We start from the raw sequence: 72,089 nt of genomic DNA, 5'->3' as shown, positions 1-72,089 counted from the left end.
GTGTCACCAGCCTGATTTCTAATGGAGCTGGCACCAGTTGTGAAACTGGGCTGCGCTGGCCCATGTTTCCCTCAACCCAGCTCGAATTTGAGAATTCCATTCGAGCCAACTCGAATTTGCCTCTAATTTTAAGTGCCAGTGGAAATGGGGCTTTAGTGGAAAAATATCAGAACCGGACTGCCTGTGTAAAAGCAGCCAACTGTGTATTAGCAGCGATCTAATGCGACCATTACATTTTGAACATGCTAGTTAACTCAGTCGTACAGCAATAACATCAAACGTACATTGTGAACTTGTACACATTGTAATTAGAATGGACTTTCACAACGTGACCTACCGCTTGCATATCCATATCAGACTGGGAAGAATTGACATTGCGATCTGAATGCATAGCCAATGACATTACACCTCATTGTCATCGTAATTGAACCAACCAATCAGAATACATAAATATTGCACACATATTTCTGCAGTGGAATGTGGAAACATAACCAACCCTGTTACATCAGCACATTCTACATCTTTCTTTCTCCATTAATAAAAAGTAATGGGGGGCCTTATATTATGATTGATGAGACACTGATAAATGTGGTGGGGCTGGGCTGATGGCTGAGGTTTGGAGTTTGCCTTTTCTTCCTACTTCTATATCATTAGTCCAACATGTATCCTATAAAATTACTATATTACATAGATTCTATACAGTATGTCATTCTATTATTAGCACTCAAAAGGCGTACATCTACTTTCTATGTATCATGTAAACCCTGAGCTCAGTGTACCAGCTGTCTAACACTGTGTCGATGGGTCAGTACAGTCACATAAACCTCATGAGGTAATTCATTAATAATTACATACCAGGCTGTGACTCATCAAGGATCATTGATTTGATCTTCAAAACCAGGCAGCATCCACACGATCCGCAGAGGTACTGTATAACATGTTTGAGAAATGAGTTACCGTCACGATCAGCTTTGCTGTAAATAAGCCATACTACGTGTGTTTATCCTAGTCTACGGGATCGGTGTATTATCTTTAACCAGATCTAATGTGTTATATTCTCCTACATTAATTTCACATTTCCACAAACTTCAAAGTGTTTCCTTTCAAATAGTATTAAGAATATGCATATCCTTGCTTCAGGTCCTGAGCTACAGGCAGTTAGATTTGGGTATGTCATTCTAGGCGAAAATTGAAAAAAAAGGTTTGGATCCTTAAGAGGTTTTATAACTGACATACTTTAAAAAGTGTGCGCTCTCTCCAGGAGCAGTCAGAATTTTCTCAAAGTTGTTCACAACCTCCTCTGAATATACAGTGTTGTGACCCGCCTCAGGCAATGAGATTGTTCAAAGGCAGCAGGCAAACTCTGAGCCCCCTAGTGCAATGGGGAGGGCTGTGACACAGCGTGTTGGCGTGCTAAACCGACAGATAGACAAATCACAATATACAGGATCAAAGATTTTGTGTTTTCTGGAGAAAATAAAAAACTGCCTGTCTGTCTTCCTGTGTTTGTTTGTACCTATATACCTGTGGAAATCTGTATATTTGTGAATGTGCATGTGAGTGGGTGTTTTTTGTATACATATGTGTTTGTGCAAGTGCAGTGAATATTTTCCTATCCAACTCTGGGTGATGTGAATAACCATAGTTGATGGAAAGCCATATTAGCTGGCTCAAGGGAATATGTTTATCTGTTGTCAGTGTTGCAGCAAACATAGATCATTGTCATTTAAATGAACAGCAACAACAATCAAAGATGAGAAGAAAAAAAACGTAATTACATTTTACCTTTGCGAGAGATAGACTTGATTTGGTTAGCCGGGGAACATCAGAGGGAATCAGAGCGCCTGCTCAGGACTCTATGATGATGCTCTGGTCTAATGTGTGCTGACAGCTGAATGGCTTGTGAACAGAGGACAGGGCCCACGCTCTGTGGACTGATACATATCCAGGCCACTGAAAAATCAACAAAACATACCTAAACCAGGTCAACGTGGGCCACTTTTTCCCCATAGATCAGCACTGTGATTAATATACCTCAACACAATTCCCGGTACTGGGTTGCAATGCCTACCAGTGAAAACCTCTCACTAGTACCATAGAAGGAACTGCTTTTGCACTGACAACATCTAACTGGTCGGCTCATTTGCTCAGGGCTACAGTGTATGAGCAGCCATGTACGGTGTAATCAGCAGAATAATGGTTCGCTGAGTTCTTGCGTAGGGTATGTGTGTGTACGTACATGCATGCGTGTGTGTGCACGTGTGTTATCTAAACGGTGCCTTTTTGGGCTATAGGCTCCACTCTAAAGCAATGTAATGCAAGTTATGTTTGGAAATTCTCCACCACAGCAGCACTCATGTCACACTTAACTACTGTATCTCAGCGGTGCTATATGTCTTCCCCTAACTGGCCACTAGGGTTAAATGCAGCAAACACCCACCCACACTTCCCACCAATCGTTCACATGATGTTTCTGGCGTTGGTCTCCTTATCTTGTAGAATGAGAACAGCCCTTGGTGCTGGCCAAACAGCGTTGTCACAGGGTTTGGATCCAGGCCTTTCCCTCACAACCTTCAACTCACTGCAGTCCCCAGGCCTTTTTCTTTTTGGCCTTTTACAACTCCCAGCATGGCCAATTCACTCTGGCCTCAAAATGCAAAGGCCTGGTTTTCCACACTGGGCTCCTTCTTTCTCCCATGAAGTGTTATCCTATCTCCTTTAGGCATCTGAATGGAGGGAAAATATTGCCTTAATCAGATGGAGTGAATTGAATTCCTATGCAATGAGGGTTATGAATAGTCATTGTGGGTGTAAACATGCAGACCATGCACTCCATGGTTGTTGAGAGGACTTCTCTATTGTGGAGGAGAAATCAGAAGTCTATCTGAGGTCTCGCTCTCTCTCCGGGGCTAATAGTGCACCACCTACATCTTAACCTAGCTGTACATGGAGAGAGATGCCTTTAGGTGTAGTGATTGTGAGAAGAAAAAAAAATCTGTGTCCAACCATTTCATCATCGTGATTAACCTAATTCTATTTCTGTGGCCGCCATGTCCCATATATAAGGAAGACAACATCTGTGTATTCCTCTCTTTTACTTTTTTCATATACTTTTATCCAGATCGACTTACAGTAGTGATTGCGTACATTTTCATACTTGTTTTCTTCACACTGGTGCCCCTTGGGAATCGAACCCACAATCCTGGCATTGCAAGTGCCATGCTCTACCAACTGAGCTACACAAGACACCCTTCATCGCTCCTTGTGAGCTGGGGTAGAGCTGCTTCCTCCTGTAGGTTTAATAGATTACTACACTAAAAATGCCCCCAGAGTTATCACTCACGATTACCAATCTCTCATACCACACACTCTTCCTCAGCTCCCTCCCTCCCCCATCTGATGCTGTGACGTCTGGGATGCTGATAGCATCTCTGGCTCGTGTTTAGACTGCCTGCTCCTGTTGTTTTTGTCTCTGATGGTGCTGAGTGTGTGTGTGGGCAATACAGTGACAAGCATGCTGCTGCCATATCAATTACAATGAACACCATCACATGAAATATCATGTAATTTTTATATGGCCAAATCTGTACTATCTTAATGGAAAAATGTCAGAAGATATACACAGTTCGGCCATTTTCCACATCAATCTGAGTCAATCAGAAACCCCTTTTCCTCTGTTTTCGTAGATATGTTTAATTTAGCTGGGAACGGTAATGGTGACACATGATGCAGAGGAGTACCATAAATTTGCCTGAGAGGAAATTGTACTGTTTGGCATTCCTCCCTAGCTTATCAAGCCATAAGCCTTTCTTCATTTGACATCCTTTACAAAAAAAAACATGTGAAATTACATGTTCACAGGACTGCAGTGGAGAGAGACAGCAGTTTTAAGTTCCACGGAGTCCACATCGCAGAGGACTTGTCAAGGACCAAGAGCACCACCACTCATCAAGAGAGCACAACAGCGTCTCTACTTCCTAAGGCGGCTGAAGAAGTTTGGCATGCCGCCCGGGTCCTCTCCAAATACTACCACTACACAATCAAGAGTGTCCTGACCGGTTGCATCGCGGCCTGGTATGGGAATTGATTCGTCCACGACCTCAAGGCCCTCCAGCAGGTGGTGAAGTTGGATCCGTACATCATCGGGACTGTATTTCCACACATCCAGGACATCTACTCGAAACGGTCTGTGAGGAAGGCCCACAGCATCATCAAGGACCCCACACAACCCAGCCATGAACTGTTCACTTCCTTACCGTTGGCCAGACGGTATTGGAGCATGAGGTCTGATACCAACAGTCTCAGAGACAGTTTCTATCAACAAGCCATCAGACTGCTGAACACTTAAACTGGACTGAGCACCTGCTCTGATTCGCCATACCTTGGCACACATGCACTCACTCACGCACACACCCACACAGACATACACACATATACATTCATGCCACACACACACACACAACTGCTGCTACCAAACTCTTATTCTAATTGCTAAATACTGCATCATTTAAATACTTGCCCCCCAATACCCCGTTCCCCAAAACATGTATAAATATTGGACGATAAATTGTGCTTTCCTGTGTTATACTTCTTTGCCTTCAGAAAGCATTCATATCCCTTGACTTATTCCACATTTTGTTGTGTTACAGTTTGAAGTCAAAATGGATTAAATATATTTTTTTCCTCACCCGTCTACACACAATACCCCATAATGATAGTGAAAACATGTTTAGATTTTTTTGCAAATTTATTTAAAATTATATGCAGAAATATGTCATTTAAATATGTATTCGCTCCCCTCAGGCAATACTTTGTAGAAGCACCTTTGGCGGCCATTAAAGCTTTGAGTTGTCTTGGGTATGTCTGCATCAGCTTTGCACATCTGGATTTGGGGATTTTCTTCCATTCTTCTTTGCAGATTATCTCAAGCTCTGTTAAATTAGATGGGGAGCGGGGGTGAAAAGCATTCTTAAAGTCTTTCCAAAGATTTTCAATGGGATTCATGTCTGGGTTTTGGCTGGGCCGCTCAAGGACTTTCCCATTCTTGTTCTGAAGCCATTCCAGCTTTGCTTGGGGTTATTGTCTTGTTGGTACATAAATCTTCGCCCCAGTCTAAGGTGGTTTGCACTCTGAAGCAGGTTCTTATCAAGGATTTTCCTGTAATTGGCAGCAGTCATTGTTCCCTCTGTCCTTACCAGTCTCTAAGTCCCTGCCGCTGAAAAGCAACCCCATGGCATGATGCTGCCACCACCATGCTTCACGGTAGGCATGGTGTTAGATGAGTGATGAGCTGTGCCTGGTTTTCTCCAGATATAGCGGTTTGCATTCAGGCCAAACAGTTACATTTTTGTCTCATTAGAACATTGGGTCTTTTGCCTTATGCTCTCAGAGTCTTTGCCTTTTTGCAAACTTCAGGCGTACTGTCGTATACTTTTTTCTTAGGAGTGGCTTTTGTCTTGCCTCTCTCCCATAAATCCCAGATTGTTGAAGTGCTGTAGAGACTGTTAATCCTTCTGGCAGGTTCTCCCATCTCAGCCAAGGAGCTCTGTAGTTCAGTCAGAGTGGTCAATAGGTTCTTGGTCACCTCCCTGACCAATGTACTTCTTGCCCGGTTGCTCTGTTTGGTTGAACTGCCAGCTCTAGGCAGAGTCTGGGTAGTTCCATATTTTTTCCATTTCCCAATGATGGAGTCCACTGAGCTCTTGGAAACTTTCAACACTCTAGAAGTTGCTTTATACCCTTACCCAGATCAGTACATCCAGAAAGTATTCAGACCCCTTGACCTTTTCCAGATTTTGTTACGTTACAGCCTTATTCTAAAATTGATTAAATAAAACATTTCTCATCAATCTACGCACAATACCCAATAATGACAAAGTGAAAACAGGTTTTTAGAATTTTTTGCGAATGTATAAAAAAAATTACACCAGAAATACCTTATTTACATAGGTATTCAGACCCTTTGCTATGAGACTCGAAATGAAGCTCAGGTGCATCCCGTTTCCACTGATCATCCATGATGTTTCTACAACTGGATTGGAGCCCACATGTGATAAATTAAATTGATTGGACATTTATTTTTTTATTTAACTAGGCAAGTCAGTTAAGAACAAATTCTTATTTACAATGACGGCCTATCCTGGCAAACCCTAACAACGCTGGGCCAATTGTGCGCCGCTCTATGGGACTCGCAATCATGGCCGGTTGTAATACAGCCTGGAATCGAACCAGGGTCTGTAGTGATGCCTATAGCACTGAGATCGGGGGAGAAGGGACTTGGTCAGGGAGGTGACCAAGAACCCAATGGTCACTGTGACAGAGCTCCAGAGTTCCTCTGTGGAGATGGGAGAACTTCCAGAAGGACAACCATCTCTGCAGCACTCCACCAATCAGGCCTTTATGGTAGAGTGGCCAGACGGAAGCCACTCCTCAGTAAAAGGCACGACAGCCCGGTTTGAGTTTGCCAAAAGGAACGTAAAGACTCTCAGACCATGAGAAACAAGATTCTCTGGTCTGATGAAACCAAGACTGAACTCTTTGCTCTGAATGTCAAGCGTCACGTCTGGAGGAAACCTGGCACCCTCTCTACGGTGAAGCATATTGGTGGCAGCATCATGCTGTGGGGATGTTTTTCAGTGGCAGGTACTGGGAGACTAGTCAGGAAAGAGGGAAAGATGAATGGAGCAAGGTACAGAGAGATCCTTGATGAAAACCTGCTCCAGAGTGCTCAGGACCTCAGACTGGGGTGAAGGTTCACCTTCTAACAAGACAATGACCCTAAGCACACAGCCAAGACAATGCAGAAGTGGCTTTGGGACAAGTCTCAATGTCCTTGAGGTGCCCAGCCAGAAAAGAGTAAAAAAGAAACCGCAACAATGATCAGGGGAGAGACAAATCTCCAGGCACAATCATCACGACGACAGACTCACACGGCTGCACCCGATCGAACATCTCTGGAGAGACCTGAAAATAGCTATGCAGCGACGCTCCCCATCCAACCTGACAGAGCTTGAGAGGATCTGCAGAGAAGAATGGGAGAAACTCCCCAAATACAGATGTGCCAAGCTTGTAGTGACTACTCAGGGATGATCAAAATAAATTGGATGCACCTGAGCTCAATTTAGAGTGTCATTGTCACGTTTGTTTGTAGAAACGGACCAAGGCGCAGCGAATGTTGAGTTCCACATGATTTATTAGAAAGTGAAACTAAGCAAACACAAATAAACAATAAACTAACAACGAACCGTGACTAACAGAGAATGCTACATGCACTAACTCAAAACAATATCCCATAAACACAGGTGGGAAAAACAGCTACTTAAATATGATCCCCAATTAGAGACAACGATTACCAGCTGCCTCTAATTGGGAATCATGCAAATCACCAACATAGAAAATCAAACCTAGAACCCCACATAGAAATAAATAAACTAGATCAACTCCCCAGTCACGCCCTGACCAACTCTACCATAGAAAATAAGAGCTCTCTATGTGACAGTCAAAGCAAAGGGGTGTGAACACTTACAGTACCAGTCAAAAGTTTGGACACACCTTCTCATTCAAGGGTTTTCTTTACTTTTACAATTTATTTTCTACATTGTAGAATAACAGTGTAGACATCCAAACTATAAAATAACACATGGAATCATGTAACAACCAAAAAATTGTTAAATCTAAATATATACTGCTCAAAAAAATAAAGGGAACACTTAAACAACACATCCTAGATCTGAATGAAAGAAATAATCTTATTAAATACTTTTTTCTTTACATAGTTGAATGTGCTGACAACAAAAATCACAATTTATCAACCCATGGAGGTCTGGATTTGGAGTCACACTCAAAATTAAAGTGGAAAACCACACTACAGGCTGATCCAACTTTGATGTAATGTCCTTAAAACAAGTCAAAATGAGGCTCAGTAGTGTGTGTGGCCTCCACGTGCCTGTATGACCTCCCTATAACGCCTGGGCATGCTCCTGATGAGGTGGCAGATGGTCTCCTGAGGGATCTCCTCCCAGATCTGGACTAAAGCATCCGTCAACTCCTGGACAGTCTGTGGTGCAACGTGGCATTGGTGGATGGAGCGAGACATGATGTCCCAGATGTGCTCAATTGGATTCAGGTCTGGGGAACAGGCGGGCCAGTCCATAGCATCAATGCCTTCCTCTTGCAGGAACTGCTGACACACTCCAGCCACATGAGGTCTAGCATTGTCTTGCATTAGGAGGAACCCAGGGCCAACCGCACCAGCATATGGTCTCACAAGGGGTCTTAGGATCTCATCTCGGTACCTAATGGCAGTCCAAAGAAATGCCACCCTACACCATGACTGACCCACCACCAAACCGGTCATGCTGGAGGATGTTGCAGGCAGCAGAACGTTCTCCACGGCGTCTCCAGACTCTGTCACGTCTGTCACGTGCTCAGTGTGAACCTGCTTTCATCTGTGAAGAGCACAGGGTGCCAGCGGCGAATTTGCCAATCTTGGTGTTCTCTGGCAAATGCCAAATGTCCTGCACGGTGTTGGGCTGTAAGCACAACCCCCATCTGTGGATGTCGGGCCCTCATACCACCCTCATGGAGTCTGTTTCTGACCGTTTGAGCAGACACATGCACATTTGTGGCCTGCTGGAGGTCATTTTGCAGGGCTCTGGCAGTGCTTCTCCTGCTCCTCCTTGCACAAAGGCGGAGGTAGCGGTCCTGCTGCTGGGTTGTTGCCCTCCTACGGCCTCCTCCACGTCTCCTGATGTACTGGCCTGTCTCCTGGTAGCGCCTCCATGCTCTGGACACTACGCTGACAGACACAGCAAACCTTCTTGCCACAGCTCGCATTGATGTGCCATCCTGGATGAGCTGCACTACCTGAGCCACTTGTGTGGGTTGTAGACTCCGTCTTGCTAATTGCCTATAATTTCCACCTGTTGTCTATTCCATTTGCACAACAGCATGTGAAATTTATTGTCAATAGTGTTGCTTCCTAAGTGGACAGTTTGATTTCACAGAAGTGTGATTGACTTGGAGTTACATTGTGTTGTTTAAGTGTTCCCTTTATTTTTTTGAGCAGTGTATTTTATATTTGAGATTCTTCAAAGTAGCCACCCTTTGCCTTGATGACAGCTTTGCACACTCTTGGCATTCTCCCAACCAGCTTCACCTGTAATGCTTTAAAATAAGTCTTGAAGGAGTTCCCACATATCCTGAGCACTTGTTGGCTGCTTTTCCTTCACTTTGTGGTCCAATTCATCCCAAACCATCTCAATTGGGTTGAGGTCGGGTGATTGTGGAGCCCAGGTCATCTGATGCAGCACTCCATCACTCTCCGTCTTGGTCAAATAGCCCTTGCACAGCCTTCAAGGTGTGTTTTGGGTCATTGTCCTGTTGAAAAACAAATGATAGTCCCACTAAGCACAAACGAGATGGGATGGCGTATCGCTGCAGAATGATGTGGTAGCCATGCTGGTTAAGTGTGCCTTAAATTCTAAATAAATCACTGACAGTGTCACCAGCAAAGCACCCCCACACAAGCACACCTCCTCCTCCATGCTTCACGGTGGGAACCACACGGAGATCATCCGTTTACCTACTCTGTGTCTCACAAAGACACAGTGGTGTCAAGCAAGTCTCTTCTTCTTATTGGTAGGCTTTTGTATTGGTTTCTTTGCAGCAATTCGACCATTAAGGCCTGATTCACGCAGACTCCTCTGAACAGTTGATGTTGAAATGTGTCTCTTACTTGATTTCTGTGAAGCATTTATTTGGGCTGCAATTTCTGAGGCTGGTATCTCTAATGAACTTATTCTCTGCAGCAGAGTTTCATCATAGCGCTTGATGAACTTTCAAAGTTCTTGAAATGTTCCTGGTTGACTGACCTTCATGTCTTAAAGTAATGATGGACTGTCATTTCTCTTTGCTTATTTGAGCTGCTATAATATAGACTTGGTCTTTTACCAAATAGGGCTATCTTCTGTATATCACCCCTACCTTGTCACAACACAACTGATTGGCTCAAACACATTAAGAAGGAAAGAAATTGAGAGAAGAGAAGCTGGTTGAGAGAATGCCAAGAGTGTGTAAAGCTGTCATCAAGGCAAAGGGTGGCTACTTTGAAGAATCTCAAATATAAAATATATTTTGATTTGTTTTCACACGTTGTTTACACTTCACTGTATGTAAATGTGATTTGTGATATTTCTGTATATTATTTTCAATACATTTGTACAAATTTCTAAAAACATGTTTTCACTTTGTTATTATGGGGTATTGTGTGTATGCAGGTGTGTATACGGGCTTTAACACAACAAAATGTGCAATAAGTCAAGGGGTATGAATACTTTCTGAAGGCACTGTATGCTAAAATGTTTATTCTATTCTACTGAGCCATTTACTTTATGTTCGTATTCTTATCTTTTCTTATTGTTGTTGCATTGTCTAGAATGAACCTGCAAGTAAGCATTTTGTTGGACGGTGTGTACTATGAGTATCCCGTACATATGATTAGTATTACATTTGCAGTTTCACGTGTTAAAAACCTTTACAGGTGAAAAATCAGATATGCAGTTTCACTTGAAAAACTTCCTCATGTGAAAATCTCATGTTCACATGAGGAATTGCAAGTTCACATGTAAAAAAAATCACATTTGCAGTTTCACATGTGAAAACTCCACGTGAAAAACTCACTTTCACATGTGGAATTGCAAATTCACATATGGTGGTGAAATAGAATTATTCTCTTCACATGTGAAAAGGTGGTGTTAGCATATTGCAGAAGAAGTTTTTCCACATATGGAATTTCAATTTCTGTAATACCGTTCTGTAAAAAAGGTAACTTAGCATACCTGAGTATAATAATTCAAGTGTGTGAAAAATTATTATTTCTTATTTCTGGGACATCCATTCGGAGTCTTGCTGCTGCAGGCGCACACCTCTCTTCTTCATATGTTGTTGGTCAGTGACCATTGGAGGAAGCCCAGTGAAAAGAATAGAGAAGATATTTCTCTTGGTTTCCTTATTTATCCCGTTTAACATGTTGAAATTAAACAGTCAACTCTAGTTTTTGTCATTTTTGTGCACGTTTTTTCCCCCCACTGCCTGAAAGTGTTCAAAATACACTGAAAACACCCAACATGAACACCAGCTCAATTTAACCAAATTATGAATTTGCGATTAATCGTGATTAATCACAGCAAATCCGGCCATAAACTCAATGACATTTTTGCATCATTTGACAGCGCCAATTGACATTAAAGTGCGAAAATGCACGTCAAAGTGTAGCGGACATGAGTCGTTCATGGTTGCTCATGGTCATGTGATGAGGTAGCCCTGCCTGTGACTTCAAAATGAGTGTTGGCCCTCTTGGTCACAAGGTCAAGCCATTGGTTGAATGGTCAAGCCATTGGGTTCTCTTGTGAGAGACCAAGGTTCTAATCCCGAGAGTTACAAAAGAACACATTTGGTAGCATTACATTATGTCATACTATCACGTGTGCTTTTGTAACTCTCGGTCTGAGTCGTGAAAAATGTACATGTGAAACTTCAGGTGTCCAAGAACATACGGCTCAGACACGAGACGTGTGTGGCAGGGTCGACAGACAATCATAGACTACAAAGAGAAAACCAGCCACGTCACGGACACTGAGGTCTTGCTTCCGGACAAGCTAAACACCTTCTTTGCCCGCTTTGAGGATAACACAGTGCCACCAATGTGGCCCGCTACCAATGACTGTGGGCTCTCCTTCTCCGTGGCCGACGTGGGTAAGACATTTAAGCGTGTTAATCCTTGCAAGGCTGCCAGCCCAGACGACATCCCTAGCCGCATCCTCAGAGCATGTGCAGACTCGCTGGCTGGAGTGTTTACGCACATATTAAGGTAACTGAACTAAATGACTATCGCCCCGTAGCACTCACTTCTGTCATCATGAAGTGCTTTGAGAGGCTAGTTAAGGATCACATCACCTCTACTTTACCTGACACCCTAGACCCACTTCAATTTGCTCACTGACCCAATCGCCATCACACTGCACTAGCCCATCTGGACAAGAGGAATACCTATTTAAGAATGCTGTTCATTGACTATAGCACAGCATTCAACACAATAGTACCCTTCAAGCTAATTAAGCTCGCGGCCCTGGGTCTGAATCCCGCCCTGTGCAACTGGGTCCTGGACTTCCTGACGGGCCGCCCCCGGGTGGTGAAGGTAGGAAACAACACCTCCACTTCGCTGATCCTCAACACAGGGGTCCCACAAGGGTGTGTGCTCAACCCCCTCCTGTACTCCCTGTTCACCCATGACTGTGTGGCCACGCACACCTCCAACTCAATCATCAAGTTTGTAGACGACACAACAGTAGTAGGCCTGAATGGCGAAACAGCCTACAGGGATGAGGTAAGGGCCCTGGAAGAGTGGTGCTAGAAAAATAACCTCTCACTCAACGTCAACAAAACAAAAGGAGCTATTTGTGGACTTCAGGAAACAGCAAAGGGAGCACATCGATGGGACCGCAGTGGAGAAGGTGATAAGCTTCAAGTTCCTCGGCCTACCCATCACTGACGATCTGAAATGGTCCACCCACACAGACAGTGTGGTGAAGAAGGCGCAACAGCGCCTCTTCAACCTCAGCATACTGAAGAAATTTGGCTTGTCCCTTAAAACCCACAAACCTTTACAGATGCACAATTGAGAGCATCCTGTCGGGCTGTATCACCACCTGGTACGGCAACTGCACCGCCTGCAACCAAAGGGCTCTCCAGAGGGTGGTGCGGTCTGCCCAACACATTACCGGGGGCAAACTACCTGCCCTCCAGGACATCTACAGCACCCGATGTCACAGGAAGGCCAAAAAGATCATCAAGGACATCAACCACCTGAGCCACGGCCTGTTCACCCCACTGTTATCCAGAAGGCGAGGTCAGTACAGGTACATCAAAGCTGGGACCGAGAAACAACTTCTATTTTAAGGCCATCAGACTGTTAAATAGCCATCACTAGCCGGCTTCCACCCAGTTACGCAACCCTGCACCTTAGAGACTGCTGCCCTATATACATAGACTTGGAATCCCTGGCCACTTTAATAATGGATCACTAGTCACTTTAATAATGTTTAAATAATGTTTACATACTACTTTACTCATCTCATATTTATATACTGTATTCAATTCTACTGTATTTTAGTCAATGCCACTCTAAAATTGCTCAATCTAATATTTATATATTTCTTAATTCCGTTCTTTTAATTTTAGATCTGTGTGTATTGTTTTTAGATACTACTGCACTGTTAGATACTACTGCACTGTTGAAGCAAGGAACACAAGCATTTCGCTACACCCGCAATTACATCTGCTAAATATGTGTATGTGACCAATAACATTTGATTTGATTGGAAATCATGTGTCTGACTTGTGAAATGTCTTATTTTATCAGAGGGTCATACTGAGACCAGTGTCTCTTTTACAGATGAGCCTTGAATTACAGAAATTACACACAACATATCCAAGCAGGAAAAAAAACATGGTCATAAAAAACAAACACATTCATCAGTTATAAGGTCCTCAACCAGCTTTCTGAATTGCCCTGAAGGCACCAAAACATCACATGTAAGAACATTTTGAAGATTGTTCCACAAATAAGATGCATGAAAACTTAAAGCTGATTTACCTAACTCAGAAGAGACCAAAGGAATTTCCAGAGTTAACAATCCCTGAGACCGGGTGTGTTAACTCGTATGTCTAAAGTTTAGTTAAGATGTTAGACTCAGTGGGAGTTTTTGTAAAAGGGCTTTAGAAATGAAAACATAGCAATGTATCAGCCAACATGACATCAAAGAGGGCCAACCCACTTCCTGGTAGAGAATGCAGTGATGAGTACTAAAAATGTTGACCGTAATAAAGCGCAGTGCGCTATGATAAACTGCATCTAACAGCTTTAATGAAGTGCCGTTCATATAGGTGATGTCGCCATAGTCTAGGACCGATATGAACGTCGACTGAATAATCTGCTTTCTACTATTTAGTGAGACGCGGGACCTTTTTCTATAGAAGAAACTCATTTTTATTCTCAGCTTCTTGGCTATCTCAATATACTTTTTAAAAGGCAGCTTTTCATCTATCCAGATGCCCAGATATTGTAAGCAAGGATACGATCAATATGGAAACCTTCCAAAGTACATATACTTAAATCATCAGAGTTATTTTTAACACTCTCTAGAGAACAACATATACTTAGTTTTACCTGCATTCAATACTAATTTCAGGTCAATAAAGTCTTCCTGTAATACAATGAAGGCAGACTGTAGTTCAGATAGAGCCTGGTCGACCGTGGGGGCAATAACATGCAGTATCATCGGCATACAAGTGCAGGTTGCAATTTTTGTTGATGTAAACAGTGAAAAAGTACAGGACCCAGAATTGACCCATATCCACGAAACCTGATGCAACACCATCAGTAGATTCACAATGAGCTCTATCTGTGATGTCATTTGTAAACCAGCTACATACAGCCTGGTCTCGGCCAATTGAGGAAAGCCGCTGAATTAGCTATGAATAATCAAGAGTATCGAAAGCCTTTGACAGGTCAATGAAGAGGGCAGCACAATGTTGCCTTTTATCAATACAGTTAACCACATCATTTATAATTAGTAATGCAGCAGAGATAGTACTGTGTATGACCTGGTCTAAAACCCGAATAATGTACATTTAGAATACATTTTAAGGATAAGAAAGATCTTAGCTGAGAATTAATCAAGGATTATAATATTTTAGCTAGGCAAGAAAGTTTAGCAATAGGGTGATAATTATTTAGGTCACAAGGGTCATCACGTTTGTGAAGGGGGAGTACATGGGCCACCTTCCCACCCTTGGGGATAGTACCAGATATAATCATCAGGTTAAAAATATGGGTTAATGATTCAGCAATCAAGGGGTCAGAGAGCTGCATAAAAAATGGATCAAGCAGATCAACCCCAGTGGATTTTCTTTTACATCAATCTTAAGCAAGGCATCTAGCACATCACAGAAAGTAACATATTGAAATGAAAACAAATATTCACTAGAAGTTGACGGGTTAGTTGTGGAGTCAGCTAGGGGCTAGCAGAGGGAAGAGCAGTTTCTCTCTCAGTTTCTCTCAAATAAAAAGCCTGCCGAGATAAAATGATGAGTAAAAGCATCACTTATCCCATTCTTCTCAGTTATGATGCCAGAGTAAGACAGAACTTGCTTAGGCAGGGAAGAAGAGGAATTTGTACCAAATACTGTGTGTGTGTGTGTGTGTATATATATATATATATATATATATATACTGCTCCAAAAAATAAAGGGAACACTTAAACAACACAACGTAACTCCAAGTCAATCACACTTCTGTGAAATCAAACTGTCCACTTAGGAAGCAACACTGATTGCCAATAAATTTCACATGCTGTTGTGCAAATGGAATAGACAACAGGTGGAAATTATAGGCAATTAGCAAGACACCCCCAATAAAGGAGTGGTTCTGCAGGTGGGGACCACAGACCACTTCTCAGTTCCTATGCTTCCTGGCTGATGTTTTGGTCACTTTTGAATGCTGGCGGTGCTTTCACTCTAGTGGTAGCATGAGACGGAGTCTACAACCCACACAAGTGGCTCAGGTAGTGCAGCTCATCCAGGATGGCACATCAATGCGAGCTGTGGCAAGAAGGTTTGCTGTGTCTGTCAGCATAGTGTCCAGAGCATGGAGGCACTACCAGGAGACAGGCCAGTACATCAGGAGACGTGGAGGAGGCCGTAGGAGGGCAACAACCCAGCAGCAGGACCGCTACCTCCACCTTTATGCAAGGAGGAGCAGGAGGAGCAGTGCCAGAGCCCTGCAAAATGACCTCCAGCAGGCCACAAATGTGCATGTGTCTGCTCAAACGGTCAGAAACAGACTCCATGAGGGTGGTATGAGGGCCCGACGTCCACAGGTGGGGGTTGTGCTTACAGCCCAACACCGTGCAGGACGTTTGGCATTTGCCAGAGAACACCAAGATTGGCAAATTCGCCACTGGCGCCCTGTGCTCTTCACAGATGAAAGCAGGTTCACACTGAGCACATGTGACAGATGTGACAGTCTGGAGACGCCGTGGAGAACGTTCTGCTGCCTGCAATATCCTCCAGCATGACCTGTTTGGTGGTGGGTCAGTCATGGTGTGGGGTGGCATTTCTTTGGAGGGCCGCACAGCCCTCCATGTGCTCGCCAGAGGTAGCCTGACTGCCATTAGGTACCGAGATGAGATCCTCAGACCCCTTGTGAGACCATATGCTGGTGCGGTTGGCCCTGGGTTCCTCCTAATGCAAGACAATGCTAGACCTCATGTGGCTGGAGTGTGTCAGCAGTTCCTGCAAGAGGAAGGCATTGATGCTATGGACTGGCCCGCCCGTTCCCCAGACCTGAATCCAATTGAGCACATCTGGGACATCATGTCTCGCTCCATCCACCAACGTCACGTTGCACCACAGACTGTCCAGGAGTTGGCGGATGCTTTAGTCCAGGTCTGGGAGGAGATCCCTCAGGAGACCATCCGCCACCCCATCAGGAGCATGCCCAGGCGTTGTAGGGAGGTCATACAGGCACGTGGAGGCCACACACACTACTGAGCCTCATTTTGACTTGTTTTAAGGACATTACATCAAAGTTGGATCAGCCTGTAGTGTGGTTTTCCACTTTCATTTTGAGTGTGACTCCAAATCCAGACCTCCATGGGTTGATAAATTGGATATCCATTGATTATTTTTGTGTGATTTTGTTGTCAGCACATTCAACTATGTAAAGATAAAAGTATTTAATAAGATTATTTCATTCATTCAGATCTAGGATGTGTTATTGTAGTGTTCCCTTAATTCTTTTGAGCAGTGTAAAATTTGAGATTTTTGGTTCCAACCGCCTGTCTTTGTTAGACGCAGAGTAGGCAAACAGATGATCTCCGCATGTGTAGTTCCCACCGTGAAGCATGAAGGAGGAGGTGGGATAGTGTGGGGGTGTTTTGCTGGTGACACTGTCAGTGATTTATTTACAATTCAAGGCACACTTAACCAGCATGGCTACCATAGCATTCTGCAGTGGTACGCCATCCCATCTGGATTGTGCTTAGTGGGACTATCATTTGTATTTCAACAGCACAATGATCCAACACACCTCCAGGCTGTGTAAGGGCTATTTGAGAGGAGAGTGATGGAGTGCTGCATCAGATGACCTGGCCTCCACAATCACCTGACTTCAACCAAATTGAGATGGTTTGGGATGAGTTGGACCACAGAGTGAAGGAAAAGCAGCCAACAAGTTCTCAGCATATGTGGGAACTCCTTCAAGACTTTTGGATAACCATTCCAGGTGAAGCTGGTTGAGAGAATGCCAAGAGTGTGCAAAGCTGTCATCAAGGCAAAGGGTGGCTACTTTGAAGAATCAAATATATTTTGATTTATTTAACACTTTTTTGGTTACTACATGATTCCATGTCTGTTGTTTCATAGTTTCGATGTATTCACCATTATTCTACAACGTAGAAAATAGTAATAATAAAGAAAAACACTTGAAGGAGTAGGTGTGTCCAAACGTTTGACTGGTACTGTGTATATATATATATATATATATATATACACACAAAATGTTTTGTTCACATCTTTTCACACGTCTCTGAAAACCATGTGTTTTTTCACGTTCTTTTGATGTAATCTTTTCATGTGTTTTTTTTTTGTAAGGGATAGACAACAAATCCTCACTTTCTATCTGGCGAGCCGTTTCAAAATCTCACCTCGCCAATGATACCGCTGTGGATCTTTACACTTTCATCTCACTGAAAATGTTCCCTATTTAACAAGGATACAAACACAAATTCAACACATTCAAAAACATTTAGTGTCAGGGAATTTCACATGCTGCGGGATGTACGAAACAGCCGTCTGTAGCCCTTTTATGTAAATGAGACATTTGATAATAGTAATCTCCATCATGATAGTCATCTGCATCATGCAGACGATACACAACTTTACATTTCTGTGTTACCAGAGGATTTTAGCTCTGCTCTCCTGTCTGGAAAAGCCACTGGTCAACTGCAAAACATACAGAATGCTGCAGCATGGGTATTGACCAAGACCAGATGTAGAAGACATATTACACCGTTGAAAGAATATATATAATTTTAAGATTAATCTCTTGGTTTTTAAATCAATTGTGCACCCTAATACATGTCAGACATGTTTTTAAGTTATGTACCCAGAAGGTTCCTCAGGTCCTTTGGCACTGGCCTTTTAACAATCCCAAAGCCTAGGACCAAGAGGCATGGAGAGGCAGCCTTTAGTTATTATGCCCCCAGCAACTGGAATAGCCTGCCAGAGAACCTGAGGGGGGTCGATACTGTGGACATATTTAAAAGAGATTTTAAAACATACATTTTTAGCTTTGCTTTTCCTTAGGGTGCTTTTTAGTCGTTCGGTTTTTATTATTATCATTTTTGTTTTTTTATCCTCTTATATTTGTTGTGTAGTAAATATTTCATAGTTTTTTGTTGTTGTTGTGTGAAGCACATTGCGTTGCATTCCATGTCTGAAATGTGTTGTGTAAATAAAGCTTGATTTGATGCTTAATGTCCACAGAAGATACATCAACCTTATAGTATTGTGACATCTCTTATTGAATGTCGGTCCATTTGGTTGTGTCACAACTGCCCGGAGTCGATGACGTAGGTCTTCATAATCATCATCATCGTTCCTATCAGTGTAGAGTCATCCACCCATGATGGTCTGGCTGATCTAGGATCAGATCCTAACCATCTCTCCGGACCAAACCCAAAGGTTATGGATCAAACATGCCCGGTGTTGATTGGGGAATGTGTAATCACTTGTGCAAACAAGGGAGAGAGCAGTTTTACTCTGCAGCCTTCACGATATCTCACCACATCTTATCTACATGGTGCTGAGACTACGTACTGAGGAATGATGTGACGTGAGTGCTGTTTTAACCAATCTCAGTCCAGGTATGTTGTAGAGACTAGTGAGAGATCTCCTGTTAGGACAATAGCCTACTGTGACTACTTGCAACCATTCACAGCATCTGCCCACCACCTTCACCAAACCATCTCTGGATCTGTGGCTGTGAGTCTTTGTGACAAACGAGGTCCATCAACTGGAGGAAGCAGCTTGAGCATCACAAAAACAACTTCATTAAAAATAGAGTTTCCTTTCTCTTCTTGTGCTGGACCTTTTCAAAGAGCTGCCCCCCGAGGAGCCAGCGGCTGACGGACACTGACCCTAAGTAAGCACAAAGCCTGTGAGAGCAAGGGGGCTCCGGGGGGTCACAGCCTCCATTATTGTCCCTTGTATAGCTATTGACAGTTTTATTACTGAAACACACACACACAGGTATGCAAGAACGAGCACACACACACACACACACACACACACACACACACACACACACACACACACACACACACACACACACACACACACACACACACACACACACACACACACACACACACACACACACACACACACACACACACACACACACACACACCACCTCTACGTTTGATGGGAACCCTAAGGAATGCCAAGCTTAAAGCTCATCCCTTGTTTATAAAGGGCTGCCGCTATTCCTTTTCCAGCACTATGACTACAGCCATTCCTGTAACTATTACTGCTAATACTAGCTATGAGTACTATTTTCAGCTGCCGATAGTGTTTTGTTTTTCCAGCTTCAAGTAAACACTATTTGCCTATTATCTTGTGGGGGGTATTGTAGTGTCATCACCATCATAGTAAAGTGTTTCCGATGTATTGTGTGTGGGTTGATGTGAGTGTACCAACACTGGAACAATGTTTTCTCTGAAGCTTTTGCTTTTGTCTTCACTTATCATTATTTGGAGTAGGCTTAGTGTTGCTCACTCAAGCTGCTGCTTAAAATGTTCATCCTACTGGTGTCTGAAATGAGAGTCGCAAGGAGAATAGAAACCAAGAGGCAGACAGCTCATCTCATTGGTCCCTTCCAATGTGTTCCACCGTCAATACAGTAGCCCACCACAACCCAACACAAGAAAAAACGAAGAAGCAAGACTTGGAGAAAATGTTACACGCAGCCTTGTTTTCTCAGATTTGGAAGCAGGGTGTTATGGACATTTCTCAGTGGATTGGCATGATTTGTAACTGCGGACAGATTTGACCCTCCAGACCTCTTTCTAAGAATGAACATGTGGATTTGCACAGTAGCTGCCTCCAGCCTCCTGCCTAGTGCTCTCATGTTCTCCCGAGGAAATTACTGTGGCTTGTATTGACTCTCTGTCAGAGGAAGCAGGGTGATTTGGACTTCTGAAGGATACGAGGTAACCTGACCCCTTGTCAGAAGCAGGCATTACACAGGAGAGCGGTCACAAGGGTGAAAGAAATCGCGTGACTTCAAGGTGCTGCACGCCACACACACACAATGACAGAACAGGTTGTGTGCTTCGGTGTCATGATCTGCTTCTCGTATATCTGTGACACACTGTTGAGATGATCTATGGACATTCCTTCAATGTCACCACTATACCCTTGCCTCATTAATGCTGGGGAGGAATTTAGTGGGTATTGTGCTACATAAAACCAACATGAATCAGTGTCTGTCACTTCTACAGGCTCCTGAGGTTGGCCTGGATCCAATAAAGCTGTCATGGTTATCGGCAAAGCACTGACTGGACTTGCACTACCGGTGAACCAGCCATCTCTGGTCAATAATCCTCGTTTTTTTTTGGCAAGGGTGCCCCCCACTACCTACACCCCCACGAAAGCTTTGCACTGCTGCTCGCCAAAATGCTGCAAAGGGGTTTCACTCCTGAGCACAGATTTGATTGAGACTACTTTCTCTTTAGCCCCGGTTCATTTCAATATGAATCTCCACAGTAACCGACCGTAAAACAGAGGGAGAGCCATCAACCACCACCCGCCCCTCTCGTCCCAGCATCTCTGCCCCATGCTCAAGGCCCGGCTTCCTAAAACAAGGCCTGCTTAATAAAGGCAATATCTTATTCTTTCCCCCCTGAATGACACAGAGAGGACTGGGGCCCTTTGCAGGGCTGCCAAGGACAGTGGACAAAGACCTGAAGCACGGAGAGGGAGAGCACAGGGACAAAGCTTTCCTCATCTCTCAGATCGTCACTCTATCACTTGCTCTGAGTCCTCAGAAATGACTTATTTTTAGCAATGACTCCGTTTCTGATTAAACTGGAACCTACTACTCATAGAGTCAAAACAAATTTTATATTGATTAAATTGCCCCTTCCCTCTTCAACCTCCATAACAATATTGTAGAAACCCCTAGGGCAGTAAATTGATCCAGCATGGTGAAGTTGGAGTGCTTCAACCACAGGCATCCCACTCATTAATAATTATGTGCAGAAATTATTAGGATGTCTTGACAAACATTAATGAAGAACCCCAGGACCCCTTATTTCAATAATTAATGGCATAAAGCAATGATTGCTGTGAATACCTTAATGCTATTACACTTGCAAATGAGATTTTCTTGCATTGAATGGGAAGGAGAAGAACAACTTTGGCGAAATGTATTTTGAAAGTAAATTATGGTGGATTGTCTAAAATGGTTATTGCATAATTCATAAAATTACGAAAGGGCCCACTGGGAAAACAAAGATTATGTACGCAAGAGAGGGTGTTGTGCATACTAAACTGAACTATGTTTATGAAACTAGATCATACCATTGTTATACCATTAAACACCACCAATATATAGTATAATACTCTGTGGATTTATCATACAATTTCAGCAACATAATCAATGAAACATCACACTGGGCACAGAGTGGTTGAATCAACCAGTCTTTCCAACATTTCTGTGCTCAGTGGGATTCTACAAATAAATGTATAATTCTTTCGGGCCAAAACTTACCCATAAACAAAGCCTTTTCCATGTCTTCGTCCAAGAGATCTGCAGGAGAAAATAGAAATAAGCATTAATTACAGTATTATGATTTCCCCCACATTCCTCTCTCCCTTCATCTGCCTCTCTACCTCTCTCTGTGCCCTCTCACCTACCCTTTCTCCACCCGTGTGCTCTCCCTGACCCCTGAAGCACCATGCTTAGTGCGCCACCTGCTGGTGACAGGGTTTCTGACCCCACATTTGGTAGGGCAGTGGGATTGAGGGTGCGGAAAAGCACTATACTAAAAGTAACAAATGTGAAAACTACAATATTGAGTGTTATTGTACATTGCTGCATGAGAGAGAGAAATTAGTGTTATTTATATAAAAATATGGGTAAAAGGTCCACAGAGCTCTTTTCTATATAAAAAGAAAATGTATAAAAGTTATTTCTGTTGATTTATTATTGCTAGAGAAATGTATTTAAACCGTTTATATGTATGGAAGTCCGTATTATTGTTGCTATTATAGACAGGCATATAATGGGTTAATTTAAGATTGCACCTCATTTGAACTGGGTGACAGGTAGACTAGTGGTTAGACTGTTGGGACAGTAACCAAAAGTTTGCTGGATTGAATCCCCGAGCTGACAAGGTAAAGATATGTCGTTCTGCCCATGAACAAGGCAGTTAACCCACTGTTCCCCGGTAGGTCGTCATTGTAAATAAGAATTTGTTCTTAACTGACTTGCCTAGTTAAATAAAAGTTGTTTGCAGTAACTTTGTTATTGTAATATCCAGTGGCTTCATGCACCCCAAAAATCTGAGGGGGCACAAAGTGCGCAGTGGGAAGAAGCCATCTCAGGCTATCAATCAAGCTATAGTAGCTAGCTTGTCTATTTTATAGTAGCTGGCATGCCTGATTGCAAAGTTGGTAGACTTTAGAAAAGCAAGCAATAACTAAATGTACTATATAAGACTCACATTCCTTTCAATCTTTTACCCAGATGTTAGCAGAGAAGCATATTTAGTTTCTGTAAAAAAATAACCAAAGGGCAGGAGGATGCAGACAGCTCAAGAGGTATGCAGAAAAATAGCATTTCTTTTTTTTTTTTTTTACATAGAATTAAGAATAATGATTATGGCTCTAGATTGCAGGAAAAAGCTGTTTCAGGTGTTTGAAAAATTCTAAATTCTCCAATTTCAACATGAAATCAACAAACAATTTCAGCTTTTAATTGGATTTAGGTTAAGAGTTGGTTGGGAAAAAAAGACAGAATTCCCTTATGTTGATTACTTTTTCAAATCCAATCAGTTTCCCACATCATCACATAGAATTGTTTGTTGTTGAAATTATGTGGAAACAATGTTGATTCATCCAGTTTTGCCCCGTGGGTTGTTAGCTAGTTATGAGGTTGGAAGACTGGGAATCTATCTGGGCTATTTAAAGCCAGCTTCATCAAAGTGCTAGGTGGCTTGTAGTATTAAAAAAATATAAATAATATATAATAATAATATATATATATATTTTAAACAACAAACCTGAGGTGGCACGTGCCCCTGTGCCCCCTACAGACATAGGACGCCTCTAGTAATATCCCAAACGGATAGTAGCAGTTTCAACATTAAGGATTCCAGCTTTAAGACACAGTTTTCACTATTTCATTGGTTGATTTATCACCTAATTTCATCCTTTATCATTCAACATCAAATGAACTGTGTGACATACCTGGACATTATGTGAGGAAAAATAAATGTTTTTTTGTTTAAATCAAGAAATGATATCTCAAGCCTTTTCTTGGAAACGTTGGAAACACATTGAAACCCTCTTTATGGTGTCAGGAATTGACCTATATCAGAATGCTGGGACATTGTTGGAAGCCACTACAGGATTTTCCAAGAACACGTCACAATGAGTAAGCAGCAGCGAAAATATGGCTGGTGGTCACACCAATTCAGTGGCCTTGTGGTTAGAGTGACTACCCTGAGATTGTAAGTTTGGGAGTTTGATCCCTGGCTGAAGCATACCAAAGACTATAAAAATGGGACCCAATGTGTCTCTGCTTGGCACTCAGATTGGGGGTAAGGCCCTGTGATAGACTAGTGCCTCATGCTACAGGTGATAGGCTGCTGTTATGGGTTGTGCAAGGCTACTTACTTCACCATCACACATTTCATGAGTTATTAAATTGAATTGGTCCTTACCTGCTGAAAAAAACAGCATTGACCAACCTACATTTCAAGCTGGTGCTGGTGACCTGCTGGTGCAGCATGTTCTTGATCAGGGGTATTCAAATCTTACCCTGTGAGGTCCAGAGCTTGCTGGTTTTCTGTTCTACTTAATACTGAATAGCACCCACCTGGTGTGCCAGGTCTAAGGAAGTCCCTGGTTAGAGGGGAACAATGAAAACAAGCAGTGGAACTTGTTTCAAGGTCCAGAGTTGAGTTTGAGGGGTCTAGCTGGCAAAACCACGGCCATCATTATCATACTTCCCAGCATGCTCTATTGCAGTTCGATTTGTTCGTTTTTTTGTTTCAATATCTGTGTTTTTGCATGTACATTGATAGATTATGTAATCTTATGCAACCCAAAGATAAATAACAAACATTTTTCTAAACTAATCCAATCAGTTACTTGGACTTAAATGATTGTTCCAGTTGAGATGGTTTAAGTAGTCTTATTTGTTTATTCGTCTAACTGGCAGTTATTCTGAATGCAGATTGTGTGTGAATAAAAATTAAAATTGTTGGGTATTCCCACTCTGTCTGGATTCCAATAGGAATGAAACATCCCTTTGCAGCAAGTATTCAGTGACTTGCAGACCTGATGTGGCTACTGTATTTATAAAAAATTAGGCCCTCAGAGTAAGGCCTTATGAGAATACATTACATTTATCTTAAATAACTCAAAAGCACTATGGTGCTGGTTTTGCAGTTGACCAGCATAATGTTGGTGCGCTGGTGACCTGGAGGTTTGAGTGACGTATAGTATTATGCGTCTTTCTCTGAGACCTGGTTGCTTGTTGCGTCACATCAACAAAGGAGATTTAAGGGGAGAATTCACGTGGTGGTTAGGAGAACTAACGTCAAAGGTTAGGATGACGTACGTAAAAGATTAGGAGAACTAAAAAGACAAAGGTTAGGAGAATTCTCGTAAAAGGTTAGATGAATTGGGTTAAGGTTATAATAAAGGTTCGGGGAAGGGTTAGCTTAAATGCTCCAGTTGTCCCCGATGCGCATCAAACATGCAACCTTTGGATTGCTAGACGGTCGCGGTATATGCTCGCCCATCCTCCCCGACCAGCCTCCCTCACATCGTTTGTGTCTTAAGTAACCTTCTGTCTTTAGTAACCATACCAAATGTAACACATCATACTTATTGGAGGTGCAACGATTCACGTGAAGTACAAAATGTCTGTCCAGTGAGTCCATTCAAGGGATCAGCATGGTGGATTTGTTGAAAATAGGCCATAGTCTGCTGTAAAACTTTGCAAGACCCTCAAGAAACCCTCAAGAGAGACCTTTTTGCTATGCCAAGTAGACAATCAAATTCAATCAATCATATGTATTTATAAAGCCCTTTGGAAACAGAGCAGCTCTCCAGTTGGGCTGACACCTTTCCTGGTCTGAAGGAATAAGGCAACCTCATGGAGAGTTAGACACAAGATGGAACTTTATTTCCAGAGGACATAATGAGATGGATGTGCTTCTGTACAAAGAGAGATGAATGAATATACTGTACATAATAAACTTAGCATGACAATGAATGGGTAATCAGATATGATAGCACAAGTGCAATAATAATATGGTCTGTATAAATTGATATATCAGTGGCATAAGCAAAGGACCGTATAGCACATTGCACACCTACTATGAACAACTAACAATAGACAGATTGTAACTGTAAACAGTAAACACACAAGTTACAGTAGTAACATCAATTCACTTCTGTCCACGCACTCCATCAGACATGTCCACTTGGAGTGGGGTGGCTGTGACCTGAGCAGGCAAGAGGACTGTCAAGTGTCCGCCCGCTAGCAACCACCTGACCCTAGCAACCTATCAGTGGCCTGATCACAGAGGTTGCTGGGAATTTGGGGACCCAGTTTAGGGACCCCCTAGTTTCTCTGGCACCGTCGGGGGATGGATGGAGTGATCTGCGTGAAGTGATGAGACTCACAGGCAGGGGAATCCGTAACACCTTTTGTATATCAGCAGTTGTCACAAAGTGCTTTTAAAGTAAACCCATATAGTATCATATTGAACATCGAATTGTAGGATCTCTATTAAGTTAAGAGATCCTACAATTCTATGTTCAATATGTTATTCTATGGGATTACCTTAATAGTATTAACTCTGCCTTCCTTAACCCGAAAGAGCAAGCAGAAGCAAACCAGAGGCACATTGGCAAGCACAAATCCCTAGAAGGAAGAGACCTAGAGAGGAACTGGGCTCTCTTCTGGCTGTACCTGCTGCACAGCCTATTCAGTGCCAGTGAGTTTCATACTGTGTATCTTCCTGTCTCTATCTGATACAGTGCCGTCTACTTCTCAGAACCTAGCCAGTAAACATCTCACTGTAAGGGGTCTGTCTGTTCCCTATATCTTTCACAGGAGGGGCTGCATTATTTCCTCTCCTTCTTATTATTTCACCTTTCCCTGACATTCAGGGATTATTGATGATGTCTCCTGTCTCGCTGTGCGGCCGCCCTTTGACCGGTGGACACGTCTTGTTTCTCGGCAGATAAATGAAAACATCAGAAACCCATATTGATTTCATAGCCAGGGACCAAGACTAGACACGCTGTCAGGGGCGCTTTGATTGTTTTCTCTCTTTTTTGAAACCACCTACTCTCCTCAATTGGGAGGCCAGGCGAGAGCACTGGCTGCTGCACAGACAGAGAGAAAGAAAAACCAAATAAGTCATTAAATTATTAATTGGGCCAAGGAGGAGGGGTCAAATGAGTCGATGCCTGGTTTAATAGCACTCTGTGACATTTTAGAAGCAAGGAGGAATTCTGGAGACAGCGCAGGTTATCTTTACTATCAGAAGTTCACATCACACCCTGGAGCTGAATGGAATGCAGGTTTATTGAATTTGTATCGAGACAGAATAAAAAGGCCACAATAAACAGGATAAGGGTTATCATGCTGTCAGTGGGTGGAATGGGGTTCAGGACAAATGCCCACGAGGGGCTGTTAAGTCCCGAGTGTTGTTGTCTGTGAATAAAGTCATGAGAGGCTTTACAGGTCATCTCGGATGAAGGAATGGTTAGGAACATGGCTAGGGAGAGGGACTGCAGTACTGGATTAGGGTTAGAGATTTAGGATGAAGATATTAAATTAATTCATTGAAAAGTTCTCATGAAAAGTATAAATTGGCGATTTTCAATTAATGGACGCAATTTCAACTTGAATTGAGCTCATGGGCTCCTGAGGATCAAAAGCTGTGTTCACACAGCAGATCTGATTGGTCAAAATACCAATTAGTGAAAAAAAGATCAGAATTGGGCTGCCTGTTTATACAGAGCCAAAGAGCCTAAGAGTAATGCATCTGAAAATGGTCTCTGAAAATGGTCACATGGCTACTTTAGTGGATATTTCAATTCATCAATGGCAAGTGGCCAATTGTAATTACTGCCTATGATCCTCTCTGTGTCATTCTATTTCAGGAGTAAATGTCCTATTTGATGTGATGCATCTGCCCAATTACCATATTTATTTAACTAATGAAGTCTTTTGACCAATCAGATGAGCTCTGAAACATATCTGATGTGATTGGTAAAAAAGACCAATTAATGGCAAAAAGATCAGAATTGAGCTGCCTGTGTGAACGCAGCCTAAGTAGCTTTTAAGCAAGTGGTTAATGCGTAATTACCAAATATTTCCATAGATGACTAGAGGGACACAACATATGAAGGACAATGACAAACTGCAGTCTTTTAATGCACCACATTCAATGGTCAGACATGACCGGATATAAAAGAACAAACTTGACCGTTCCTCATTACAACGGTTACATCTTCTCCAATATGTCATATCTGCATCAAGCCAAATCTCCAGCCCCATTCTCTTCATGTGGGCCCTGTGGACATAGTGAACCTGGGGAGAGTCACACACTGTTTAAGTCCTTTAAGATGAATGAATTCATGCCGTCATCCTCCTGGAGGCTCAGAGTACCTGGGGTCCATTAGGCATGACGCTTATCTCAGGGGGAAGAAGAGGGATGGAGGAAGAGGTTAAGGAGGGGACCATGGGGTGGTAATGGAGCTTTTGGAGTTAGCTTAATGCCTAGGATCAGAGAAATCAATGGAGAAATATCATTTGGACCCCCTCCGACCCCCCCCCCCCCCTCCCCCGCCTCCTCTGTCTAAGTGGGTAGAGGTCAACGACAGAGAGGCGTCTGTCTGGTGAGACGTGACTGAAGCCTCCGTTCCTCCACTGGTTGATCACACGTGGGTCAGCAGTCCTGGATCTATGCATCTCTATCAGTCAGAGAGAATACCCCGGGGGCTGTTCCCGTGTGGTTTGCTAATGGTTGGCCGGTGACAGAGGGTGGATATAACCATCAAAGCCAGTTCTTCTGCAGCCTTTTTCCACTGGTCTTGAATCCTTCCTCTATCATTAGGCTGTCTTTTGAGTAACTTTGCCATTCTCTTCCTCAGTATCTCTAGCTGAAGACAATGTTAAAGCCAATGTGGAAAAATTCATAGGCAAGACATTCGGCAGGCACATGCACTGATACACTGACACAGTTAATGTGATTGAAAAAAAAAACTAGAACAAAAATGTTGATTGAATAAAACTTGGCGTTTGGGCAGGAACAGTCCTTCATAGATAACTGGGGTCCCGGTTGGCTCTCCTGGATCGGAACCGGATCTCAGACAGCTTGGAGTTGATGCCGGTGCCAATTTGCCCCTTCCTGGCCAATGGGAAGCGGGCCAGCGTGGCATCTGCGGAGGGAGAGAGTGACAGAACAACAACAATTGGAGGAGGGAGGAGCACGCAGCAGTGAGGAACACAGCCATTTTCTACTTTAACCGTACCAGTTAGATATCTTTCTAATGATTGAGAAAGTGAGTGTGTTGTTTTCACTTATCAATGAATGATCAAGTGAACTTGGGAGAAAAATACAATGAAAGGTGGTTGAAGGTTGTTCGTAAGGCTGTTGATCAGGGAATGTGTCAATAACACACATACTATAGATGGCGTTGAGCTTGTGTGGGTCCAGGGCGGTGCGGTGGTTGGGGAACGTTGGTCTGCGGCTCCTCCCCCCTCGCAGGTTGCTGTTAAGCAGGGTGTCCATGTCGAACACGCCCAGCAACAGGGTGCGCGCCATCGCCGTGGGAGACTGCGTCTGATTGGCTGCATGCCAGGACCGCATTTCACAGAAGACACCGGAACCCGGATATACCTCCACCTGGTTTACCTGCACAACCAATAGGAAGAGAGGGCAAACGTAATCAGAATTAAAAACACATTCAGACCTTCATAACCTTTGGAGGAAGACCTATATGTGGCTACGTTACCAATCTGTCTTTATCTGGAATGAATAGCATTTTTCCTTACATGGCCAGTCCCATTAACACAGTGTGTCTCTGAGCATGTCCTCATCACAGGTAGGTTGGATGCTGAGCCACACAGAGAGCTGTGGGGGTCGTCGTTCTCTGTGATGTCACTCAGCTCCAAGTCTCCGTCCTCACTGATGGCCATGTCGGGTCCAAAGTTGGACATGCTTTCATTCATGTTGTCCTGAGTTATAGCTGAGCGGTTGGACATGGGCTGATGATGGAGTGGAGAACTGAACCCTTGGCCAAAGTGTCCTGACATGGAGTGGTGGTGTGTGTATGTGTAGCTCTCGCCCCTCCCTGTTGCCGTAGAGACCGCCTGTGGGGACACTGCAGGGTGGGGGGGCTGGTTGGCTTGGCCCAAGGTCTGCCACATGGTGGACAGCAGGCCAGGGATCTCTGGGGGATGGCACCACAAAGAAAGAAGAAACATGCATGAGGGAATGTGATCAGTTAAGAGCAGTTGAATTATACAATTACAGATGAAGTCGTAATACAGTCGTGGCCAAAAGTTTTGAAAATGACACAAATATAAGTTTTCTGCGTCAGTGTCTTTAGATATTTTTGTCAGATGTTGCTATGGAATACTGAAGTATAATTACAAGCATTTCATAAGTGTCAAAGGCTTTTATTGGCAATTACATGAAGTTGATGCAAAGAGTCAATATTTGCAGTGTTGACCCTTCTTTTTCAAGACCTCTGCAATCCGCCCTGGCATGCTGTCAATTAACTTCTGGGCCACATCCTGACTGATGGCATTCCATTCTTGCATAATCAATGCTTGGAGTTTGTCATTTTTTTTTTTTGTCCACCCGCTTCTTGAGGATTGACCACAAGTTCTCAATGGGATTAAGGTCTGGGGAGTTTCCTGGCCATGGACCCAAAATATCAATGTTTTGTTCCCTGAGCCACTTAGTTATCACTTTTGCCTTATGACAAGATGCTCCATCATGCTGGAAAAGGCATTGCTTGTCACCAAACTGATCCTGGATGTTGGGAGAAGTTGCTCTCGGAGGATGTGTTGGTACCCTTCTTTATTCATGGCTGTGTTCTTAGGCAAAATTGTGAGTGAGCCCACTCCCTTGGCTGAGAAGCAACCCCACACATGAATGGTCTCAGGATGCTTTACTTTACTGGCATGACACAGGACTGACGGTAGCGCTCACCTTGTCTTCTCTGGATCAGCTTTTTTCCGGATGCTCCAAACAATCGGAAAGGGGATTCATCAGAGAAAATGACTTTACCCCAGTCCTCAGCAGTCCAATCCCTGTACCTTTTGCAGAATATCAGTCTGTCCCTGATGTTTTTCCTGGAGAGAAGTGGCTTCTTTGCTGCCCTTCTTGACACCAGGCCATCCTCCAAAAGTCTTCACCTCACTGTGCGTGCAGACGCACTCACACCTGCCTGCTGCCATTCCTGAGCAAGCTCTGTACTGGTGGTGCCCCGATCCCGCAGCTGAATCAACTTTAGGAGATGGTCCTGGCGCTTGCTGGACTTTCTTGGGCGCCCTGAAGCCTTCTTCACAACAATTGAACCGCTCTCCTTGAAGTTCTTCATGATCCGATAAATGGTTGATTTAGATGCGATCTTACTGGCAGCAATATCCTTGCCTGTGAAGCCCTTTTTGTGCAAAGCAATGATGACGGCACGTGTTTCCTTGCAGGTAAGCATGGTTGACAGAGGAAGAACAATGATTCCAAGCACCACCCTCCTTTTGAAGCTTCCAGTCTGTTATTCGAACTCAATCAGCATGACAGAGTGATCTCCAGCCTTGTCCTCGTCAACACTCACACCTGTGTTAACTAGAGAATCACTGACATGTCAGCTGGTCCTTTTGTGGCAGGGCTGAAATGCAGTGGAATTTTTTTTGGGGGGGGATTCAGTTCATTTGCATGGCAAAGAGGGACTTTGCAATTAATTGCAATTCATGTGATCACTCTTCATAACATTCTGGAGTATATGCAAATTGCCATCATACAAACTGAGGCAGCAGACTTTGTGAAAATTAATATTTGTGTCATTCAAAAAACTTTTGGCCACGACTGCACACTTTAGATAAATACATTTCAACTCAGTTTTTCACAATTCCTGACATTTAATCCTAGTAAAAATTCCATGTCTTAGGTCAGTTAGGATCACCACTTTATTTTAAGAATGTGAAATGTCAGAATAATAGTAGAGAGAATGATTTATTTCAGCTTTTATTTCTTTCATCACATTCCCAGTGGGTCAGAAGTTTACATATACTCAATTAGTATTTGGTAGCATTGCCTTTAAATTTTTTAACTTGAGTCAAACGTGTCGGGTAGCCTTCCACAAGCTTCCCACAATAAGTTGGGTGAATTTTGGCCCATTCCGCCTGACAGAGCTGGTGTAACTAAGTCAGGTTTGTGGGCCTCCTTGCTCACACACACTTTTTCAGTTCTGCCCACAAATGTTCTATAGGATTGAGGTCAGGGCTTTGGGATGGCTACTCCAATACCTTGACTTTGTTGTCCTTAAGCCATTTTGCCATAACTTTGGAAGTATGCTTGGGGTCATTGTCCATTTGGAAGACCCATTTGCAACCAAGCTTTAACTACCTGACTGATGTCTTGAGATGTTGCTTCAATATATCCACATAATTTTCCTACCTCATGATGCCATCTATTTTGTGAAGTGTATCAGTCCCTCCTGCAGCAAAGCACCCCCACAACATGATACTGCCACCCCCGTGCTTCACGGTTGTAATGGTGTTCTTCAGTTTGCAAGCCTCCCCCTTTTTCCTCCAAACATAACGACAATCATTATGTCTAAACAGTTCTACTTTTGTTTCATCAGACCAGAGGACATTTCTCCAAAAAGTACGATCTTTGTCCCCATGTGCAGTTGCAAACCATAGTCTGGCTTTTTTTATGGCGGTTTTGGAGCAGTGGCTTCATCCTTGCTGAGCGGCCTTTCAGGTTATGTCGATATAGGACTCATTTTACTGTGGATAAAGCATCTTTACAAGGTCCTTTGCTGTTGCTCTGGGATTGAATTGCACTTTTCGCACCAAAGTACGTTCATCTCTAGGAGACAGAACGCGTCTCCTTCCTGAGCGGTAGGACGGCTGATTGGTCCCATGGTGTTTAAACCTGCGTACTATTGTTTGTACAGATGAACGTGGTACCTTCAGGCGTTTGGAAATTGCTCCCAAGGATGAACCAGACTTGTGGAGGTCTACAATTTTTTTTCTGAGGTCTTGGCTGATTTCTTCTGATTTTCCCATGATGTCAAGCAAACAGGCACTGAGTTTGAAGGTAGGCCTTGAAATACATCCACAGATACACCTCCAATTGACTCAAATGATGTCAATTAGCCTATCAGAAGCTTGTAAAGCCATGACATCATTTTCTGGAATTTTCCAAGCTGTTTAAAGGCACAGTCAACTTAGTGTATGTAAACTTCTGATCCACTGGAATTGTGATACAGTGAATTATAATTGAAATAATCTGTCTGTAAACAATTGTTAGAAAAATTACTTGTGTCATGTCCTAACCGACTTGCCAAAACTATAGTTTGTTAATTTAACAAGAAATGTGTGGAGTGGTTGAAAAACAAGTTAATGACTCCAACCTAAGTGTATGTAAACTTCTGACTTCAACTGTATATTGATTTTACTCATGCTCACCCTTCACTAGCATGTTATGTAGCCGTTGGTTTTCAGCCGCCATTTCGGCCTTCTCTTTCTCCAGTTCCCGAACACGCGACCTGAGGAACTGGATCTCTGCAGTGTGGGGAGGGTTAAATACGTCCATCTCCATCTTCATTGTCTGTGAAGGAAAGAGAACCGCAGATGGCTGATGAGTGAATGGTTTTGAGAGACACTTTACATTTACATTTTAGTCATTTAGCAGACGCTCTTATCCAGAGCGACTTACAGTAGTGAATGCATAGATTTCATTATTTTTTTTTTTTTTCTCCGTACTGGTCCCCTGTGGGAATCGAACCCACAACCCGAGCGTTGCTAATACCATGCTCTACCAACTGAGCCACACGGGACCACTTTCCGTCTACTGTATTGTGTTGCCTAGATCTCTTACTTTTAAGTGATCTAGGTTGTGGCGTCAAGCAGTCTTTAAATGGCTACAACAGAACAAAGAGGTTTCTGTACTCAGTGCAACAAACACTTATAACACCTCCCATCTATGGCTCTGTCACCTTCTTTTGTGACCACACAAATCTAGGGCTGTGAAGGTAATGGAATTTTGGATGACGGTTATTGGTCAGCCAAATTACCACGGTTACCATTATAAGGGACAGTTAGAAAATGACTGGTAGTGTCATAAAAAACATCACCCCCCTCCCCAACGTAACAAATATGATCACATCACCCTCCCTGTAGTGCTGTAAAGAAAATTGCACACCTTCCGCCCTCATTGAATTAACTGAAAAAGAATGATTACGACCACAAATAATAACTGTAGCGACCCTGTGTTTATAAACGTGGATATCGACTTTGTCACTTCAGTATGTTTTTGCGGCACAGTGATGCCACGCAGGGTTACGGGCCAGAAGGTTGAGGGTTCACCGACCACCACAGAGGAGCTAACTCTCCCTGCCTGTTTCATTACACTACGATCAGAGCCGGCTGCGGACAATGATCAGCTAGGGGGAAATCAGATGTTCAATATGTTGATGCTATATTTATTAAATATATGTAACACATTTTCCACCAACAGGTTTCTGTACCTTCAACCAATAAGCAAAGCATAACTGCATACCGATTGCCAACTTTGTGCTCTTCAACATCATGGTTTGCGTTTTCAACACCACAATCAAATAGACTAGGCCTATGTCAACCTCGACAAACAGAAAATACATCCCTCCCTACATGGTACCCAGTACCGAAGGCTTGGCAATCTTCAAATGTCATTACACTTTTTAGTGTTTTGTAACAGATGTCTCTTTCCATTCATTGAATTGCCTGTGCACAGTTTGGATGCTGGAATTATATTGGACTGGACGAATGTGCGCAGGTAGCCTACAGAAGACTTTTGAAGTACCAAAATCCAATTAAAACATTGTGAGTGATTGTGTTTATGCCACACATAAAAAGTAATAGATTTTAAAAAGTTAAATCACAAATATTTAGGCTATAATGAAGCGTTAGGTTCTATGTGCGTGAGGAATAGGCACTCGGATTGGAGAGGAGGCAGAGCGCTCCTTAAGCTTTCCTGAATAACTGGGCCTGGAGCATATGTGGCCACATTATTATAGAAAGATGTGAGAATGATGATCCGCAACAGTCAGCGCATCTTAGTATCAGATGTACAAACACAGCCAGACTGGCCTGCTACTGTGCCTTTCTAGACATTACAGACTGTCGAGAGTAGACCCACAACTGATCCAAATGGAATGAAACATTCAAATCACAGCGCTTTTGCGCTGTTAATCAAATGACATGTTCACTGCAGTTTAAAGCCTGGAGCACAATGTTGTACTCGAAAACTATAATGCAATTTTTCATTGCATTGTGGTGTTGTAGGCTAGTCTAGGTAGGATAATTGTATTGTCCCTAAACAAGATCAATAGGCGAGCATTTTGAGCTGTGTGTCTCATGTCTTCACTGTCCTTTCATGCGCGATGATGCACCTTCCTCTCCACTGCCTTGAGCTACTCCCCTTGTTCTTGTGGATTTATATAGAAAATTGGTGAAGCTTCAAGGATTTTACGTGTGCTAGTCTGACATTTAAAAAGCAATAATTTCCTTAAAGGTTCTGTGTATCATAAAGCTACTTCTACGTTTGAATGTGTCACCTTTGACAGAAAATGGTGATAGACATTCACAGAAAGCTATGACAAACACGTATGAAGCAAGGACTATAAATAACAGCATTTCAAAAACACTGACATTAACAATGTACCAAAAAAAGCTAGGCCAAAAAAATTATTGGTGTGCTTAATTATATAGGAAAAACTTAGAATTCCCCTCACACAGAAACTAAAATGTCACTACAAAGGCTTTTATGAACATTTGATTAAAATTAAGTTTCATTGTTGTTAAAGTTATCTATTTGTTTTTTTCACTATTTCAGGAAAATAAAATGCTGGAGATTATAGACGTTCCCTGAAGGGAAAAAAATACCAAATATTATAATCTCTTATCGCACTCATTAATATGCAAATTGAATCGTGTTTAGTCAATCATTTTACCGTGCAAGTTGGGTTGTTATATGCCACATCATATTTGAAGAGATGCAGAAAACATTACGTTGATGCATTTTCAATTTGAATATTAATGAAGTTTACATAATTTACCGGTTCCTGGGATTTAACAGGTCCTTGCATTTATTACAAACATTTCTACAACGCACTGCTTCAAAAAAGGCAACCTTTTTTTTTCCAATCTTACATTTTTGCTCCAATTTCTATAGTTGGAGAATACAGAATAAAGCTGACACTAAAATCATCTGTGGTGACTTTCATTGGATCAAGCCCGTTTCAAGCACTTCCTACCTGGAAGAACAAAAATAGGCATATGGTTTGCAGTTAGCCTACATGGACTAATATGGGAATGAGTTAGCAGCCTTCAACAAATGGACATTGATTAAATGTATTATTATTCTATTAAATTATTTTCTAACATAATGACGTATGCACATATGTAAATATATTAGTTGATATCACCAGTCTGATTATCAGCAGATTTCTCTAAAAGAGTGTCAAACCTGGGCCGCGTTCAGCAGGACACAATGGATAGTGTGAAACATTTGATTCAACAGAAACGGTGTTGTTCTGAACAACCAATTGAAGACCGCTGTGATTATGGTCATCCAAAGGTGATTGTGTTATGATTATGATTCATAGCTATTAAATACCTTGCCCAAACAGTTGTCCCTTATAAGGAGATGGCTTTGTGAATAGGAGGCTTCTTCACCTGAGATTGGACTCTAAAGATGTTTGTAGATGTTTTTAAAGATGTTTGTAGATGTTTTTAAAGATGTTTGTAGATGTTTTTAAAAGATGTTTGTAGATGTTTTTAAAAGATGTTTGTAGTGTAACGGAGGTAAGAAAGTGCCATAAGCTCACTCCACTTGAAATATCTTTAATGTTGCTTTTGAATAGCTTAACTGGTTCGTATATTGTCAAGTGGGCGGTCACGTACGCTGGCTAGGCAGAGGGCCCCAGGTCCAAGACGTGGTACGGACAGTTAACCATGAGTTGTACTCAGAGAGGGAGGAAGCTTATACTGCTAAGTTAGATCACTGCTGCCGTGACACGGATCCGCAGTTGGGCTCATCTCAACAGCTGGGGTTGCTATGGAGCGAGTTTAGAGGGGGTGAGTGTAACCTAGGTACAGTAAGAATGTACCGTAAACTAACTCCACAGCTTCACTACATAGGCTAGTTTCACTACATTCACGAGACCACCCCATGTTGGGCGCCATTGTCACATGCAATGTAACATCCATAAAGTTTTTTTTCGAAAAAGGTTTTGCTTTCGTTGTTTTACATCTTACATCAGATCATCTTGAAACTTTCTCTGTCAAGCTAACTTTCATCAAGGTTTTAAACGGTCTATAAATCGGTTGCTCTCTTTTCATTGTCAGTATCCTTTATCTTTATGATGGATAATAATTCATTATACATTATATGGATTCACATCTTCACATTTCCCGAAAAATGTAATGACAAGACACAAATTACAAACATGTTCACCAATGTCGGCAATAATGCAATTCCACAAAATACACAACATGCGCAGCAGCAGAATAGCATAAAACAAAATGGAGCATTATCCAAGCAGGTGGCCGCATGGAAGCCTTTAGTGTAGCGTATTTACTTCACACAAAGTTGGCAAAAATTCAAAGCACACGCATAATTGTCACTGCCGGATTGCACATGCTCCCTGAATGCAGTTAACAAACCCTACAGAAAACCCCTACAGTATAGCCTATAAAAGAACGTGACTATTTGAGCTGTCGTTGTGAGACTCTTCAGACAGTCACAAATTTGATAGCCAACTGACATTTACTCTTGAGGTGCTGACCTGTTGCACCCTCTACAACCACTGTGATTATTATTACTTGACCCTGCTGGCCATCTATGAACGTTTGAACATCTTGGGCATGTACTGTTACAATCTCTACCCGGCACAGCCAGAAAAGGACTGGCCACCCCTCATAGCCTGGTTCCTCTCTAGGTTTCTTCCTAGGTTCCTGCCTTTCTAGGGAGTTTTTCCTAGCCACCGTGCTTCTAAATCTGCATTGCTTGCTGTTTGGGGTTTTAGGCTGGGTTTCTGTATAGCACTTTGTGACATCGGCTGATGAAAATGCGCTTTATAAATACATTTGATTGATGGGCCTATGCACAATGCACTACATAGTGTGCATCTCTGTCACAGAAAAAGTCTGTTAACAAATCAGAAGCATTAGGGGAATTTATATCTTCTCCTATCCCAAAGCCTAGGCTATTTTCCTACCCAGTCCCAATCAGACTGAATGCCAAAATCCTCACTCCTGTCTGGCCTCAGGGCCTGGACAGCTTGCTGTCATCGACGGAAAAATGAATTCCCAAGTTTATCAAGACATTTTGCAGGAGAATGTTAGGCTATCTGTCTGCCAATTGAAGCTCAACAGAAGTTGGGTGATGCAATAGGTCAATGACCCAAAACACAGAAGTAAATCAACAACAGAATGGCTTCAACAGAAGAAAATACGCCTTTTGGAGTGGCCCAGTCAGAGTCCTGACCTCATCCCGATTGAGATGCTGTGGCATGACCTCAAGAGAGCAGTTCACACCAGACATCCCAAGAATATTGCTGAACTGAAACAGTTTTGTATAGAGGAATGGTCCAAAATTCCTCCTGACCGTTGCGCAGGTCTGATCCACAACTACAGAAAATGTTTGGTTGAGGTTATTGCTGCCAAAGGAGGGTCAACCAGTTATTAAATCCAAGGGTTCACATACCTTTCCCACCCTGCACTGTGAATGTTTACACGGTGTGTTCAATAAAGACATGAAAACGAGTTTGTCTATTGTTGTGACCTAGATGAAGATCAGATCACTTTTTCTTGCCACTGTAAATAGTACCACTCAAAAGGTTTGGACACACCTACTAATTTCAGGGTTTCTTTATTTTTACTATATTTTACATTGTAGAATAATTGTGAAGACATCAAAACTATGAGAACACACATGGAATCATGTAGTAACCAAAAAGGTGTTAAACAAATCAAAATATATGTTATATTTGAGATTCTTCAAAGTAGCCACCCTTTACCTTGATGACAGCTTCACACACTCTTGGCATTCTCTCAACTAGCTTCATGAGGTAGTAACCTGGAATGCATTTCAATTAACAGGTGTGCCTTGTTAAAAGTTAATTTGTGGAATTTCTTTCCTTCTTAATGTGTTTCAGCCAATCAGTTGTGTTGTGACAAGGTATAGGTGGTATACAGAAGATAGCCCTATTTGGAAAAATACCAAGTCCTTATTATGGCAAGAACAGCTCAAATAAGCAAAGAGAAGTGACAGCCCATCATTACTTTAACCTCTTACATCTAGACGTTCCGCTAGCGGAACACCTGCTCCAATAGCCAATGATGGGCGTGGCGCGAATTACAAATTCCTCAAAAATACAAAAACTTCAATTTTTCAAACATATGACTATTTTACACCATTTTAAAGACAAGACTCTCCTTTATCTAACCACACTGTCCGATTTCAAAAAGGCTTTACAACGAAAGCAAAACATTAGATTATGTCAGCAGAGAACCCAGCCAGAAATAATCAGACACCCATTTTTCAAGCTAGCATATAATGTCACATAAATCCAAACCACAGCTAAATGCAGCACTAACCTTTGATGATCTTCATCAGATGACACCCCTAGAACATTATGTTATACAATACATGCATGTTTTGTTCAATCAAGTTCATATTTATATCAAAAACCAGCTTTTTACATTAGCATATGACGTTCAGAACTAGCATACCCCCCGCAAACTTCCGGTGAATTTACTAAATTACTCACGATAAACGTTCACAAAAAACATAACAATTATTTTAAGAATTATAGATACAGAACTCCTCTATGCACTCGCTATGTCCGATTTTAAAATAGCTTTTCGGTGAAAGCACATTTTGCAATATTCTCAGTAGATAGGCATCACAGGGCTAGCTATTTAGACACCCAGCAAGTTTAGCACTCACCAAAGTCAGATTTACTATAAGAAAAATGTTATTACCTTTGCTGTTCTTCGTCAGAATGCACTCCCAGGACTTCTACTTCAATAACAAATGTTGGTTTGGTCCCAAATAATCCATTGTTATATCCAAATAGCGGCGTTCTGTTCGTGCGTTCAAGACACTATCCGAATGGTAAAGAAGGGTGATGAGCACGACGCATTTCGTGACAAAAAATGTCTAAATATTCCATTACCGTACTTCGAAGCATGTCAACCGCTGTTTAAAATCAATTTTTATGCCATTTTTCTCGTAAAAAAGCGATAATATTCCGACCGGGAATCTGCGTTTAGGTAAAAAGACGAAAGAAAATAAAGCATGGGGTCAACTCGTGCACGCGCCTAAGCCCATTGTCCTCTGATCGGCCACTTTACCCAAGGCGATAATGTGTTTCAGCCAGAGGCTGCCTCGATATCATTCAGCTTTTTCCTGGGTTCTGAGAGCCTATGGGAGCCGTAGGAAGTGTCACGTTACAGCAAAGATCCTCAGTCTTCAATAAAAAGAGCCAAGATGAACAAGAACTTGTCAGACAGGCCACTTCCTGTATGGAATCTTCTCAGGTTTTTGCCTGCCATATGAGTTCTGTTATACTCATAGACACCATTCAAACAGTTTTAGAAACTTTAGGGTGTTTTCTATCCAAAGCCAATAATTATATGCATATTCTAGTTTCTGGGCAGGAGTAATAATCAGATTAAATCGGGTACGTTTTTTATCCGGCCGTGAAAATACTGCCCCCTAGCCATAACAGGTTAAGACATGAAAGTAAGTCAATCCAGAACATTTCAAGAACTTTTGAAAGTTTCTTCAAGTGCAGTAGCAAATACCATCAAGCACTATGATGAAACTGGTTCTTATGAGGACCGCCACAGGAAAGGAAGACCCAGAGTGACCTCTGCTGCAGAGGATAAGATCATTAGAGTTAACTGCACCTCAGAAATTGCAGCCCAAATAAATGGTTCACAGAGTTCAAGTAACAGACACATCTCAACATCTACTGTTCAGAGGAGACTGCATGAATCAGGCCTTCTTGGTCGAATTGCTGCAAAGAAACCACTACTAAAGGACATCAATAAGATGAAGAGACTTGCTTGGCCCAAGAAACACGAGCAATGGACAATAGACAGGTGGAAATCTGTCCTTTGGTCTGATGAGTCCAAATTTGATATATTTGGTTCCAACCGCCGTGTCTTTGTGAGACGCAGAGTAGGTGAACGGATGATTTCCACATGTGTGGTACCCACCTTGAAGCATGGAGGAGGAGGTGTGCTGGTGCCTTGCTGGTGACACTGTCTGTGATTTATTTAGAATTCAAGGCACACAACCTCTTACATCTAGATGTTCCGCTAGCGGAACACCGCTCCAATATCCAATGATACTTCACGAATTACAAACTCCTCAAAAATCCCCAAACTTCAATTTTTCAAACATATGACTGTTTTACACCATTTTAAAGACAAGACTCTCCTTTATCTAACCACATTGTCCGATTTCAAAAAGGCTTTACAACGAAAGCAAAACATTAGATTATGTCAGGAGAGTACCCAGCCAGAAATAATCAGACACCCATTTTTCAAGCTAGCATATAATGTCACAAAAACCAAAACCACAGCTAAATGCAGCACTAACCTTTGATGATCTTCATCAGATGACACTCCTAGGACATTATGTTATACAATACATGCATGTTTTGTTCAATCAAGTTCATATTTATATCAAAAACCAGCTTTTTACATTAGCATGTGACGTTCAGAACTAGCATACCCACCGAAACTTCTGGTGAATTTACTAAATTACTCACAAAAAACATAACAATTATTTAAAGAATTATAGATACAGAACTCCTTTATGCAATCGCTATGTCCGATTTTAAAATAGCTTTTCGGTGAAAGCACATTTTGCAATATTCTGAGTAGATAGCCCGGCCATCATGGCTAGCTATTTGACACCCACCAAGTTTGGCACTCACCAAACTCAGATTTTCTATAAGAAAAATTGGATTACCTTTGCTGTTCTTTGTCAGAATGCACTCCCAGGACTTCTACTTCAACAACAAATGTTGTTTTGGTTCCAAATAATCCATAGTTATATCCAAATAGCTGCGTTTTTTTCTTGCATTCAAGACACTATCCGAAGGGTGATGCGCCGGCGCGTATCGTGACAAAAAAATTCAAAATATTCCATTACCGTACTTCGAAGCATGTCAAACGCTGTTTAAAATCAATTTTTATGCGATTTTTCTCGTAAAATAGCGATAATATTCTGACCGGGCGACGTTGTTTTCGTTCAAAGACTGAAAATGTAAAATGGACTCTTCACGTGCATGCGCGCGCCCGTTTCCTTGTTCTCAGATCGACCACTATCCAAATGTGCTACTGTTTTTCAGCCAGGGACTGCAGAGTCATCATTCAACGTTCTGGCGCCTTCTGAGAGCCTATGGGAGTCTTAGAAAATGTCACGTTACAGCAGAGATCCTCTGTTTTCGATGAAGAGGCTATAGAAGGCCAAGAAATGGTCAGAGAGTGCGCTTCCTGTTTGGAATCTTCTCAGGTTTTGGCCTGCCATATGAGTTCTGTTATACTCACAGACACCATTCAAACAGTTTTAGAAACTTTAGGGTGGTTTCTATCCAAATCAAACAAGTATATGCATATTGTAGTTTCTGGGCAGGAGTAATAACCAGATTAAATCGGGTATGTTTTTTATCCGGCCGTGAAAATACTGCCCCCTATCCTAAACAGGTTAACCAGCATGGCTACCACAGCATTCTGCAGCGATACGTCATCCCATCTGGTTTGGACTTAGTGGGACTTTCATTTGTTTTTCAACAGGGCAATGACCCAACACACCTTCAGGCTGTGTAAGGGCTATTTGACCAAGAAGGAGAGTGACGGAGTGCGGCATGAGACCTGGCCTTGACAATCACCCAAACCAGATGAGTTTGGGATGAGTTGGGATGAGTTGGACCGCAGAGTGAAGAAAAGCAGCCAACAAGTGCTCAACATATACGGGAACTCCTTCAAGACTGTTGGAAAAGAATTCCAGGTGACGCTGGTTGAGAGAATGCCAAGAGTGTGCAAAGCTGTCATCAAGGCAAAGGGTGGCTATTTGAAGAATCTCAAATATAAAATAGATTTTGGTTTGTTTAACACTTTTATGGTTACTACATGATTCCATATGTGTTATTTCATAGTTTTTATGTCTTCACTATTATTCTACAATGTAGAGAATAGTAAAATAAAGAAAAACCCTTGAATGAGTAGGTGTTTTAAAACTTTTGACCGGTAGTGAATGTAAATGTGATATTTCAGTTTTTGTAGTTTTATTTTTGCTAAATATATTTAAAAAATCTGTTTTTTTCTTTGCCATTCTGGGGAATTGTATGTTGATTAATGAGGAAATAAAACCATTTATTACGATGTAGAATAAGGCTGTAACGTAACAAAATGTGGAAAAAGTCAAGGGGCCTGAATACTTTCCGAATGCACTGTATACACTTCATGGCCAAAAGTATGTGGCACCTGCTTGTCTAACATCTCATTCCAAAATTATGGGCATTAATATGGACTTGGTCCCCCCTTTGCTGTGACAACAGCCTCCACTCTTCTGGGAAGGCATTCCACTAGATGTTGGAACATTGCTGCGGGGACTTGCTTCCAATCAGCAAGAAGAGCAATAGTGAGGTCAGGCACTGATGTAGGGCGATTTGGCCTGGCTCGCAGACGGCGTTCCAATTTATCCCGAAGGTGTTCAATGGGGTTGAGGTCAGGGCTCTGTGCAGGCCAGTCAAGTTCTTCCACAGCAATCTCGACAAACCATTTCTTTATGGACCTCGCCTTGTGCACGGGGGCATTGTCATGCTGAAACAGGAAAGGGCCTTCCCCAAACTGTTGCCACAAAGTTAGAAGAAAATAATCGTTTACAATGTCATTGTACAGTATGCTGTAGTGTTAAGAGTTCCCTTCACTGGAACGAAGGGGCCTAGCCCGAACCATGAAAAACAGCCCCAGACCATTATTCCTCCTGCACCAAACTTTACAGTTGGCACCATACATTGGGGCAGGTAGCGTTCTCCTGGCATCTGCCAAATCCATATTTGTCCGTCGGACTGCCAGATGGTGAAGCGTGATTCATCACACCAGAGAACGCGTTTCCAATGCTCCAGAGTCTAAAGGCGGTGAGCTTTACACCACTCCAGCCAACGCTGGGCATTGCGCATGGTGATCTTAGGCTTTTGCGCGGCCATGGAAACCCATTTCATGTAGCGCCCAAAGAAACAGTTCTTGTGCTGATGTTGCTTCCAGAGGCAGTTTGGAACTCGGTAGTGAGTGTTGCAAAAGAGGACAGACAATTTGTACGCGCTGTATGCTTCAGCACTTGGCGGTCCCGTTCTGTGAGCTTGTGTGGCCTACCACTTTGCGGCTGAGTCATTGTTGCTCCTAGACATTTCCACTTCACAATAACAGCACTTACAGTTGACTTGGGCAGGGCAGAAATTTGACGAACTGACTTGTTAGAAAGGTGGCTTCCTATGATGGTGACACGTTTAAAGTCACTGAGCTCTTCAGTAAGGCCATTCTACTCCCAATGTTTGTATGGAGATTGCATGGCTGCATGCTCGATTTTATACACCTGTCAGCAATGGGTGTGGCTGAAATAGCCGAATACACAAATTTGAAGGGGTGTACACACTTTATATAGAAAAGTATGTATACACATACATATACAGTGCATTCAGAAAGTATTCAGACCCCTTGACTTTTTCAACATTTTGTTACATTACAGCCTTATTCTGAAATTGATTATATTGTTTATTTCCCCTCCTCAATCGACACACAATACACCATAATGACAAAGCAAAAAATCTTTTTTTTTTTAATTTTGCAAATTTATTAACACACAAAACTGAAATATCACATTTACATAAGTACAAATGGAAATTACAATATTTTTTTAATTATTGTTTTTGTGCTTAGCCAGGCCATTCCTTGGAAATGGCTATCCATGTTTTGACCTAAGGGACTTTACAGAATGGTTACCTGGAGGAAAAGGGCAGAGGGTCATGGTTTTTCAATTTCAGTCAAGGGGAGGGTTTAGTATTTTTTTTTATCTAGTCCAGGGGAGGGTTATGTAATTTCTAAGTGATTAAATGTTTTACAATTAGTTGCTTATTAGGCTACATATTGATGTATGCCCAATGCCGCCCCTCATCTCTGATTCTCCATTGCACGAAGTGCTACGAAGTGCATGCTCAGAGGAACACAGAGCAAAGTTATATTTCTAAGATAGCTGCTGGGATGGTGTAAATAAAACTAGGCTGTATTACAAACTGCAATGGATATTCCAACCCTGAGCCCTGGCCTGCTCTGCTCTTGCTGATCTAAAACGTTTGTGTATGTTGCTTAACCAATGGCTGTGCTGTGTAGGGCTACAATGTCAGTTCAGGAGGAGAGTGAAAGGTATTCTTCTGAAATATATATTTGATTAGGCCTAGTCCCAAAAATGCACTATCATGCTATGTTCTGTTCAGTTCAGTTTGAGAAAGAGAGCACGAAGATGAGAAGGAGGACCAGGGGTCAACTTTGATAGCTTGCTGCTACTATATTTGAATTTATTAAAAACAATATGTTTCTTGCCCATGATGTATTTTTCAGAGTTATTGACCTCACAATAAGCCAGATTCGAGTAACTTCCATTGTGGTGCTGAAACTTGAAGCAGCAGCAGTCGCGGCACAATCAATTGGAAATGGACAGCTCATGGTGCTGAAAGTAGGCAAATTCATTTAAACTGTCTTTACCAACAACAAGAGGGCTTTGTGTTGGAGCCTATTTCTTCCCATTTAAGAAATAAGAGGTAGTCCTACCTGTTTGACAGATGAAATTAGGCTATAGGCTGCGATAGCCATGGATTTGTAGGTCAATTCCACCACCCACTCTTTAAACAGTCCTTCACTGACACAGACGTAGGCTGTTAAGTTAAAACCAATACTCAAACTGAGGGGGTATGAGACGGTATGCCATAGGCCTAACTTCTATTGAAGAAAATGGCAAAGATTGAGAAGAAAATAAAAACGGATACAATTATATAAAAGTGACCTATAACAGTGCTTTGGACCGGAATGCTTTATGCTAGAAACAAGTTTTAAAATACCCAGGAAAGACGTCACTCCGATGCATATGGGGATATCATTGTTTCATTTCTTTGACGTTCAGAGGCCGACTTTGCTTGGGAAGTAATCTAATTCTGTCACTGTGAATTTATTAAGCTATTCACTTTCTGTACAATAGAAGATGTTTAAACCCCAGACAGCTTTTAGGGAAACACTTGTGACCTTCTGTTGTTGGGTTAAGCCAAAAACGAAGAGTAGCCAGCAGTTAAAACTAAAACATTTCTACGTAGTTAGGGCCACTATGTCTGGGGTGGAAAGGTAGGCCTAACTTTTGAAAGTACACTACCATGCTCAGATTCCTAATGACGTCTCAGATTTAATTAATACACTAATTTGGCGTTGGAGAAATATGATAAAATGAACTCTGTCCATTCTTAGCCTGTAATTCCGGTAATTAGTGTTGTATTAAAAAGAGATTCAGCTAATATGTACAATTATGAGAATTGCGTAACATCTATATAAAAGGCCATTTTTTTCCCCTGGGACTTGCAAATACGATGATAGATTCATGCAAAGCTTTCACTATAAAGGAGATCTTTCCAACTCTACTCCTGTCCACGGTGGTTTACGAACTCACAACCCTCTAGCCCGCAGCCCTGTGTGCTATTAAAATTCCCACGTTACCATTCAATGCTTACAGGATGAAGAACAGCTAGACATGTTATCTGCTATCCACTTTGTTTTAATTCATATTTTGGGTATAGGGGAGGGTCATTTTATTTATTTTTCAAGCGTTCAGGGAGGGTTTCGGTCAAATACATTTTGCATAAGGGAGGGCAATCTATTTTCATTTCAGAGAGGTCCGATTTTCTCCACGTAACCCCTATTATAGGTAACGTTCACTCCCTAAGACTTACAAACTCACAGGCTTTTGCTAATATGTTCAGTCTCCCCAAAAAGCTTGTTTTTTCATCTAACATCCATAATGCTCTTATTTTCGTTATATCTCCAACATGACAATATTTATAAGTCCTATCTTTGGGGTATACATTCCCCCCCCAAGGGGTTCTATAGACACACACATCAAAAGTTGAATTTCTATTTTGTGAATCATTACAGTTTTTCTCAAGCATTTTTTGGAACGATGTTGATTTTCAAAACAGAGACCACAAGACACAGATCTCTGTGGCCTTTTGCAAAACAGTAAATGCATTTTAAAAATGTAGATTAGTTGCCTTCCCAAAACATAAATACATTCATCAAAAGAACCTGACTGCATGCAAAAGGATTAACGCAACCCTGAGTCCAAGCAGACAAAACAGAAAGTTAGTCTGTATTTTCAAAACCCAGTAGATCAATACATTCTCTTTGCAGTCACTAAAACGTGATGATCAAAATTGGAAATACAACTATCCAGAGGTGCAGAATTATGGGCAATCACTCTAATTTTAATTATATTCCACCAAACAACATTATACACATCAAATGTTTTTTTTTTAAAGCATATTGTGTGCAGGATTCATTACATGTAATCTGTATCATCACAATCCAATTCCATGTATTTAATACACACGCTGGCTTACTCATAGTTTGTACACTTTCCATTGGCACAAAGAAACCCAATCCACAACAGAAATAAGACCAGAGTGGAAGAGGCCACATTAAGCAGATCATTAATTATTAACCCCTTACACTCGTGGAAATTGGCCTATAAGGATAGGGCTAAATTGAAATGCTTCTTACAGAAGAAATATAGAAAGCATATGCATAACCATAGTAGCAATTAAAAGGGAAAATGATTAGACTAAAGGTGATGACAGAACAGTTCACCTGACAAGACTGAATCCAAACATTACACTATTGATTTTATGTGCATTTTACATTTACTGTACTTTTGCCGCATTTGTTGATAACAAAATACTCTGGAGACATTCAGTAACATGATAAGAATATTCTCTGAAAACTTGGTGTAGGTGCAACATAAGACCAAAAAATGACAAGGGTTTGAGTGAGAGGTCTAACTGGTGTTTCCAAATGGCCACACACCTCTCCAAAGTGTGCACAGTTCCTAAGTAACTTCAATGCACTTATGACTCAAAGAACAGTCTTCAACTACAGGCGGGAGCCTATTCCTCTTTTTGGAGTGGTGGATACATCTTGTTATTTGGATACTTTTGTGAATATTCGATGAGGGTGTTGACTGCAACAGCTTGTATTCAATGGAGAATGAGATGCTATGCTAGCCTCATGAATATGCGTCTTGAATTTCAACAGGGACAACTCTGATAGGAATAGTTTTTTTTATAATTGTATAATTTAGCTAGTCATGTTGGCAATAGAACAAGCTTCAAATTATGCCCACCTAACCCAGATTGTGATTTATAATGGACTGTCCTGTGATTTTTAAACAACAGTAATTGTGTATAGGCTGGGATGCAGGTCTGTGTTCAAAACAACTCCAAGTGTGCTTGCTCTAGTCCCTCAACGGCACAGCCAGAGAGCCCGCCGTTCCGCTAAGTGTACTACAAATCCCATTGTTAGACATAGACATCTCGTCATTATATCCAGTATCTCTGGGATTGTTTGTCATTGCAGCCGACAGTGCAGGCGACTGCCGACTGACTGATCTACAAATCACCTTACACTATAAATAACTACTCATTATTATTTGTAGATCAGTCAGTCAGAATTGACCAATGATACATTACGGTTTGATCCTCTCGAACACAGCCACTGACACAACTGATATGAATTCAAACTTGAGTTGTGTGGTTTGATGAATTCTATTCATTTTGCCATTGGGCAGAGCGAGAGAATGACTAACAAAAGCAATGAGGGCCCCCTTGAGGTCAAATCAAATCAATTTGTATTTGTCACACGCGCCGAATACAGCAGGTGTAGACCTTACAGTGAAATGCTTACTTACAAGCCCTTAACCAACAATGCAGTTAAGAACCCCCCCCCCCCCCCCCCCCCCCCCCAAAAAGGTAAGAGAGAATAATAACAAATAATTAAAGAGCAGCAGTAAATAACAATAGCGAGGCTAAATCCAGGGGGTGCCGGGAAAGAGTCAATGTGCGGGGGCACCGGCAACGAGGTGATATGTAGATGTAGGTAGAGTTATTAAAGTGACAGGGCCCCTAGGCAAGTGCCCTGCGCGCTCGCTCGGTATTCGGCCATGATTACTACACATTTAGATAGCTGGTTAGATTCATTTACCAACCTAAAAAATGTTCGCTTACATGACTAACATAAAAATATGTTTTTGTTGTTGTTTTATTGTCCGCGGCCCACTAGAGGCTGAGGGCGAAAGCGACTATGGCTAGCTGAATAGAATAGATGACATTGAAGACGGCATCACTAGGCATCCCATTTAGTATTACTCTTTGTACAGTACATAGACAGATGACCGCTAGTGTGTGATTGGTCCATCATAACAAAAGCGAGGTGGTGGATTAACAGATATGAAGCTGTCAACCTGCAGTAGACACTGGATGAACACTATTAGCATAGGAATTAGAATCATTTAGGATCTCTATGATGAACACGCCATATGTAGCAAGCTGTTTCCAAATGTGACCAAACACACTAACGAGCAAGCTAGATTGTGAAATTACTTGAAGTACTGAGGGAAAACAGTCTTACTCTATTATTGCCAATGCAAGCCGTCTCTATTCTTTGTTGTAGGATCATGCATTCGTGATTCCGCTCCACCTCACATTTAGACGGCTGTGATTCCGGCATTTCTTGCATATTATCACACGAATATCTAATGTGACTTGAAGTTATATTCCTTCAATGGTAATGTATCCGTTTCCAAATGCAATAGTCGCGTATTTGCTGTCAACAACGGACGTTATCAAAACATTGAAAGTGAAAGCAAGCACGCTGTAAAAAAAAGAAATATGTCCGGTGTTTAAAGCGATAGTTTCCGGTATGACGTCACGTGCAATACTATATCAAAGAGTTTCTCAAATGTACTGTCTTTGACTGTATTCATTTGTAGTATACGTTCGTAGAATGATTATGTCTGGTACAATGTATGTATATATTTTGCAATATGAAACTGCTCAATGGCTATTTTGGACACTGCCAGGTACTAATTGATAACAATAATATGGAAACAAGTAGGACTCCATTCCTCAGTCCTCGAGCTTGCCAAATGTAAATAATGGAGATCCCCAGCAGTTGTATGCCATGAAATTCTTCACCTTAAAACCAGAAGACATACTGTACAACCCCAGTATGATTGGTATGTGATACAGTTGTAATAAGTCCTTTATTTTTAATGTGTACGCATCATTTGTGTGTTGGAGTCACTTTTAATTCATAATTGATCTACCGTTTCTATCATAGGCCACTGTAATCGATGGGGGCTCTGGGTGGTACCATTCTGCTCATCTGATGAAGGTGCTCATGGATCAGATTCTAACTTTGAAGACCGAGATTGAGTCATTGAAGGCAGACCAGCAGAAAGAGAAACATTTTCTGAGGGCAGAGATACGGGCGACAGCTGATGCATTGGTCCAGAGCCAGGCGGCATTGGCAGACAGTCACTCGTCATTGGCAGAGAGTCAGGCGGCATTGGCGGAGAGCCAGGCAGAGAATGAAGCATCGAAGAGGGCGAGTAACGAGATGGAGTCCATGCCAGGCACACCTGTGAGCTCTGGAACTCCACCTCCGGCAGGCTGAGTCAACATACCTGGCGGGTTTGTCAGGTCGTCGGTTCACCCTGACATTTCCATTCCTCTTCTGACGTTATACTGTTCTGCTATTCCAAGGATGTGTAACCGAAGAGAGATACTACGAGTGGACACAGAATACCAACTGGGATGGATCCTGAGGCAAATGTGGCTTACCAGTGAACCTCTGGGTGTTCATCATTAATACCGTGTCTCAGAAGTTTCTGTCCATGACTGAGCCAACCCAAAAAAGCATTAAAGACAGAGTTAATGAGAACTTGAGGTCACTGAGAAAGTCTGGACATGGCCTGCTCTCCCTTATGTAAGGAATTAGGCACTTTAACATGTTTACTACAATATGTACTGTAGGCTATGTTGACTTGTTAGACTGCAAAGTAGCCTAATAAACAAATGCAGGCGGCTTCTATCTTCAAAATGCTTTATTATCCAAATGTTTAAAGTGCGTATGGGCGACCTCATGCTACCGCAAAATGGAGGATAAAGAATATACTGTACAGTACTGTATTTCTTCATCAGCATCTTTATGCTTTCGTTAATTAATATCCCTGAATGACAGAAATAATGGAACAAAGTAGGCTAATGAAGGTAAACAAATCGTTTCTTACTGGAAAATACTCTTTCAAAATTAATGGAAGAGAGAGCATTCAGAGGTCAAGACAGAGCTGCTCTGAGACAAGCATGGGGACTGGTCATGATAAATCAACAAGATTTTTATTTTCACTGAATCTCCGTTTGGGTATTGGTTAGACTACAATTAGGGTGTGGAAATGTTATGCTCTTCCATCCTAATGGAGACTCTTGAGGGTTTTGTTTTTTGTTTTTCTTGGAATAGAAACACCATAATACTAATTAAATTAATTAAGCTACATTTCTTAAAATCAACCTCATATACTATGTTCTTACAAAAAAAGGTTTTAAATTCTCTAGTACAGCCAATATTGAAGGTTTTCAAACTCTTCTCAAAAATGCCCTCTGGTGGTCAAACTAGCACTAACTAGCATTAATGGTAACAATGGCTGACAATTAAATAACGTGCCATAGAATTCTGGAATTCTTTTAAAGGAAGAACCACTGATTCTTACCTAAATGTAGCTACATGTCTTTAAATTGACAATTCTTTTAACTGTCTTGTGCAAGTTTTAAATTGATACAATACCTGCTAGCAAAGGTATCAGCTAGAGATGAAGTGCAGGAGCTTGCAGGGATTTGTAGTTTTGCATGATGTCTACTTTGATGCTAATTAGCATTTTCGATTCTGAGAGTAAATAGAGCCGAATATATTGATAAAAGTCACCTTGTCTGAGAGAGATTTACATGGTTATCAAAACGTCACACCAGGGTAAGCCTACATGAAACACAGCCCTTAATTTAAGTGTTTCTAAAATCCCCTATGGAAAAATGAATGGTGGAAAAACGATCAGAACCATTTCCCTGTTTGCTCACTAGGTTTTTTGGTTATTATAACACCTCCACTGTGGGGCTCTATACCCAGTTTACAGCCGGTTGCACCGGTTGTTGTGCAGAAGCAGAGAGAATAGTCTTGGGTGGTTAGAGTCTTCCTTCCTCGCCACCTGATATAGATGTCCTGGATGGCAGGGAGCTCGGCCCCAGTGATGTACTGGGCTGTCCGCACTACCCTCTATAGCGCCATGCGATCAAGGGCGGTGCTATTGCCATACCAGGCAGTGATGCAGCCAATCAAGATGATCTCAATGGTACAGCTGTAGAACGTTTTGAGGATTTGAGGGCCCATGCCAAACTTTTTCAACTTCCTGAGGAAGAAGAGGCGCTGTCGTGCCTAATTCACAACTGTGTGCGTGTGTTTGGACCATTTTAAGTCTTTAGTGATTTGGACACTGAGGAACTGGAAGCTCTCGACCTGCTCCATTGCAGCCCCGTCGATGTTGATGTGCTCGCACTCCATTTTCTGTAGTCCAAGATAAGCTCCTTGGTCTTACTGACATTGAGGGAGAGGTTGTTACTCTGGCATCACACTGCCAGGTCACTGACCTCCTCCCTGTAGGCTGACTCATCATTGCCGGTGATCAGGCCTACCACCATCGTGTCTTCAGCAAACTTAATGATGGTGTTGGAGTCGTGCGTGGCCACACAGTCGTGGGTGAACAGGGAGTACAGGAAGGGACTAAGCACACACCCCTGTGAGGCCCCTGTTTTGAGGGTCAGCGTTGCAGAGGTGATGTTGCCTACCCTCACCACCTTGGGTCGGCCTGTCATAAGTCCAGGATCCAGTTGCAGAGGGAGGTGTTCAGACCCAGTGTCCTGAGCTTGGTGACGAGCTTGGATGGAACAATGGTGTTGAACGCTGAGCTGTAGTCAATAAACAGCATTTTCACATAGGTATTCCTCTTATCTAGGTTGGGGAGCACAGTGTGGAGAGCAATTGAGATTGCATCATCTATGGATCTGTTGGGGCGGTATGCAAATTGGAGTGGATCTAGGGTGTCTGGGATGGTGGAGTTAATGTGTGCCATAACCAGCCTCTCAAAGCACTCCATGATTACAGAAGTGAGTGCTACAGGGCGGTAGTCATTGTGGCATGAACAGTGGTGACCCGTTATTCAGGGCAGGTGGGGCAAACAATATATAAAAAATAATGGTCTCTTTTGTGCTTTCTTGAGTAAGGCAGCTCCAAAATGCAGGTGTTTCAGCCTAGCTCAATGCTTTCTGTGGTGGGGCAGCCAGCAGAAAGTACGCAGCATATGGGTTGGTAATGTTTTCTAGTTGCGCCGTGATTGTCTCAGTGTTCTGTCGCTTATGGGGACACTATGTCACCGCAAAATCTACGGGGAGAGCTCGAAAATTCAAGCCCCTTCTGTGCTGCCATAGATTTACAATAGAAGTGCCCATCAAAGAAGGCTCAAGGTCATTGGCCACAGATAAAATGTCAAATCTACCGTAGCTTTGATTGGACTGATCATGTCAACATGATAGTTTCAAAATCTTAGCTAGCAAGCTAGACAAGTCGTCCTCATGAATCAAGTCGACAATCTACTGGCAAATCCTTTTCAATCCTTGCTGTGTGAAGAGAAATTATAGATAAAACGTATTGGTGCTTATCGGCCATTGGACATAAACATTACACAACAAGTTGGAGTAGTTTGGAAGGAATCAGTGGCCAACTGCAAGCTTTGCAAAGCAATCATTAGTCTGCTATTCAGTGGAGTGGGTCTGTGATCCAAGTCTGGATTTAAGGGTCTCTTTTCCAAGCTTAAAGGGATACATTCACATGCAACACAATGGGCCAGAAAAGGTTGACTGTCAATCCAGCATGACTTCTGCCATGTTCAGAACAACTTGAAACTCGGAACTGGGAAATCTCAGACTTCAGTGAGTTGAAGTCAACAGGGAACTCCGACTGGGAAAATACGTTTTGAACGGTCGTCCAAGTCAGGAACTCGGGCCTCTTTCTAGAGCTCCTACCTGAAGATCATTGACGTCGTGATTCAACATGTTTCCCCCCCCCCCCAGAGTTCCTAGTTGTCTTTGAAAGCACCATAAATCCAGAGAATGCCAGACTTTGATGACACAGTTTGCTGACAAAATTTGCCCACTAGAAGGACCGCAGAGCCATCTTCCTTTTCAAGTGAGCACAGCACAACAAGGCGAGTCCAAAAATGTCTTGTATGCTACTGCATAAATGATGTAATATGCCAGGGAGATATGTAAACTGTAGCTAAGAAAGCAATACTAAGTGTATGTCGTGTAGTAAGCTGTTAGCTGTTGATGGTGCAAATGTAGCATATATCCTGGTTTAGAGAAATGTCATCATCGAATATTGCAAGAGCTTTCATTGTCTGCTTATATGCCCCTTTTATTTATCCTACGGTTCTGGCTTGGTATACAGGGAGAATACTGTAAGAACGGCCCATGTTCTGAATTCTGTCGCTGTACATTTAAAAAGTGCTGAACAAATAGTTATATTGACTACGTCCGTCCTAGCTCGCTAATTGTCTTAATCGAAATTACGGATTGCCTCTTATCCTCTCGTCGTTACCTTATGCGATAGTTTGTACATCTCAATTGTCATTAGAAACCACATTTGTTTCAGCAAGTCAGCCATATCAGCTATGTTTTTTAAAAGGCAGTAAATGAGGCTGAATGAACTGTTTCACTGCCAGACAAGGCTCTGCTGATAGCCAGGTGTAACAGTGGTAAGGATTCACTCCATGGTGCTGAAAAGAAAGCTCTGCTGTTGGGACAGCTTTATGTAGGCCCTAACAGTTTGTGGGCACCGTTTGTCACCGTTATAGTGCAATTAATGTATTGTTTAGTGTTGTGTTGTGTAGTGGCTTTGCCTGCATGCATAACATTTTTTTTTTTATTGTTTGCCCCACCAAGATTTACAAGCTAAAATCCCCACTGGACATGAAGCCTTAGAGTTCTTAGTAACAGGAATGTTAGTGGTCATCTTAAAACATGTGGGGATTACAGATTGGGACAAAGGAGGTTGAAAATTACCATGAACGTGCCTGACAGCTGTTCTGCGTATGCTCTGATAACGCGCCCTGGAATACCGTCGAGCCGCATGGCCTTGAGGGCGTTGACCTGTTTGACCTGGTGTTGAAAATACCATTGTAGCTAGCGACCTCCACCTAAGAATTATCATTAAAAAAACAACGTCATTACCATCACAATAAACTTACATGGGAGCAGGTGTCCACCTACGTTCGGTTATGTCGTGTAACTTTGTGTACCTATTCAGAATACATCACCATGAAGAGAATGATATTCATATCCATAATTATGCATTTCTGTATAGTAGAGATCAGGGACCTGTGATGTAATTCCGTTATCGGATGTAAATCCACTTCGCTTACTGTAGGTCAATAACTAAGAGATTTTCAAGGTGTCATGTCATAGCTGACACCCCATTCTTTCTGCAGACATCTTTGCAGTAGGAGTGCGTGGATAAAATCACTGGAGAAGCCAAGCCAGTAAAAAAGCCATGTTACAACCTCTGCTGTGATAATTGCGTTGTTTGCTCTATAACCCATTCGTTCATACGCTACAGTGATATACAACAAAGCCGTGACAGCAAAAAGACAGTCACACAATGGCGGAATAAATTCAACTGAACATAAGTTTTTTCATCACAAAGTTGGAGAGCAACATCTGTTCGGTGAAGTCCACAAAGCAAATATTGCATTTAACAAACAGTTATATCACCTGCAGCATGGTCAAGCATGTTAATGTTTGACAGTTTACTAATCAACTACTGATTTAGAACCACAGAGTTAATGCAAGTCAGCACAAAGACAACAGGAGCACTGCCTCCGCTATTCCAGCACCATTTCAACTTAAACATTTAAACAGTGTATTAAACTATGCTTAGTTTAATACCCATGAAACAAAGTTAAACAAAAACGATTTAGTCGAATCAATGTTAATAAGAACACTACATGACCAAAAGTATGTCTCCTGCTCGTCGAACATATCATTCCAAAATTATGGGCATTAATATGGAGTTGGTACCCCTTTTGCTGCTATAACACCCTCCTCTCTTCTGGGAAGGCTTTCCACTAGATGTTGGAACATTGCTGCGGGGACTTTTTATTTGTTTATTTTTTTTATTTCACCTTTATTTAACCAGGTAGGCAAGTTGAGAACAAGTTCTCATTTACAACTGCAACCTGGCCAAGATAAAGCAAAGCAGTTTGACACATACAACAACACAGAGTTACACATGGAGTAAAACAAACATACAGTCAATAATACAGTAGAAAAATAAGTCTATATACAATGTGAGCAAATGAGGTGAGATAAGGGAGGTAAAGGCGTGCAAAGGAGCTAAATAAATAAATACAGGAGGGGAAGAGGTAGTTCTTTGGGCTATTTATAGATGGGCTATGTACAGGTGCAGTGATCTGTGAGCTGCTCTGACAGCTGGTGCTTAAAGCTAGTGAGTGAGATAAGTGTTTCCGGTTTCAGAGATTTTTGTAGTTCGTTCCAGTCATTGGCAGCAGAGAACTGGAAGGAGAGGCAGCCAAAGGAGGAATTGGCTTTGGGGGTGACAAGTGAGATATACTTGCTGGAACGCGTGCTACGGGTGGGTGCAGCTATGGTGACCAGCGAGCAGAGATAAGGCGGGACTTTACCTAGCAGGGTCTTGTAGATGACCTGGAGCCAGTGAGTTTGGCGACGAGTATGAAGCGAGGGCCAGCCAACGAGAGAGTAAAGGTCGCAGTGGTGGGTAGTATATGGGGCTTTGGTGACAAAATGGATGGCACTGTGATAGACTGCATCCAATTTGTTGAGTAGGGTGTTGGAGGCTATTTTGTAAATGACATCGCCAAAGTCGAGGATCGGTAAGATGGTCAGTTTTACGAGGGTATGTTTGGCAGCATGAGTAGTATTATGACTTGCTTCCATTCAGCCACAAGAGCATTAGTGTAGTTGGACACTGATGTTGGGCGATTAGGCCTGTCTCGCAGTCGGCGTTCCAATTCATCCCAAAGGTGTTCGATGGGGCGAGGGCTCTGTGCAGGCCAGTCAAGTTCTTCCACACCGATCTCGAGAAACCATTTCTGTATGGACCTCACTATGTCCATGGGGGCATTGTCATGCTGAAACAGGAAAGGGTCTTCCTCAAACCGTTGCCACAAGGTTGGAAGCACAGAATCGTCTAGAATGTCATTGTATGCTGTAGCATTAAGATTTCCCTTAACATAAACTAAGGGGCCTAGCCCGAACCATGAAAAATAGCCCCAGACCATTTTTCCTCCTCCACCAAACTTTACAGTTGGCACTCTGCATTTGGGCAGGTAGCATTCTCCTGGCATCCGCCAAACCCAGATTTATCAAACTGCCAGATGGTGAAGCCTGATTCATCACTCCAGAGAATGTGTTTCCACTGCTCCAGAGTCCAATGGCGGTGAGCTTTACACCACTCCAGCCGATGCTTTGCATTGCGCATGGTGATCTTAGACTTGTGTGCGGCTGCTCGGCCATGGAAACCCATTTCTTGAAGCTTCCCGACGAACAATTCTTGTGCTGACGTTGCATCCAGAGGGAGTATGGAACTCGGTAGTGAGTGTTGCAACCGAGGACAGACAATTTTTATGCTCTACACACTTCAGCACTTGGCGATTCCGTTCTGTGAGCTTGTGTGACCTATCACATCGCGGCTGAGCCGTTGTTGCTAATAGACATTTCCACTTCGCAATAACAGCACTTACAGCTGACCAAGGCAGTTCTAGGGGGGCAGAAATATGACGAACTGACTTGTTGGAAAGGCGGCATCCTGTGATGGTGCCATGTTGAAAGTCACTGAGCTCTTCAGTAAAGCCATTCTACTGCCAATGTTTGTCTATGGAGATTGCATGGCTGTGTGCTCGATTTTTATACACCTGTCAGAAATGGGTGTGGATGAAATAGCCGAATACACTAATTTGAAGGAGTGTCCACATACTTTGTATATATAGTGTATCAGGTGGCTGTCCATGGTACTGATTTATGTCTGTCTCTGTGTGTGTGTGTGTGTGTGTGTGTGTGTGTGTGTGTGTGTGTGTGTGTGTGTGTGTGTGTGTGTGTGTGTGTGTGTGTGTGTGTGTGTGTGTGCGCGCGTGCGCACGTGCTTGCGTGCATACGCAAGTGAAAAGACATTTGGAACTCACCCTACTTGTAGACTACTTGAACGCCAATGCCGTTCTCTCTGTCTTGTTGGAAAAATGGTCTATGGCTCTGTAAGCTTTTAGTTTTAGTTTTCATAGGCTACTTAGCTAAAATGCTTGCTAGCCTAACTTTCTCGCATGGGCAACAATGAACCATCTAAGTTAGCAACTAGGCTACATTTAGGCTACATATTGAACTTCAATCATCTCAGGCCAGTGACACAATATATTAATTTATGGTTAGATCAGAATCGCTGTCATAATCATTGGCCTGTACAGAGAATTAAGTCAAAACCACAAGTCCAAATCCCAATCTCCATCCATGGCTTAGGATAGGGCTGATTTAGCAAGCTAACTATTGCAGGGCATCAACATAAGCAGACCAGAAACAGACACGTTTTTCTGACAATTATGACATTTTGCTCAGGATGTGATTTGATTGGTGTGAAGCCAAATACAAACTGTCCTCCATTGGGGGCGTTTTGCTGCGCCAGGACAACCCACAGTTGAGCTCAGCTCAACACTGATTGGCAAATTATGTAATACTTTTTTTTATCACGGGAGGCCAAATGCTTGCTGGCATCAATCAATCAAATGCTACAGTGTCATACTCTTTTGTTCCAGACAGCATCAGAAACATGGGCTACACATACTGAGACAGAGCGGAGTTTTGCATGGAGTTGTATAGCTTGTTAAACTTGAAATCAATGGTTTCTGTTTGGTATGGCTCAATGTAATGCAATGGAATTCTAGTCATGAATAAGGATTAGGTCTTGCCCAAGTTTTTGATGGTGATTGAGTGAGGCAATACCATGAATAAACCATTATATATCTGGCAACATTGGTTATACTTTAATCTTTCTATTCTTCCTGTCAATACAAGGTCAAGTATAGGGTAAAGACCATATATTTTCAGTTCAGATTCGTTCAAAGGTCTTAGTCTACACGCACCTGTTGCTACAGTAAGTTGTTCAAATGTTATCAGTAAGTTGACTATTATATCAACACTGTGTTTGGAAGAAGGTTTTTCTTTGACCGATTCTAAGGTTTAGTTTGACTGATACTTCTAGTCCTGGAATGTGAAGGCAGACTGTTGTCATCTTGGAGAAAAAACATACATGCTCTTAAGAAATGTCCTGGATAAACCTTTCAAAACTCAATATTTGTCTCTAAATCTGAAGGTAAGAGCAACATTCATCTGAGGTATATCTCCAGAGAATGAAATAGCCTTTCCACCCACTTTAATTGTCAGACTTTGAGAAACTCAGCAGTGAAGGCATATTGATTGTGTCTTTTGAGACTCTCTGGCCCATCAACCCTGAGTCAGTCTCAGGCTCACACATCCCCAGGAGACAGGGTTTGGTTTGAGCTGGCGGAATGACACTTATCTAGCAATACGGTGCACTAGACCTATTGAGCAGTGGAGGCTCCTCAGAGGAGGAAGGGGAGGACCATCCTCCTCAGTGAATGTCATAAAAATAAAAATGGTAAAACATTGAAAAAGTTATCCTTTTTAGACAAAACTATATTAAATATATTCACGTCACCAAATAATTGATTAAAACACACTGTTTTGCAATGAAGGCATACAGTAGCCTCAACAGCACTCTGTAGGGTAGCACCATGGTGTAGCCAGTGGACAGCTAGCTTCCATCCTCCTCTTGATACATTGACTTCAGTACAAAACCTAGGAGGCTCTTGGTTATCATCCCCTTCCATAGACTTGCACAGTAATTATGACAACTTCCGGAGGACGTCCTCCAACCTATCAGAGCTCTTGCAGCATGAACTGACATGTTGTCCACCCAACCAAAGTATCAGAGAATGAATCTAGTACTGAAAACATAAGCTACAGCTAGCTAGCACTGCAATGCATAAAATGTGATGAGTAGTTGACTCAAAGAGCGTCAACAAATTAATTTCTTCAAAAATGAAGGAGAAGCGAGAGAGATTCTGTCATTTTGTTTCAAGTTCAGTTTCGCTTACTTAGCTAGCAAATACAGATGGCCAGTTTAGTTACTCAAACACCCGGCTCGAACAGAGGGATGCTATGTTAGCTAGCTGGCTATGACTATCCAACACAATACTGGAACTTTTCCAAGTCAAAGTAAACTGGTTTTATTAATTTATTGCCACCGGGGCCCGACGGTGTAACTGCTTACTGACTATATACTGTAACGTTACTGCATGATTGTAGCTGGTTTGCTAACGCATTAGTTCTATTAGCTATGTTGACTAAGATGTTACTTTAGCTAATATGGGGACAACGATGTAGGCTGTGTGTAGCGGTTATGACATGGTTTGGCTTGGAAAGGTTTTTTTGCCTGGTCACATACAGCTGATGTGTTGTTCATTGATGTCCACAAATGAAGGGAAAAGGTGAGAGGAGGAGAGTGCATAGAGGCAAGAAGGAATACAACGTGGCTGCTATGAAAGGGAACTATGTTTATGCGTGATCAGGGGTGTATTCATTCTGTCGATTCTGTTGAAAAACTTTTCTTAAACGAAAGCAGGGATAAAAACACCTGAATTTGTCAAATAGAATTTCTCGTTTGCAAATGTTGTACAAATGATTACGCCATAGATAATCTAGATGTAGGCAAGTGTGTGCAAGGCGGTATTGAATGTGTCACTGTCTGTCATCTCAATTTTTTCTCTCGACCTGTGTGCACCTACGTTGTAAACGTTCATTCATAGGCTAAGTTGTAGCAACCTCATGATGGGTATAGGGAAAATTTGAGGATCATGTAGTAGCCTAAGCCTATCGATGTTACATTGAACTGGGTGTATGGAATGTGAATGACAGTCATCAAACATGCTGTAATAGAAATAAGGTTATGCTCATTACATTTTCTTTTTTGCTACAGCCCCAGCACTAGGTCTATCACAAGAAAACAGAGTAGACATACTGTATTTTTGATCAGTTTCAAGTTTTATTGTCACATGCACAATTACAGTGAAACTCCTTTCCTGCAAGCTCTTTCTCAACACTGCCGTAATCAATATCAGTTGTGCTATAAAAAAGTAAATGTCACGACTTCTACCGAAGTCGGCTCCTCTCCTTGTTCGGGCGGCGTTCGGCGATCGACGTCACCGGCTTTCTAGCCATCGCCGCTCCATTTCTCATATGTCCATTTGTTTTGTCTTGTTCCATACACACCTGGTTTTCATTCCCCAATCAATCTACATGTATTTAGTCCTCTGTTCCCCATCATGTCTTTGTGTGTAATTGTTTATTGTTATGTGATTATTCTGTCAGGCGCTGCACTTTTGTTATAGACCGTGTTTGTGGCACAAGTATGTTTTATGTGCTGTCATTGTTGACCGGTATTAAAGTGCGCCTGTTTAATATACTCCACTCTCCTGCACTTGACTTCGCCTCACATATACATGCCGAACAGTAAAGTAGAACAAAAACACACGAGAAATAGAATTAAGAAGAACATGAGAAAGTAAGTGAGCTATATACAAGGTCAGTGCCAATACCATATTTACAATGTGCAGGGATACTGGAGTGGTAGGGGTAAATATGTATAGAATATACAGTACCAGTCAAAAGTTTTGACACACCTACTCATTAAAGGGTTTTCTTTATTTTTTACTATTTTCTACGTTATAGAATAATAGCAAAGACATCAAAACTAGGAAATCACATATTTGGAATCATGTAGTACCCAAAAAGTGTTAAACAAATCCAAATATATTTTAGATTCTTCAAAGTAGCCACCCTTTGCCTTGATGACATCTTTGCACACACTTGGCATTCTCTCAACCAGCTTCATGAGGTAGTCACCTGGAATGCTTTTCCAATAGTCTTGAAGGAGTTCCGACATATGCTGAGCACTTGCTGGCTGCTTTTCCTTCACTCTGTGGTCCAACTCATCCCAAACCATCTCAATTGGGTTGAGGTTGGGGGATTGTGGAGGTCAGGTCATCTGATGCAGCACTCCATCACTCTCCTTGGTCAAATAGCCCTTACACAGCCTGGAGGTGTGTTTTGGGTCATTGTCCAGTTGAAAAACAAATGATAGTCCCACTAAGAGCAAACCAGATGGGATGGCGTATCGCTGCAGAATGCTGTGGTAGTCATGCTGGTTAAGTGTGCCTTGAATTATAAATAAATCACTGACAGTGTCACCAGCAAAGCACCCCCACACCATCACACCTCCTCCTCCATGCTTCACGGTGGGAACCACACATATGGAGATAATCCGTTCACCTACTCTGCGTCTCACAAAGACACGGTGGTTGGAACCAAAAATATCACATTCTGGACTCATCAGACCAAAGTACAGATTTCCACCAGTCTAATGTCCATTGCTCGGGTTTCTTGACCCAAGCAAGTCTCTTCTTTTTATTGGTGTCCTTTAGTAGTGGTTTCTTTGCAGCAAATCGACCATGAAGGCCTGATTCACGCACTCCTCTGAACAGTAGATGTTGAGATGTGTCGGTTACTTGAACTCTGTGAAGCATTTATTTGGGCTGCAATCTGAGGTGCAGTTAACTCTAATGAACTTATCCTCTGCAGCAGAGGTAACTCTGGGTCTTCCCTTCCTGTGGCGGTCCTCATGAGAGTCAGTTTCATCATAGCACTTGATGATTTTTGCGACTGCACTTGAAGTAATTTTAAAAGTTCTTGAAATGTTCCGGATTGACTGACCTTCATGTCTTAAGGAAATTATGGACTGTTGTTTCTCTTTGCTTATTTGAGCTATTCTTGCCATAATATGGACTTGGTATTTTTCCAAATATGGCTATCTTCTGTATACCTTGTCACAACACAACTGATTGGCTCAAACGCATTAAGAAGGAAATAAATTCTACAAATTAATTTTTAACAAGGCACACCTGTTAATTGAAATGCATTCCAGGTGACTACCTCATGAAACTGGTTGAGAGAATGCCAATAGTGTGCAAAGTTGTCAAGGCAAAAGGTGGCTACAATGTAGAAAATTGTAAAAATAAAGAAAAGCCCTGGAATGAGTAGGTGTCCAAACTTTTGACTGGTACTGTATATTTTGGGGAATCTCATGATATCCATATTCATGAGACTTTAAATTGCCTTCATAATACAGCAAGTTGTAATATTAGATGAGTCTGTATTAGGAAGATAAATGAGTGAGTGACTGAGCCATGATATAATCTTGCTCATATGATTTTAAAATAAATATTACTGAATTTATAGACTATATAGTCTGGGCAAAACAACACAGGAGAGGGGAATAAAAAAAAACAAGACTACTTGCCATGTGAATAGCCAAATCCTTACCAATTGCCAAAGGCTATGTCTTTTAGCAGAGCAGGAGTGTGTCCCAGTGGCAGTAGGTATTTGAGGTATTGAGTCTGACCGGCGCTACTCTGAGGGGTCAGAGAGGTCTGCAACAGGCTGAGGAGAGAGAGAGAGTCGCCAGTGCACTCCTGGGACAGGCGAGAGGGGGACAGGATTATTTACTTGCTCTGTTTGGAGTCCAAGGAGAGAATAAATTGCTATTGATTTTTGGCTCATTGCAGCTAAGTGTCTTTCCTGCCTTTGCAGTGACTCCGGGCCAAGAATAATTTTCTTTAATATGTATCCACATTCGTCTTCTGCATTTTTCTTCATGTTATTCCATTGCAGTGGTGTGTTGTAATTTCCTTCACGTTGAGTTCAGCACTCTTCTGAGTGAACTAAGGCCTTAGGCAAAGGGTGTAGGCTATACTAAAGAGTGCCAGGTTTGGATTTACAGTGGAGAGTGAGTGAATGTGTGGGTTGTATTTGGTGTGGTTCTTGGAGTTTGGGTAGACGGACACATTATTGACTGGAGGCTAGTTACCGCAGCCTTGACAAACTAGACTCCCACAGATTTTCGATTAAAAAGTTATTTAGGCGAGACAGCATCCAACCAGAACAGACTGAAGGTGGAAGATCATAGGCTGTGTTCTAGCTCTGAACTTGATTGATCTATGGGCCCATGGAATGATTGGGTACTAGTGCTGAGCGGTTAGTGCTTTTTGAGGTCAGTTTCGGTTTGGTAAAAAAAAATTGAAATATGTTTTTTTTAAACAACATTAAATTATGACCTTGAAATTATTTTAGAGCTTTTTAATTGAAATTCCAAAGCCAAATATGGAGAACATTCAATTGGCAAAACATTGAAAACATTCCATTGTTTTATGATTTTTGTTTTTTTATTACTATTATTTAATTCCTTAGTCATCATCTCATCTCTGCTCAGGCATTAGCATCCAGGAAGCCAGTCAGACAACAATCTAAGGTTATCTCTTTGCTCCCCAACGATTCCTCCTATTTAGCTAGGCTTGTAGCTAATGTACCTCACGAACAGGTAGAGCAACCTCACTGTCTCTATCCCTCTTGTTGTGTACATTCCTCCCTCATGCGGTCTGTGTGTATCTGTCCGGCCCGGGAAGAACAGTCCGGTCTCGTAATTTGTCTCTATACTCCAGCATTTGGGATTTGAGATTAAATGTTTTATGAGGGTATGTTAATACATATCTGTTTTATCGTTTAGAAATGAATGCACTTCATGTATCTGGTCCCCCCCATTTGAAGGTGTCATAAGTATTTGGACACTCACTTATTTTTTTACATTTTTTGTCATTTAGCAGACACTCTTATCCAGAGTGACTTACAGTAGTGAATACATACATTTCATTTCATGCATTTACATTTTTTTTAACAATGTTTGTACTGGCCCCCCGTGGGAATCGAACCCACAACCCTGGCATTGCAAACACCATGCTCTACCAACTGAGCCACAGGGAAGACCAAGACTTAAAGTGTATTAAATTGAGTCAGAAGTTCAGTATTTGGTCCCATATCGCTAGCACGCAAGGACTAGCTTACATCAAGCTTGTGATTCTACAAACTTGTTGGATGCATTTGCAGTTTGTTTTGGTTGTGTTTTGGATTATTTTGTGCCCCATAGAAATTAATTGTAAATAATGAATTGTCATTTTGGAGTGACTTTTATTGTAAATAATAATAGAATATGTTTCTGAACACTTCTAATGTGGATGCTACCATGATTATGGATAATCATGAATGAATCTTGAATAAGGATGAGTGAGAAAGTTACAGAAGCACAAAGATCAGGCCCCAAAAACATCTAATTTGCACATTTTTCACTTTAAAAGTATGCCAATCAAAAACCATTGATTGCAATTTCCACAGAAAATGTGTAGCTCTGGTAAAACATATATTTAGTTTTGAATGGTTTGAGTTAGATTAGGGGTTTTCTTTATTATAAAAGTGCAACCACGGACACAAAGCCGTGTGCCGTTTGCTTCTATGGCAGAGGCTGTGGTACAGCTAAGACTAATCAGACTTGTCTGTGCTAATGGTTCTCACAGGCGTAAAATGATACAAATGACTTTGCTCGCGATGCATGCTCCTCAAATGATACAAACGTAATAACAGCCCGAGCACACTGGACTTGAAACAACGATACAGATGTAACCATGTGCCAGTCATGTGCCATTCTGTTGCATTGGTGCACCCAAGTCAAAATTCCATGTGCATTCCACAGGTTACATTTATAAGCGAGTGTTAAAAAAAAAAAAGATCAAGATTAGGAAAGGTTTTGTGGGACACACCTACAATGGCTTGAGAAAGTATTCACCCCCTTGGCAGTTTCCCTATTTTGTTGCCTTACAACCTGGAATTAAAATGGGTTTGGGGGGGGGGGGGGGTTGTATCATTTGATTTACATAACATGTAAATATTACATAAATATTTTTTATTGTGAAACAAACAAGAAATAAGACAAAAAAAACCTGAAAACTTGAGTGTGCATAACCATTCACCCCCTCAAAGTCAATACTTTGTAGAGTCACCTTTTGCAGCAATTACAGCTGCAAGTCTCTTGGGGTATGTCTCTACAAGCTTGGCACATCTAGCCACTGGGATTTTTTCCCCATTCTTCAAGGCAAAACTGTTCCATCTCCTTCAAGTTGGATGGGTTCCATTGGTGTACAGCAATCTTTATGTCATACCACAGATTCTCAATTGGATTGAGGTCTGGACTTTGACTAGGCCATTCCAAGACATTTAAATGTTTCCTCTTACACCACTCAGGTGTTGCTTTAGCAGTATGTTAAGGGTCATTGTCCTTCTGGAAGGTGAACCTCTGTCCCAGTCTCAAATCTCTGGAACACCGAAACAGGTTTCCCTCAAGAGTTTCCCTGTCTTTAGCACCATCCATCATTCCTTCAATTCTGACCAGTTTCCCAGTCCCTGCTGATGAAAAACATCCCCACAGCATGATGCTGCCACCACCATGTTTCACTGTGGAGATGGTGTTCTTGGGCGATGGGAGGTGTTCGGTTTGCGCCAGACATAGCGCTTTCCTTGATGGCCAGAAAGCTCAATTTTAGTCTCATCTGACCAGAGTACCTTCTTCCATATGTTTAGGGATTCTCCCACATGCCTTTTGGCAAACACCAAATATGTTTGCTTATTTTTTTCTGGCCACTCTCGTAAAGCCCAGCTCTGTGGAGTGTACGGCTTAAAGTGGTCCTATGGACAGATACTCCAATCTCCCCTGTGGAGCTTTGCAGCTCCTTCAGGGTTATCTTTGGTCTCTTTGTTGCCTCTCTGATTAACGCCCTCCTTGCCTGGTCTGTGAGTTTTGGTGGGCGGCCCTCTCTTGGCAGGTTTGTTGTGGTGCCATATTCTTTCATAATGGATTTAATGGTGCTCCATGGGATGTTCAAAGTTTCTGATATGTTTTTACAACCCAACCCTGATCTGTACTTACATTTACATTTTAGTCATTTAGCAGACACTCTTATCCAGAGCAACTTACAGTAGTGAATGCATACATTTCATAAATGTTTTTCTCCATACTGGTCCCCTGTGTGAATTGAACCCACAACCCTGGCATTGCAAACACCATGCTCTACCAACTGAGCCACACGGGACCATCTTACTTCTCCACAACTTTGTCCCTGACCTGTTTGGAGAGCTCCTTGGTCTTTATGGTGCCGCTTGCTTGGTGGTGCCCCTTGATGAGTGGTGTTGCAGACTCTGGGGCCTTTCAGAACAGGTGTATATATACTGAGATCATGTGACAGATCATGTGACACTTAGATTGCACACAGGTGAACTTTATTTAACTAATTATGTGACATCTGAAGCTAATTGGTTGTACCAGATCTTATTTAGGGGCTTCGTACGTATGCCCTCACCACTTTTCCGTTTAGAATCTTTTAGAATTTTTTGAAATAAGTACTTTTTTTCATTTCACTTCAACAATTTAGACTATTTTGTGTATGTCCATTACATGAAATCAAAATAAAAATCTATTTCAATTACAGGTTGTAATGCAACAAAATAGGAAAAACGCCAAAGGCGGTGAATACTTTAGTAAGGCGCTGTAAGAGTTGTGGTTGAAACCACTGCAGTAAAGTACAATACACTACACTACACTACAGCACAGAACAGCAGAGTAGAGTAGAGTTCAGTACAGTACACTACAGTAGAGTATAGTTCAGCACAGTGAAGTAAGGTACAGTACATCAAGTAAATTATACTGTACCTTACATCTAGTATGCCTGACTGTACTAAACTATACTGTACAGCACTGTACTGTATTGTACTGACCTATACTCTACTTTTCTGTTCTGTACTGAAATGTCTTTACTTCAACATTACTGTGTTTTGATGTATTTTAAAACTTTTCTGCTAGATTTGTTTGACCAGAAATCAAAACCTTTGCATAGTCCACATTTTTGTGATGTATTTTTTTTGTTTGTATCCCTTAATTTCGAAAACATATAGACATTTAACATCAAATTTGATGCAGCATTTCCTCCCTCAATTCCGCATTTTATTCCTCTTTTTTTTATAACGCCTAATTGTGTATTCAATTCCATGACCCCATTGTTGGTTGGAAGTAAAACGAATAGGCCTAGTGACACAAAGGCAGAGGCTTTTAATGTTTGGAGAAAAAAGAAGGTATTTTAAATGGCATCAGTTTTAATCATACATTTACATTCAATCGGTCTTTTAGCGCTTTGTCTGAATTCGGATGTCTTTTTATTCATATTTCCATGTATTGGTTTCACTGGAGGCACAGAGGAAGAGGACCTTGAGAAATCTGGGCTTTGGCGCGTGATGGCAGAAAGGTAATTGGTGTGTCAGTCACAAGTTTTCATTTCTCCAAGCTGGCTGTCATGAAAAAGGAGGCAGAAAGAGAGAGCAGTAGGGAGAGAGAAATGAGCAGAAGTGACTGAAATGGACAGATACTCAGATAGAGCTGACGTAGTGTTGTTGCCTAATTGCCTCTGGAAAATATAGGAGCCTCTCGGAAACCCAAGAGGATAATGACTGTATTACTGTCAATCAATAGCTGTTGAATGCGAGGTAAATACGTATTACCCGGCTGACGGGAAGAGGGATTACTGAACCACTACACACAGAAACCCAAATCCTCAATGGATTTCAATGGATTCCTATCACCCCCAGTCTTTGCCAGGTCCTGGTATTGCCCCACTGAGATTATGTCAAGGTCACCTTGGTAGGGTGTGGAGCAGAGGTGTGAATTCCAGTCACATGACTTGGACTCGAGTCATAAATTTGATGACTTGAGACACAGCTTGATAAAAAAATACTTGATAGCAGTGGTGGGAAAAGTACCCGATTGTCATAAAAGTGAAAGTCACCCAGTAAAATCCTACTTGGGTAAAAGTCTAAAAGGTTTTAAATATAGTAAGGTATCGAAAGTATATGTAAAAGTATCAATTATTTCAAATTCCTTGCAGAGAGCCAGGAGCATGCTCCAACACTAATTTACAAACAAATCATGAGTTTAGTGAGTCTGCCAGATCAGAGGCAGTAGCAATGACCAGGGATGTTATCTTGATAAGTGTGTGAATTGGATCATTTTCCTGTCTTTCTAAGCCTTCAAAATGTAAGGAGTAATTTTGGGTGTCAAGGAAAATGAATGGAGTAAAACGTGCATCATTGTCTTTCACGAATGTAATCAAGTAAAAGTAGTCAAAAATATACATTTTAAAGTAAAGCACAGATACCCCAAAAAACTACTTAAGTACTACTTTCAAGTATTTTTACTTAAGTACGTTACACCACTGCTTGATATACAATAAAATACATTCAGACTTGACTTGGAGCTTCAAGACTCGGGACTCAACCTTGACATAGTCCTATCGTTTAATTAATGTAAACAAAGATGTGCTTTTTGGTCTTAATATAAGGTTAGGGTTAGGCATAAGGTTAGCAGTGTGTTAATGTTAGGGTTAAGGTTAGGGTTAGGTTCAAAATGTGATTTTTATTAACATCAATTGTAAAAAATAGGAGGGGTTTATGACTGTGTGTCTTTGTTAATAGTGACGACCTTGGGTGAGAAGGTTTTGGGGAACCGCGAGTGTGAAACAGAATGGGAAAAATATTTGTGTTCATACATATTTGAAAAGGCTACATATAGCCTATCATTTGTATTATATATTTATACCTTTTGCTTATTCGATCTGGTCACTAACATAGGCCTACGGAATTGCACAAAATTCTTGTTTCAAAAACATCTAATCTGTGCTTCAGAACCAAAATATTGCGCATCTTGACTGTTGACCAATGACCAGTCAGCAGCATTGGCGCTCAAAGGCAGGCGCTCACATATCCTGACTAGTGGTGAGATGCTTGGCAAAAACAGAGTAGCTATTGTACTTTCATAATATCCAGTGGCTCTCTCTCCTGCAGTGGCGACCCATCATTCAGGGCAGGGTTCTGTCACTCATGGGGACACTACGTCACCTCCAAGTCTAAGGGTAGACTTAGAAAATTCTACCACAGAGTTACATTAGAAGTGCCCATCCAAGAAGGCTCAAGGTCATTGGCCACAGATAAAATTACGTCAAATCACGTTATATGTACAGTAGCTTTGATTGGACTGATCATGTCAACATCATACTTTCAAAATCTTAGCTAACAGTCATCATCATGAATCAAGTCGACAATCTACTGGCAAATACTTTTTAATCCTTGTCATATGAAAATAATTAATGACAAGAAATTATAGATAAAACGTATTGTGCTCATTGGCCATTGGGCATAAACATTACACAACAAGTTGGAAATCTCAAATTCAACAATGAGTGGTTTGGAAGGAATCAGTGACAGTGGCTAATGGCAATCACTAGCCTGCTATTCTGTGTGGTCCCAAATCTGGGATTAAGAGGCTCTTTTCCAAGATTAAAATGATTCAACATTGGCCATGCTGTCAATGAAGCATGATTTGTGCCGCGCTCAAAACAACTGTTAACTCGGAACTGCGTTAATTTGACTTCAGTGAGTTCAAGACAACTGGGAAGTCGGGAATAAATTAGCTCCGACTGGGAAAATACGTTTTGAACGGTCATCCAACTCAGAATTGTATATTCGGCCTCTTTCTAGAGCTACGACCTGAAGATCAATGACGTCATCATGATTCAACCTTGTTTTTTTCCCCCGAGTTACCAGTTGTTTTGGAGGCACCTTAAATCCAGAGAATGCACAAGAAGGTGAGTCCAAAAATGTATTGTATGCTGCTGCATAAATGATGTAATATGCCAGGGAGATATGTATACTGTAGCTAAGAAAGTCATACTAAGTGTATGATGTGTAGTAAGATATTAGTAGCCCATGTGCCTCACCATAATAATTTGGTCTGTTTACCCCTCTTAATTTTGCCTACTGTTCTGATTTGGTGGTGCACATGTAGCTTTAAACCTGTTTTAGAGAAATGTAATCATCAAATATTGTAAGAGCTTTCATTGTCTGCTTATATGCCCCGTTTATTTATCCTATGGTTCTGACTTGGTGTACAGGGAGAACACTGTAAGAACAGCCCATGTTCTGAATTCTGTCGCTGTACATTTAAAAAGTGCTAAACAAATAGTTATATTGACTACATCCGTCCTAGCTCACTCATTCATGACTTAATCGAAATTACGCATTGCCTCTTATACGCTTGTCGTCTCCTTATACCACAGTTTGTACATTTCAATTGTTATTAGAAACCACATTTGTTAAAGCAAGTCAGACACATCAGCTATGTTTTTTTAAAAGGTAGTAAATGAGGCTGAATGAACTGTTTCACTGCCAGACAAGGCTCCGCTGATAGCCTAGTTGCAAGTTTGGGTGGGTTATAATTATATAGTCTACCTCAGTGGTGGCGGGTAGGCCGACTGGCTATGTGTCGAAAGATACACTATATATACAAAGTAGGTGGACACCCCTTCAAATTAGTGGATTCGGCTATTTCAGCCACACCCGTTGCTGACAGGTGTATAAAATTGAGCACACAGCCATGCGATCTCCATAGACAAACATTGGCAGTAGAATGGCCTTACTGAAGAGCTCAGTGACTTTCAACATGGCACCGCACAGGATGCCACCTTTCCAACAAGTCCGTTTGTCAAATTTCTGCCCTGCTAGATCTGCCCCAGTCAACTGTAAGTGCTGTTATTGTGAAGTGGAAACGTCTAGGAGCAACAATGGCTCAGCCGCGAGATGGTAGGCCACACAAGCTCACTGAACGGGACCACCGAGTGCTGAAGTGCGTAGCATGTAAAAATCTTCTGTCCTCCGTTGCGACACTCACTATCAAGTTCCAGCCTCTGGGAGCAACTTCAGCACAATAACTGTTCGTAGGGAGCTTCATGAAACGGGTTTCCTAAGAGCACACAAGCCTAAGATCACAATGCGCAATGATAAGCTGTCGGCTGGAGTGGTGTAAAGCTCGCTGCCCTGTCCTGCAACCTCCACTTCATACAGGTAGGCCTTATGATCCTGCTTGCTCTGGACTCCAGAGAAGTGACATGATATCCCTAGTTGATATTGACTGTTAACATGACTGACTTTCAGCTCAAAATGCTGGTCTAAGACACGTTTTCCCTTTATCTTGCTTTTTGAGAATATGCATCACCGTTTATTTACTGACAGGCTACATTTGCGCAGCTCAGAAAATAGTTTGGTGATCACTAATATTAACTGTTCACTTTGCA

General features: G+C 41.9%; 1 protein-coding gene across 1 annotated transcript; it reads right to left on the bottom strand.

Moving 5' to 3' along the window:
• Positions 1-28,217: 28,217 nt before the first annotated feature.
• On the bottom strand, positions 28,218-49,667 carry LOC106605778 (uncharacterized). The gene is made up of 5 exons (XM_014201718.3): positions 49,400-49,667; positions 33,086-33,227; positions 29,435-29,832; positions 29,066-29,294; positions 28,218-28,818 (listed from the first exon to the last, which is right to left on the bottom strand). The coding sequence occupies exons 1-5, from the start codon at positions 49,505-49,507 to the stop codon at positions 28,697-28,699; spliced, it is 999 nt and encodes a 332-aa protein (XP_014057193.1). The 5' UTR covers positions 49,508-49,667; the 3' UTR covers positions 28,218-28,696.
• Between the last annotated feature and the right edge of the window lie 22,422 nt (positions 49,668-72,089).

Source organism: Salmo salar, chromosome 01 (assembly GCF_965601325.2).
Source record: "Salmo salar chromosome 01, fSalSal1, whole genome shotgun sequence".
Taxonomy (NCBI): domain Eukaryota; kingdom Metazoa; phylum Chordata; class Actinopteri; order Salmoniformes; family Salmonidae; genus Salmo; species Salmo salar.
Note: the sequence above shows the minus strand (reverse complement) of the source record. Positions and strands in the feature narration are given on the sequence as shown.

What these genes read in the sequence shown, in the direction of transcription:
- LOC106605778 (XM_014201718.3), bottom strand. Translation starts at nt 49,507, where the DNA reads ATGCAAGAAATGCCGGAATCACAGCCGTCTAAATGTGAGGTGGAGCGG. An exon ending in CTTGCATTGGCAATAATAGA is followed by an intron (nt 33,228 to 49,399) that starts GTAAGACTGTTT and finishes TTTCCTTCACAG; the next exon opens with ACAATGAAGATGGAGATGGA. An exon ending in ACATAACATGCTAGTGAAGG is followed by an intron (nt 29,833 to 33,085) that starts GTGAGCATGAGT and finishes GCCATCCCCCAG; the next exon opens with AGATCCCTGGCCTGCTGTCC.